This window comes from Chinchilla lanigera, unplaced genomic scaffold (assembly GCF_000276665.1).
Source record: "Chinchilla lanigera isolate Chin_1 unplaced genomic scaffold, ChiLan1.0 scaffold00110, whole genome shotgun sequence".
Lineage (NCBI taxonomy): Eukaryota > Metazoa > Chordata > Mammalia > Rodentia > Chinchillidae > Chinchilla > Chinchilla lanigera.
In genome coordinates, this window is record NW_004955511.1 from 3,753,623 (window position 1) to 3,821,627 (window position 68,005).

The window sequence follows — 68,005 nt, forward strand, 5'->3', positions numbered from 1 at the left end:
CACCTGGGCGGGCCCCGGGCCTGCCACCTGCTGTCCACCCCGCCGCGCCTCTGGAGCCCCGCCGGCCCCGGGGTGCAGCGGGCGAGGAAGGCGGGATCCCCGGGGCCGGCTGCTTCTAGCACGGGAAGGGGGCCTGTCTGGGAGGCGAGACCCGCGGCGCGGCACTCCGGGGGGCACCTCCGGGCTGCCGGGGCGTCCCGGGAGGTCTGGTGTGCGCCCCGGGCGGCGAAGCAACAGCCCGAGCCGATGGAGACAGGAGGAGGCCCGCCCGGGAATGCCCGGCAGGCAGGCCGCTCCCTTTGTCCCTGGAGGCCGCGGCGGATTCCTACGGAGGAACCCTCAAGCGTCTGTCGGAATCCGTAGCCGCTGAGGGATGCTGGCTTCCCAGCGCGCTACTACACTGTCTTCCCGTGAGAATCAAGCTGCCGCTGAGGCCGCCACGAGCCTCCTTCCCGGCGAGCCGGGCTGCCGGGCAGCGGCGGGAGGGAGCCTGGGGGGCGTAGGGGCAGGGGCCACCGGAGGGGGGACCGGGGGAGCGGGAGCGCATGGCTGAGCCCTGTGCTGCAGCTGCCGACCTGGGACGAATCTGCCTCCCCTTTCCCCGCCTTGTGGGCGTGAGGAGGTGTTTTTGGAATTCGGGCTGAGCTGTCCCAGGAGTGTGACGTCCTCCTTCTCCTCCTCCTCGGGGCCTGGAGAGCAGGTGTGACAGGGAGGGAGGATGACGAGGACGAGGAGGAGGAGGAGGGCCCTGTGGCTGGGAGAACAGCTGCCGGCGCAGGCCGGCCAGCTTCCTAGGAAAGCCGCACATCCTGTGTGCTAATGAGCGCTGTCATGGGAAAGGGGTCTCTTTCCTCCCTGGGTCCGCTCTTTCATCCTGACGCCAGCAGCCTCCTTGCCAAGGATTGTGCAGACGCTGGCCGAGTGCGTGCAGCTTTCGGGGGAAAGGATTCCAGAAGTTTTCGCATCTGGCAGGCTTAAGCCTTGGCAGGGAAGGGAGGGAGGAGAGGAGGAGGAGGAGGAGGAATGCGGGGAGATGGGGAAGGATTAAGTGTGGCTGAGAAGGTAATTGTGCAACTTGCTGAGGGGTTGTAGCGGCGCCAGACTGTGGGAGTGGGGGGGGTGGCACTGGTCCCCAGGGGTGGGCCCAGTCTGAGGCCACCTGACGGGGAATCCCTGTCCTGCTCAGAATAAAAATAGCTGGCGTTAGCTTTTCTATTTCAGACGAAATCTCTGCACATATGGAGAACCACCCTGGCAGTGTACAGGCCCCGGCCCCTGTCCTGCTCTGGGAAGGACAGAGGTTTAACCTGTGTTTAGGGGTGACCGGGATGGACATGCTACGTGGGAGGGGACTTTCTCCATCCCAGAGGATGCTTCTGGCTAGCAAAGTTGGAGAGCTGGAGAGGAACCCGGGTGGATGCACGAAGGTGCCCGCCAGGGTCTGGTCACTCTTATCTGAGGACAGACTGGCCACTGCCTGCTGGTTCGCAGTTCAGCCAGAGTTTAGAGTGGAGGCGGAGGCCCAGCCCTGGGTCTTTGCAGGACCCTTCTGGGTGTGTTTAGTATCCTCCCCACCTTCCCCAGCGCCTGTCCTGAGTGCCAAGCCCTGTGCCAGCTCTGAAGGCCCTGGGCTGAGTTCCCAGGAAGGCCGAGTGCAGGAACTTGTCAGAGCAGAATAGAGGCTTTGGGGCTGTGGGCTTGAGCCCCCTCCTCGGTTTTTCCCACTGAGACCCCCGTAGCTCCTCTCAGTGTAGTTCATTGATGAGACCCTGACGGAGGAGGAACTTGAAGCCACCAGCTCCCGGGCAACCTCGGCCAGGCCCTGGCAATGTTTAATTAAGTTACCCAGCATCCCCAAGCCACGGTGTAAAGCTGGGAGCCAGAGCGTCCCCTGAACAAAAGACTTGCAAGTCCTTACCTGGGGCGACTGCTCTCTCTTTCTCTGGATGCCTTTACTGTCTATTTGGGGATGCTTCCTAATGTGGGAGTTTTGTCTTCTTAGGAGCTGCCTTATAATTTCCCAGAGTTCTCCAGCATGTTCCCCACCTCAGCTGTTTACAAGGTCCTTTCAACAAAAATGACCCTCCTCGCCAGCTTTGCCTGTTGAAATTCTCCTTATCAATCAAAGCCTGTGCACTTCGTCACCTGCTTTTTCCAGTATGACCCAGATCGTCACACCCTCATTCCACCCACAATTTGTGAACCCACAGGACGTAGCTCACACGTGGGAAAACACATCTGCGACCACTTTCGTGGGACTGGGACTCCTGGGAAGGAACCAAATAGCCATTAAACTAGATGCAAATAAATGTGTGACTACACATTCACATAAGTGCTGTAAAAACTAGGGACCAGAACTTGAGCATTCGACCTGCTCAAGCCAGCCAGGGGACCCTGGAGAGGCTGGTGGGTGGAGGGGTTGGCAGGGAAGTCAATGGAAGGGATTTAGCGAGGAGGAGATGTGGTCGGACTTCCTGCCAACAGGCTCTGTGGCACATTGTGCATCAAAAATAGCCACACACGCTCTTGTCTTCTAACCCCTTGGAGTCCTGCAGTGCCTGGGGAATGCTTGAGTTTTGCCTTCTCCATAGCAACTAATGGGTGCTCAGCAATATGTGATCAGTGATAAAGTGGCTGGGCAGGCAGCTAGAGCCTCCAGTCCACCCCAGTGTAGGCCGAAGGGACCTCGCAACTGTGAGGGAGTGCACCAGGCCCTGGAGTACAAAGACCTGCCTGGCAGCCTCCCCGCCCCCCACTCACAGCACCATCAAAAGTGTGCACACCCGGCATGCACTGATGGTCAGAGTCCGCACCTCGGACTTCCCTGGCGTGGGGCCTCAGCTAGGAGAAGGTTTCAGGAGATGAGGGGAGATGGCAGTGAGGATGAGGAGAATTTCAGTGGGCAGAGGTGGCAAAAGAGGGCGGGGTATGGTGGCCCCCACCTGTAGTCCCAATGTGCTGGAAGGCTGAGGCAGCAGGGTCATAAGTCGGAACCCCACCCAGACAACCTAGGGACTTAGCAAGACTGTGTCAGAAATACAACACAGGGAGCTGGGAATGTAGTTCAGCCTGAGGGTCCTCAGCTCAATACCACAGAAAAAGGAAAAGATGGAAGGAAGGAAAGAACACGCATACACACGCTGCATCCGCTGAACGGCGTTCCCAGTACCGTCCCCATGCAGTAGAACACAGGTTCCAACAATAGTCACCATTGTGTTGACCCCTTGCCCTGGGACAGGTGCCACTTTGGAGCCTTTATCTTTGCCTGACCCTCAAATCCACCTGTTGAAGTGGCCACCCAGGAGGAGCGCCTGGGGCAACTGAGGCTGGACCACAGAGCTGGAGGGGTGGGATCCCCTCGTCTCCGTTCCCAGCCAGCCGGCCCTGGCCCTTCGGAAGGAAATGGGGCTGAGCGGCTGCTGCCTGCCCCTCCTCCTCCCCTGAGACCCCGGCTCCCACCAGAGGCCTGGGCTTGAATGGTGGATTGTTCTACGCCTCCCTTGTGCCCCTGAATGTTGATGTTTTGGGTCATTAGGGGGCTTGGAGATGGGCTGGGGAGTGGGTTATGACCTTGGCACAAGCCTGAATAGCCATTGTTCCTTTTCTTCCCCCCTTGAATGGGATTCTGTCCCCAGTCTTGGGGTCTCCCCTGGGTTGCAGGAGGGGCTAGGTCAGAGGCCAGCGAGGGGGAGCCTTTTCCCACCGCTCCATGGGTCTGGCTGGGCCGAGACAGCAGGAAACCCAGCACCCGAAGCCCTCCCCGCTCTCAGCCCGCCTTCAGCCAAACCCTTGGCAGCCCAGTGTCCTTGGCTGGAAGGAGCCCTGGCCAGGGGGATGGTCTGGGTCCAGGTGTGGGGCCCACAGCGGAGAAAGGAGCAGTCAGGCCTCCGTGGGCTCTGGGCTTGCTCCCGGCCCTTTCTGCCTGCTGTTAGGCTGACTGACCCAGCGTCCTCTTTACCCCCGGTGAGACTAGCCAGGTACAGCACTCTATCTTCAGGAGGGTCAAAGCTTCTGAAGGAGAGACCTAGAGTAATTATTAGAGTACCCGAGTGTCCATGGGGAGAGAGTGTCACCGTTGTTGTCCTAAAAGTTAATGCTGGGACATACCCGCAAGTTCTTCCCGCTGACCGCCCCCCCAGTAACACACCTTCTGTTCAGTCGCACCCTGAAAAGCCATGGCCAGCTGCAACGCCCCTGAGATGGAAGCAGAGCTGACCCTGTGTCCTCCGTGCTCCCCCAGCTCCCTGTCCATTACCCCTGTAGCCCTCAAGGCAGGACAAGCAGAGGGACAGGGAGCGGGCGTTTCTGAGCACCCCCTCTCTGTCACGGGCTTTGTATGCCCCCGGGTAAGTTGCAGGGTGTGCGTGTGAGATCTAGTCCCTGAGGTGTACAAATATTTGTTGAGTTGAACAAATGAGTCACATCTCAGTTTTACAGAACCCCTGGGAAAGAGTGATCGTCCTGGTTCTCAGGCAGGAGCACTGGCCCAGCCTCCTTTATCAGCTACTAAGTGAATTAATTTGTTTGCAAACCATTCTGTCCCAACTGCAAGCCAAGAGGCATTCTCTCCGCTGTCTGGTACTAGCTTCCCTCCGCTTGCTTCACGCTGCTTCCTCTGCTTCCAGCCTGATTTGGTTGTAGGCTCCTTATAGGTAGGAAGGAAGCTGAGCAGGGTGGCCCACACCTGTAATCCCAGCACTCTGGGAGGCTGAGGCAGGAGGATTCCAAGTTCAAACCTACCCTGGCCAACTTGAGAACTTAGTGATACCCTGTCTCAAAATTTAAAATATTTTGAAGGGCTAGGGATATAGCTCAGTGGAAAGATTCTAGGTTTTCCATCCCCAGTATTGAAATCGTAAAGAAATAAAAGGCAAGAATGATTCTCAAAGACGTCACCTCAACAGGCTGCGTAGTGCCCACCCACAGTAGGACTCCTTTGATGTCTGCGTATTAACGCAGCTCCCTTCGCTGTGCGCTGCCCTGACCTCCCTCTGTCCTACCCTGGCAGGGACCCTCCGCCCAGTTCGCCGCAACTACTACGATCCGTCCTCGGCCCCCGGGAAGGGCGTGGTGTGGGAGTGGGAGAACGACAACGGCTCCTGGACGCCCTACGACATGGAGGTGGGCATCACCATCCAGCACGCCTATGAGAAGCAGCACCCCTGGGTGGATCTCACGCCCATCGGCTTCAGCTACGTCATCGACTTCAGCACCATGGGCCAGATCAACCGGCAGACCCAGAGGCAGCGCCGCGTGCGCCGGCGCCTCGACCTCGTCTACCCCATGGTCACGGGCTCCCTGCCCAAGCCGCAGTCCTGGCCGCTCAGCCCCGCACTGCCCACCTCACCCCCCGGGCCTCCCTGCGCCTGTCCACAGTGTGTGCTGGTCATGAGCGTCAAGGCGGCTGTGGCCCACGGGAGCACCGCACCCCAGCCCTCCACAGCGACGCGCAAGAACAGTGCACCCCACTCCGGGGCCACAAAGGTGCCTCCGGCCCTGGGCCCTGGGCCCAAGCCCCTGGACAGCACAGGCACCATGCGAGGCCTGGGCAAGCCCGCCCCAGCGCAGGCCATCCGGAGACAGGCCACCAGCATGGTGCCGGGGACCGCGGCGGGCTCTCCTGCCAGCCCGCCAGGAGCTGACAGCAAGACCAGGAGGGTGGCCCTGGCCACTCTGAATCGGAACAACCTGCAGCGGCTGGCCATCGCCCAGTCCCGGGTGCTGATTGCCTCCGGGTAGGTGCTGCCTCTAGCGTGGAGCCCACCGTCCACCTCTGGGTCAGAGTGTGCGGGTCGGGGGGTGCTTCTGGTCACGGTGCTGACCGCTGGCTGCAGGTGGACGCAGCACAGTGTGGTCAGGGAGGGCTCACCCTGGGCTCCAGCAGGTACGGATTCTGACCCAGTCGTGGTCTCAGTGTGGCCGTGCGATTTGGGGCAAGGCATCTAGTGTCCTAGAGCCCTTCGGTCCTCAGGCACAGACAGCAGTCACAGTTGGGTCGGCGTCGCTGGGGATTAAAGCTGGTGGTCTGCACTAGGTCCCGTGAGCAACGCTGGCAGAGCCGCACCCCGTTCTGGTGTGAGGGCCTGGCGGTCTGATTTCATGCTTGCAGCGGCTCTGAAGCAACCCCTGGCACCCATTGGGCAGGGTCACTCGCTCAAGAATACAGAGCTGGTGGCTGGCAGAGGCTGGGAGGCAGCTCGGGGGCGTCTGGCTCTGCCACTGGGGACCTCACAGCCAGCCAGACGGCACTGCCACACCGTAGGTGCCTCGTGGAGACCAGTTTCTGCCCATGCCTCATCTCCGCTGTGCCAGTGACAGCCTAGGGATGACACAGCTCCTGTGAGCGTTGCTTTTTGTGTTCTTGATCTTCCTGGTCACAGACTTGGGGTGACCCAAGTCAGTACTGCAACCCCGCTTCCAGTCGTCCCCACCCAGTCTCCCCTTCCCCGGGGGGTCTGGCCCTGCCTGCAGGCCCAGTGCCCCAGAAGGTCAGGATGCCTTTGGCATCGGGATGGGCGCCGGAACCTGGATCTCTGCACCTGGCTAGCTGCTTGGGAAGGAAGGTCTGGCCACTGCAGAGTGGAAGGAGGACCGGGCTGGGAGTCAGGGGCCGGCCCCCACGCCTCCCTCTGTGCCACTCGGGTGAGCCCGGTGCTGTCTGGGTCACGTGGCAGTACTCAGACTCAGTGGTTGTAGCACCGCCGTGGAGGGGAGACACACACCCCTTGATGTGACTCCGTCTCTTCCTCGATGCAGGTGTTAGCCGGGCCTGAGTCGGAGCTGACTCTCCAGGCCACACAGCTGCGGCTTACAGAGGAAGGGTTGGAACCCAGGATTTGGTGCTGGCTGCTTGGGCCGGAGCACAGGTCCCTTGCTGCGCCCGCTGGGGCAGGTGTGCGTTCTGTGGAGAGTGGTCATAGCACCCTCTCTCCAGTAAAGCGATCGTTCGTGAGAATTAAGTGAGACACTCAGCTTCATGCGCACTGAGGCTGCGGTCAGCGCTAGCTGCTATCAGTTGTAGTGTAGTGTAGTAGTGTAGTGTTAGCGGGTATGTATTGAAATGCACCACCTAGTTGCTGGAATGAAGTCAGAGCTGGACAGGTCCCGCCTCCTCATCTCCAGCGCCCTTGACAAACGCCAGGTGACCTCTGCCAGCAGGGAGCAGAGGCGCTGCCCGCATGGCTCCGACTCTCGGTGAGGGAGTCGGCAGCCTTTGTCTCTGCCTTTCCTCTCCTCATGGACGGCACGCAGAATCCCAGGGAGGACGGGGCGGGGTGGACCGCACAGTTTCAAAGGGCTTTGGAAGAGTCGTTCTCTTCTCCGCTCTGTCTGGACTCGGGGCCCGGCCTCCCGTCTGTCCTCCAGCCCCTTCCTTTCCCCTCTTCCCGCCTCCCTGGCCCTCGCCATCCTCTCTTCCAGCCTTTCTCGGCCACTTAATGAGCGTGTTCGGTCCCTTTGTCTGGCGTCTCCACTGGCCTTCTGTCGCTGCACAGCCCTCCCCCCTCCCTGTGTGCTGTGACCTCCGCAGGCAGCGTTCCCACGGAAAAAGGAAGGTGGGAGGACGGGAGAAGCAGGGTGAAGAGGGGGCTTCGGGGGACAAAGGACCCTTGAGTTACTCAGAGACGTGACGGGGGGCTCCTAGAGGAGTGGGGACACCGGAGGGCAGGAGTCGCCTGGCCCCCAGCCCCTCCCCCAGGCCCCTCAGTCTGGTCCATCCTCATCTCCAGCAGGGCTGGTTGCCATAGAGATGGGGCCATTGTCCTGCCCAGGGTCCCAGGTTGGCACGTAACTCCGAAAAGCTGCCTGTCCCTGCGGTGTCTGCAGAGGTCCCCCAGCAACCTCCCTCTCCCTGTCCGGCCATCCTGCCAGCTCTTCTGTGCTTAGTTTTATGTTTTATCAACAGAAAGGAAATGTGGACCCTCCACTGCTGGGGGCAGCCCGAGGGATGGGGGGGCTGTGCCGGAGCCCCGTTGCCTGGAGGAGGAGAGGCGCCTCCCTCTCACTGGGCGGGCACAGTGGGCCCCCAGGGCAGGCAGAGGGTGACTCGGGTTCCCTTTAACCAGGGGCCTTGGGGGAGGGGCTCAGGTGCTGCTGGCTGGAGGACACCCGAGTCCTCTGTGCCTGCTACCTGACACCTGTCCTCAGGAAGGTGGGAGACCTGGGACCCTAACCCGGAGTGGCAGGATTACGCCCAGTGTAGCCTCCGACGGGGTGGAAACACCCAGGCTGTGCTACAGCCAACTTGACCTAGATCGGCCGTCACAGGGACCCCAGACACAGTGGGGAGAGTGCAGAGGTGCTGGCGGCTCTCCTGGGTGAGCGCAGGTCAGGCTGAGCTGCGTGGAGATGGAGACCCCCGGCCCCCGCCCAGGCTCCTTCCTGTGTACCCGCTGTGCCCCACGAGCAAATACCCAGCCTGCTTCCCTCAGAGCCCCGCGATGGTGCCGGTGTCACCTGTTGGCCCGCTGAGGCCCCCTCTTCCCCTCCAACTCCAGCAGTTCTGGGTTGCTCTGGAGCAGCAGCTGATCGGATTGGCCGTGGAAACCTGCTCCTCCAGTTTGTGCGAACAAAGGCGGCTTTCCTCACCCAGCAGCCTTATCAGCTGGAGCTGGGGAGAGGAGCAGGTGCCCCGGCCCGTCCGGGAGCCCATAGGAGGAGTCTGGGGGTAGCGGGTGGAGGAGACAGCCCAGGGCGAGCAGCCACCGCCTTCTCGGAAGCTGGGGTGGGAAGCTGTTGGAAGGCGTCTCCTAGCCCACGACTCCGTTTTCACTGGGGCTCAGAAAGTTAAACTGGCGTCGAGAGGAGCTGCTGGTGGGGCTGGGAGTCGAACCTGCTTTTCCTGCTGCTCCTCTCCCGAACCATTTCTGGCGCTGCGCACAGGCGTTAGAGTCCAGATCCAGGTCATTCTCGGCCCATCTGGGTGCAAACCCAGCTTGCCCTCCCCGTGTGCAGTCTGATTTACCCGTGGAGAGCTCAGGATGGAAGGACACTGGGCGGCCTGGCGCAGACATGAACCTTCTGCCACGCTTCTCCCAGCCCCGGTCTGAGAGCCTTCCCCTGAGGGAGCCCCTGCAGACCCTGAGGGCACGTGGGCCACAGGTCGCCCTGCTGCCCACCCCAGGCCCCACCCAGCTCTCCCCGCTGCTGGAACTCACTCCACTCCCCTTCGCACTCTGCCTGTGCCCGGGCGGAGAGGGTAACCTAGGAGCTCGGCTCGGTGGCAGGCTTCTGGCCAGATTCTGTGGAGTCCGTGTTTTCATCGGTATATGTTTGTGATCCGTACGAATTGCGTTCCTCTTGGAGAGTTGTGGGTGCACAGCACGGCGCATCTCAACTACTTCACTCTCCCTTCCCTTCCGCCCTCCCCACACCCCTCCCTTCTCCACCGTCCACCCCCTGCCCCTTCCTAGCATCTGTCTTTTATTTTGCTCTTTATTTATACTGTGGGTGTCTCGTATGGGAAAGCCTGTGGTATTTAAGCTTTGGTGTCTGATTTATTTCACTTAACATTATGGTCTCAAGGTGCATCCACTTTGGCATGAAAGACTCTACTGTATTCTTTTTTATGGCAGAGTAGTACTCTGCCTTGGTCTTTAACAGTGTGATCTTGGTCTCATCTTCTGTGCCTATGGAATGGGGTGGTCATGATGCCTCTTGCTAGGCTGTAGCAGGGTAGGCGTTGCAAGCAGCTGGAGCACTGCTGGTGGGAGGCGAGCTCTGGCACGTGCGGGATCCTAACCAGGGGTGAAGGGCCGCGGGGTGTCACACTCACGGCTGCATCCTAGCATGGAGCTCTGTGTCCAGCACAGACTAGGGCTCAGTGAGTACTTTCCAAGTCTTCCCTCTCTCCGTCCGATTTCCCAGCACCACCCACCCCACAGCAGATGAGCTGGCCGTTCCTGGAGGCCTCTGTGCAGCTCCAGTGCCTCTCCCGCCAGCTGTGGGAGCCTGGGGCAGCGGGGCACCGCGGGCCCCACCGCATGTCCCCGTGTCCCGCAGATTCCCAGTCGGCTCTGTGGGCGGCCTGGCCTTTTCCAGACAGCTGGGTCTGCTCTCCGCCTGGCCCGTGTTGCCAGGGAGGACAGGGAAAGGAGGAAGCCATGCCTGAGGCCCAGGAGGAGCCCCAGTTTCCACGCTCCGGACTGCAGCTGGCAACATCTGCTGCTCTAGGAGCTGCGGGGAAGATGCAGGCTCGCGTCCACCCTGAGGAGCTGTTTTGTACACTCGGGTCGGAACTCGGTTCTTCATCTTCTCCTTGTTTCCGTGATTCTTGATTGAATCCCACCGAGTGCCACAGATATTTGCCCTGGAGGAGCTGACATCCCAGAAGGGAGATAAGAAGCCAGGACTTATTTTAAAAGATCATAAATTCCACTAAAAAAGAGAGTACAGCCTGTAAGAAGGTGTGGGAATCCCAGGGTGGGACGGAGGGGTAGCAGGCTCAGATAGCGGTTGGAGGGACTTCACAGAGGAGGTCAGATCCGAGCCGGGGGCTGAGCAGTTACTTTCAAGAAAGCACTGTGGCCACGGGGACCAGCCTATGGAAAGGTCCTCAGGCGGGAGGGACAGAGGGCGGGATTAGGAGGCCGCTGAGAGAGGGACTGGGAGCTAAGGGATTGAGGGCCTTGTTGGCGGCCGTTAGGACCTTGACTTTGAGCCCAAGTGAACGGAGCCCGCTTGAGCGCTGCAGCTCTTCCTGCAGGACGATGGGGCCTGACTCCTGTCGTGAACCTGTTGCTTCCACCTGCTGTGTGAAGAACTCCGTGTAAACGCTGACCCGCTCCGTCCCACTAGCAGAACCATAACGCGTCTGCTGTTCCCTCCGCAGGGTCCCCACCGTCCCAGTGAAGAATTTAAACGGGTCGAGTCCTGTGAATCCCGCCTTGGCAGGTAAGGGCTGCACTAGGCTGCACTTGCTGAAAGAGAAAAGCCAGGGTATGGAACAAGTCCTGAGCCTTTGTGAAAGGCAGGGGCCTAGACATCCACCGCAGCAAGGGGAGAGTGAAGGAATGGTATGGGAAGGGCGGGAAGCCTGAGGGAGACTTGGAATGCCACAGAAGAGAGCAAACGGAGTCCCAGAGTATGAGAACTCGTGCTGGGAAGGACGGGCGGTGGCCAGGAGGGAGGAATGTGGGGGTACAGGGGCCCGGTCTTCAGCCCCGCCTCACCCCTGCACTGCCCTGCCAGGAATCACCGGGATCCTGATGAGCGCCGCGGGGCTGCCCGTGTGCCTCACCCGACCGCCCAAGCTCGTCCTGCACCCACCCCCCGTCAGCAAGAGCGAGATAAAGTCCATCCCGGGGGTCTCCAACACGAGCCGCAAGACCACCAAAAAGCAAGCCAAGAAAGGTACCGGCCTCTTTCTCTGACAGGACCCGGAGCCAAAGACGTGGCTCGCAGCCGAGAGTCAGCCCTCATCCTGTGCCTTCTCACGAGGTCTTGAGAGTAGATTCTGATGATTAAACCATGGGGAATTGCATGTGGGTCAGACAGAAGCACCGTCAGAGATGTAAACGCACAATGCAAAAATCCAGAGAATAAAAATACTAAGTATGGCATCAAACACCCATATGAGAAGAGAAAGGTGACTTTGGCATCAGATTGGGTTCATATCCTAACTTGGTCACCTGCTGCTTGGGTGGCCGCGTAGAGCCTCTGTCTTCGGTCAGAGAGGGGTACAATGTCCGCTACCGGTACTTAGCAGGAACAAGGCGTGATCGCAAACTACTGTGGATGTTTAAGTGAATATAAGATGCGTTGCAGTGAGAGATACATTGCCATGCATCCCGCTCAAAATATGCCCCCTTGCTTTGGACATACTTATCCCATCCTTCCTGCTTCTTTCTAAAGCAATGCTAGGGGTCCTTCTCCGTGAGTGTCTTTATCTGCACTGACCTGGCTGCCTCTGTCCCGAATCAATCTAGAATGTTTCCCTTTCGTGGTCGTTTTGACTGTAGAGAAGAGACAGAAGCTGCACGGTGCCAGGCCTCATGAGTAAGTAAACGGGGGCCCACTGTGGCATTTCTCAGCCTCTCCAGTGGATGGCACATGACAGCCACGTTTACCATGCTTTTGATCACATCTCATAAACACACTCAGCAAAGAGGACTCCCGGAACTGTTTCAAAAAGTGGCAAGAACTGTGTGCTCGAAGCAAGGGAGTCTAGCTGACAGGGATTAAGGATGATGTCTTTGACTATAATAGTTTTTTTTAAAAAGCAATTTTAATATTCACAGTGTATTTTGATCACACCACGTAAGCCCCGGAATGTGTCCTCACAGTTGGGAAGTAGCCACTGTCTGTGTCCCTCTGGCCCCTCTGGGTCTCCTGGCCACGTGAACCCTTCTTCAGGAACCCCTTCCTGTTGCTCAGTCCAGCGACCAAAGGGTCAGTACTGGTACTCAGCGTCAGGGGCCAATAGCTCAGCTCCGCAGCAGGTCTTTCCGTTTGGCAAATGACGTTCATCTCCCTCGCAGGCCTTGTGAGGTGTGCATCTGGTCATCTCCACACTGCCTTAGCCCGAGGCAGGGCAAGTCAGAGGTTCAGGTCACGGAAGCTTGATTCTTATAAGATAAGCAGGGGATTGCAGTTCAGCTTCTGCCTATCACATGATCCACTTCCTCAAACCCCTGTCCTACTTTTCTAGTCCATTAAAATTTCCCTGCTTAAGTGAATTGCCCTGCTCCGAGCCCGATGGGAAGGGATGGGGTTTCACGCTTTCCCGCTCTTCCTGTTATTATTAATGGCAGGACGGCACCCTTATCTGGCAAAGTGCTGGGGGCTGTGCTGCCATTAGCCTGTGAGTTGTGGAAGCACCACTTTGAGGCGCGTGCGATCCATCTTCCACGTTTTATAGGTGAGAAAACAAGCTCAGCGCAGTTAAAAGAATGCCCCAGGGTGGCCCTGCCCTTACCAGCTGTGGCTCCACGTAGGCCCGCATCATGCTGCCCTCTGCCTACAGGCTGGTACTTCCTAAGGGTCCAGCTCCCGGGGGAGCCCCCAGATCACTGCCGCTGTCAGGACGCCCCCTCCGCCCTCCCTGCTGCTGGGCTGCCTTGGCTGTGTCGGAGCTGTGGGTCACAGCTTCCTGGTTCCCTGTAGAAATACTGATGTTTGCTGAACGTGTCCTGGCATAGACTGCTTTCATTTCTGCTACTTCAGCTGTTTGATTATAAAGAAAAGAAACTCACTCCCCTTATTTCACTAAAACGTGGATTAGCTGGAAATAAGCAGAAGCGTGTCAGGGAAGTGGCTCCAGGTGGGGAAGGCCGACATGGTGCCCTTCCTTAGTTTACCCCGTTGCCCTTCCGCCACCTGAACTCTCTCTCACACTCCTCAGTCGCCTTGCAGATTGAGCCGGTCCCATCTTCTGCCTAGAACTTGGCTCTCACTCTCCCTCCAGCAGGCCTGAGCTGGGAAGGCTGGCGGACCTCTTGCCGCCTGTTGGTGACCTATGATCCCTCTGTCTCCACAGGCAAAACCCCGGAGGAAGTGCTGAAGAAATACCTGCAGAAGGTCCGGCACCCGCCCGAGGAGGTAAGTGCGGGACTTGCCTCTTGTCACCTGCGGACGTCGCCTCTGCCCCAGGGCTCTGCGGGCTGCTGCAGAGCTGGTCAGGCTGACTCCGGGGCTCCGAGGTTCACGGTCGAGAGCTGCAGCTGTGACGGAACCTGTCCCCGCGAAGCAGAACGCGGGTTGATTCTCAGCTCCGGTCTGTGACGATCTGAGTTTAAGGAAAACAATAAACTGCGCTGTGCCCACTGACTTTAAAATGGATTTGGTGGGAGTCGGAGGGTCTCTGCTGGAGGCATTTCTGCCTGGGGCAGCATCTGGCACAGAGACCCTTGCATTGTGACAATGGGCAAGCAGGATGCTCCCGGAAGAGGCTCCTCGGCATGGGCCACAGCGAGGCAGTGCAGAGCATGAATGATGACAGCTTTCTAAAAAAGCAGTGCTGGCCAGGCGTGGTGGCACACGCCTATAATCCCAGCACTTGGGAGGCTGAGGCAGGAGGATCGCCGTGAGTTCAAGATCAGCCTTGGCTACAAAGTGAGCTCAAGGCCAGCCTGAACTGCATAGTGAGACCCTGTCTCAAAAAGTCAAAATAAAAAATTAAAAAGGCAGTGCTAAAGTTGACAAATCTACTGTTGTAGATTTATTTAAATGACAGCCTCTCTGCTACATTTAAAATCCTTTTTAAAAATATTTTAATTTTTAAAATTTTTATTAGCACATCTGCATTACCTAGTTCATCTTGGGGACTTGGTACAGGCATCTCACACATCTTCATTTCTCCTGCCTAAGTCTCTTCCTCTGCCTGCTTCCTCCATCTCTCGGTTCAAATACAATTCCCTTGCAGTTCGGTTTAAGCAGAGCTTGACGTAGCGCCCCACCAAGGAGGGACCGTGCATCCCCAAGGAGACTGTGACATACTTAGCAAGCCCAAGTTAACATGTCCATCAGCAGGAATTATGTGGGGAATTTCTCTGCTTTGCAAAGCAAGGAAAACAATATTTCAATTCCTAAAACCAACCCCTTGCTGTGGATTCCTAAGTTTTCTAGAAGAGGCCCCAAAGCAGTTCCCCTGACCCCAGGACCGTGCGGGGTGGGTGGCAGCCGACATCTCTCGCTCTGTCCCTATCCTGCAGGATTGTACCATCTGTATGGAGCGCCTCACAGCGCCCTCGGGCTACAAGGGCCCACAGCCGACGGTCAAGCCGGACGTGGTGGGCAAGCTGTCCCGGTGTGGCCACGTCTACCACATCTACTGCCTGGTCGCCATGTACAACAACGGGAACAAGGTTAGTGCCCGGCTTCAGGCCGCAGCCGTTCTGCGTGGGGCTGCAGAGGACCAAGAGCAGGAAGCACCCTTCTCTTCCCCCAGGAGGTTTGTGCAGTTTTAGAGGACCCCATGGTAGCAGAGTGACCATCGTGACTGTTCTCAGCAGGAGGGATTCTCCCCCAAATTGCAGCGTTCTCCAAGCCTGTCCTCACTTTCCTGTGGGCTCCCCGAGTCCCAGCCTTGGCTGGAGTAGTCTGAGGGGTGGGTTTTGCCCGGGGTGTTTGGAGGGAAATGGCCCATTGCCGGGTGAAGTGGACCCCATCGGTGACGGCTAAGGGGATCTTTGCTCAGTGCTTGTTCATTCATGCCTGGGCGAAGGTGTTCCCAGTCACCTTTTCCCTGGTAAGTTTAAATGGTAGCTAAGTTGTCTGGACAACGTCAAAGCTCCCTGACTGTCCCTTCAAGGGAACTGGAGATCACTCTCAAGGCCCCCTGGTGGTCGCTGCCCGAAGACCCCACTGTTGGAGGACGGGGAGGCTGTGAGCGGTGCTGCCCTCTCACTGACAGACAGTAGGGACCCCTGGTTTCCAGGGCCCTGGGCCTCCTGTGGGTGATAGTGGCCCCCATTCTTCATCTGAGCTTTTCTAAGTCACTGGCTCACGTTCTTTTCTTCGCTCCAGTTCTGTTCATGTGTCCTCTTCCTTGCCTCTGAGTCTGACATTTCCCTGATAGCTCCCGGCGTTCTTCTCATCCAAACCCTCTGAGTTTCAGAGGCTGCTCTGTGAACCTCCTGTGGGCAGACGCAGAGGCAAGAGAGAAGCCGATCTGAACTTGGATCCTGGCTTAGAAGCTGAATGACCTTGGGCAAAATTTTCAGCCTCGCTGAGATTTCATTTTCCACCTGGAAAATAAAGACAAAACAATACTTTCTAGGCTGTTATCACTACTGCAAATGGTACTGGCTTGTGCTGCTGCCGAAATTTTCGCTTCATCTTTGCCTACCCTACGGGTTCAGGTCCCAGAGTGCCACCCTCGGGGACTGTCTCCGTGTCCCGAGATCAGGCCCCAGCCATCTGCAGCTGTTGGCGGAGGATGCGCTGGACCCAGAGCTCCCTGTCCTGACGCCCACAAAAGGTTTCTTCACAACCTTGTGCTTTAAGCTTTTGCATGTTTGATTTGAGTTTTCATAGCACTTCATTACCTTTTGGGTGACTGTATTCAAGAATGCTTAGGAAGGCTTTGAACTTGCCTGTGTAATGCTTCAAAAATGTCTCTCAAGGCACTAGCCTTCGTCCTCCTTTGCATGAATACTCTGAAATGTGGCTTTTGGTTTATCAGACGCATTGGAGGAAAGGGCCCGAGGGAAGGGAGTGATTTACCCCAGGTCATGAGCCAGTTAGGGCACTGGCTTCAGGGAGTAGGTACTGCGAATGTGAGCAGTGCCTCTAAATGAGCCGACTTGGCTGGAGATGTCCCCGGATAGCTCAGCAGAGGATCTGTCTTCCCAGAGAGCTGCGGCTCCCTGGGAGCGCAGGTCCCAGCTGTGCACGGGCAGCTCTGCACACATCGCCGCTGCCCCCGTGCCAGGCTCCCGGCCCTGTGCCCCTCTCTATGGTGAGCAGGGAGTTCCATATCCCAGCCTCCCGAAGGCTCTGTCCCACCCCCCCAGCGACACCTCACTAGCCCTTTGTGTCACCCTATCGAGAGCCATCGGTGCCCCTGAAGGTCCAGCCCCAGAGAGCAGCAGCAAACCCTGCAATCTCAGGCGCCTCGATTGCCTCCTTTAAAAAGTGGGCATGGTGACCCACAGCGGTTATCCCAGCACTCAGAACCTGAGGTGGGAGGATTGAAAGTTTAAACCCAGACTAGGCAACCTAGCGACTTAGGGAGAGCCTGTCTGAAAATACAATTAAATTAAAATCAAAAATCAGCTGGGATTGTAACCCCTGTGTGAAGGCTCCGACGCAGTCCTCAGTATCGCAAACCTGCAGGAAATAAATTAGACTCATGACTCCTTCCTAACTACTCTCAAAAAGCAAGGCTGCATGCTGTACAGTTTGCAATCACGTAAGTGGCGACGTTGTCCCCTCCTTTAGTTATTTACGCGGCAGTTATCCTGTGTCCTTCTGACCCAAGTTACGACCATTTTAAAAGTCACCTTCAGGTGCCGCGGCACGATGCCCAGTTTACCTTCTCCTGGGCCGGTTTCTAGACCTGAGTGGGCACTGGGCTGCAGGGAGACCACGCACACTGATCATGTTTAGAGATGCTTCGTGCTAAGCCCTCCCCGAGGATCGCCTCATTTAATTCTCCAGCAAAGGAGCAAGACAGATATTATTAATTTTCTTGTTTTACATTGGAAACTGAGTCTCAGAGAGGTTAATTAATTTGCCCGAGGTCGCAGAGCAGGTAGGTGGGAGAGCTGAGACTTGAACTTGGGCTGTGTGATTTTAGAGTGAAGCCGCGGCACTTCGCAGCCTCCTGCTCTCGTGGTGGGTCTTCCTGTGGGGTCCAGATGTCTTTACTTTAAAGGCCCCCTGGGCGAGTGACGCTCCTCAGCGTGGCAGTTGCTGCTCTTGAACGCTCGCCGTCTGCTCCGCCCACGGGGACTAGTGGTCAAATAGTGGCTCCCCGTGTAGGTCGCTGTGCTGGTTAGCTGGTCCCCCTCACGCAGAGGGATATCTCTTTTACGTCCCTTAGCACGGAGCCCAGGGCTCTTTCTGGACTCTTGCCTGTTCCTTTGAGGGTAGTCAGGCAGGGTTTCAGGCCTGGTATTCGGGGGAGTGCATTTCCCCACCACCGCCACCGCCGCCGCCTCCGCCGCCGCTGCCGCCGCCGGGTCCTCGATCTCTGCTACCACCTGGAGTCGGTGGGGAGATCGTTACCAAAACTGCTTCCCGCTCTGGCTCTCTCAGGACGGGAGTCTGCAGTGTCCAACGTGTAAGACCATCTATGGGGTGAAGACAGGGACCCAGCCGCCGGGGAAGATGGAGTACCACCTCATCCCCCACTCCCTGCCCGGCCACCCCGACTGCAAAACCATCCGGATCATCTACAGCATCCCCCCTGGGATTCAGGTGCGTCCAGACGTCCCAGTGTTTAAAACGCCCTCCGCGGAAGCCTCCTTCCCACGCTGTCCGCCTTCTGTGGGGCTCCCCACACACACCCTCCTTCCACCACCATTGTTCTCACTTTCTTAGGAATCCTTTGGGACCCTTTGTGCCCCCAAGGCAGAGGTCGACTCCACCCCTCCCGTTTATACACAGTGACATTTCGGCACTGTGTTTCACACCCTGCGTTTTCCCGTGAACAATGTAGCCTGTAGAGTTTTCCAGGGCAGTCTAGAGAGAGCTTCCTCGTTCCTTCCTCTGTCTGTGTAATAATCCATTGTATGAATAATTTCATTCAGCAGCTTCCCTGTGATGGGCGTATGGATTGTTTCCAGTCCTTTTCTACAACAAATAATGCTGTAATGAATAACCTTGCACATATGTGAGAATATCTGTCGAATAATCCTCTCGGAGTGGAATTTCATTGTTGGACAGTTATTTGCATTTCTAATTTGATAGCTACACTTGGCTTTGATTTTGGTAGGCATTTCTTTCCTCTTTGGCTCTTTGAAAGACAGCCCTAAAGGACAAGTCTGAACAGCATTCCTGACAGTAAATACAAATGGACCCTTCCTTCCCACAGTGAAGCTTCAGCAGATATTTATTACCTCACCCTTGTTACCCCCGCCTGTTTGTCTTCTTTTTTAAGTACTTCATTTTTTCTCTGCTGTTGTGAAAGGCGTGCTTTCCCTAATTTCTCCCTCAGTGAGTTTGTCTTCATTTTTTACAACAACTCTGAGAGTACATTACGGTTTAGCCATGTTCTAGGTACCAAAGAAGCTCCCTGAAGTTCCCATGGTAGCTGAACTGGGAACGTTAAAGTAGACAGATAAATGAACAAGAAACTCTGGAGTAGTCATAAGTGATGACGAAATAGAACAGAAAGGCATAAAAGCCTGTAAAAGGACGGAATGGAATGTGCTTCCATCTCTGGGATTTACCCGCCGGGCGGGGAAGGGTAAATATACAGGAGCATTTAATCTAGAGAGTAAAAGCAGATGTGTGCCACTGACCGAGTATAAGAGGCACTTAGACACAGGCGAGGCACAAGGCCTCAAAGTCTGCCCAACCCGAGCTCCGGTCCCCAGCTCAGCCGGGAGCTGGTGGTGTTGGAGAGCTGCCTGCTCTTTCCAAGCTTGGTTTCTTCTCTGCAGCTGGGAAGGAGCCTGGTAGGCAGAGGCGCTGTGAGGCAGGAAGTAACGTGTGTGGATCCCGGGCGGGGCACTGGGCACAGGACCAAGGCCCTGAGCTCCTGGTCACCATCACTGTTCAGCACCTCCTTGTCCTGGTAAGAGAAGGGCCTGCCTGTCTGTCTGGAAGGGCAGAGGCTTTCTGGGACAGGCCCTCCCTAGCAGACCGTGAAAGAGGTGAGGAAACGGAGGAGAATATTTTTAGCTGGAGAGGAGACTGAGTGGGGGTGTGGAAGGACATATGGAAGAGTTTAATTTGGAGTCTAAGCCTTCCAAGGTGGCAGAGTTGGGGATGATTAGCAGCGAGGGAAGTGGAGGCCCGGACGTAAAAGGCCTTGGGGACCAAGCTGGGATGTGGACTTGACTCACCAGGCAGCAGGGTGTGAGCCTGAAGGCCCCTGGGTGTGGGATTAGGGTGGTGGAGCTGTCGGGGCTGGGGTTGGGGTTGCGCTTTAGGAAGCCAGGCTGGTGTAAAACACGGGATGACCTGAAGAGAGATTGCTCGGAGACCCCTGCCACAGTCCGCGTTCCAGTAACGGGGCTTGAACAGGGACACGCCGGGGCAGGAGAGAAAGGGAGGTCGGTGCTGGTCAGCAGAGGCCTGTGCAGGGACCTGGAGGCAGCAGTGGGGTGAGAGGAACACAAACACCAGTGTGGGGGTCAGGACGGACCGCGGCAGCCTCAGCGTGCACCGGGATCTAGGCGGGCGTCGGGTGGGCGGGGCTTCTCACTTCCAGAGCTCAGAGCAGAGAGGCCCCCGGGGGCATCGAGGTGGCTGCCTGCTGCCTCAGAGAGCTCTGGCACCTTCAGCAATGGAGTTGAGACTGAGTGCCACCCTCACCGCGGAGAGCCTCTCCCAGAGATGCTCCAGCAGAGTCGTGACTGCTGTACTTGGCGTCGGGCCCAGAAGGCGCAGCCCAGCTGGGTCAGTGCCCGGCCGCCCTGAGTAGACTCACTGCACAGCCTCGGGCAGAAGGAGCACAGCCATCAGACCTGCAGTCAGGCAGCCTGGCAGGCGACGGTGTGGCCCTGTGGACACCGTGTACCTGTGGCGACTGCCTATGAGCTGTACGTATGGCTGCCGGACCCTGTAAACCCACAGCACGGACCCAGCCATGCGCGTGGCCGAATGCTAAGTGACCTGCCGCCGAGCTGCTTCCAACAATAAATATAAAAACCAGATTATTTTTCTTCCTTTTCAAATCATGGTGCATAATAAGTGAAAATGAAAACTCAAAGCTGGGTGTGGTGGCACATGCCCATAAACCCAGCATTCTGGGAGGCGGAAACCTCCTAACTTAGCAACTTAGCAAAACTCTGTCTCAAAATAGACTAAATAAAAAGGGTTGGAGATGTAGCTTAGTATGAGGGCCATTGTTCAAACCCAAGTGCCGTGAAAACAAAGCAAAACAAAAAAACTCCATATTTTCTTATGGTTTTGTTGCTCATTCATTTATGCAGGCTGGATGCATTTATTAGTCATCTGTAGGAGAGTTCATGCCAGCAACGGCATGGAGTTATAAATACTACCTCAGTTGTATCTACAAGTGCCTTTTAAAGCAGGGTTCCATCGTTGAGGGGTCAGAGATTCTAGACAAGTGTGTGTGCAGAGTAAGGGCATTTATTGTTAGTGAGAGTCGGTTGCCTCTCGTGAACTTCTCAGAAGAACCAGTGGACCCGTGGGAAGCCAGGGGTCTTGGTCTGTTCCCTGTTACTGTAAAAGAAAAGCTGAGATGGAGTGATTTATAAAGCATAGAGGTTCATGTGGCGCGTGGTTCCAGGGGCGAGGAAGTCAGAGGTCAGCAGGAACATCCAGTCAGGGTGTGTAGGCAGAGTTCACCCGAGGAACAGATTTAACATAACATACGTGTGAAACCCTTCCCATATGATACATAAGGCATCACAAGGTAGGCTTACGATGGCCACCTGCAGAGTCAGGTGTGGAAGGTGCGAGAGAGCCGTTTGCGTCTGGTCGGCCGGAGAATTCAGTCAGAAGTCACAGGCCTGGAGCTTCCTGCAGGGTCCCATGAGCGTCCGTATTGGGAAGCCAAAGGGCCTGCGTGGAAGCCTGGAGATGGGCATCTGAAGCGATGGCAACAACAGCAGCACCTCTGAAGAAGCGGAAGGGAGGCTTCCTCCTCCTTTCCCTTCTTATTCTGACTGCTGGTTGGTGCCGCCCACACTCAGGGTGGGGCTTCCATCCGCACTGTGTCCATCATCCATGCCCAAAACTGCGCTAAACCCATTGGCGAGGTGTTTCTTATGTAGCTTGGCCCCACAGTTAACCGTCTCACAGGGCCTTGTGCTGCTTCAGCTCATGTGAAAAAAGAAAATGTGTGCAGAAGAGAGAAAGCACAAAGAACAGCCTTCTTTGCAGTGATGTAGCTTTGCCTTAATGTATAGAGTCTCGTAGGAGAGACGTGGTACAGCTATTAAGAGAGCATCAGTCTCCTAATAGTCTGACCGATTCTTAAAGCCCGGGGGCCAACACCGCTGCAATGCAGTCAGACTCTGCCTGAGTTTCGCAGGACACAAATCACTGTATCCGCCACAACAGCACCTGGGTTCTGACTCAATTCTGCTTCAGTTTCTTTCCCACCAGCGGCCTGAGATTGCCTTTTAAGCCACGGGGTGACACAAGCTGGAATATTAGTAGAAGATTTTTAGTCCTGAATATCCTCATCAATGTCACTGAGCAGGAAAACAGCCCCAAACTCCTGAAGACAAAGAGGAAATCCACAAGAATCCTTCAGAAAATCCTGACTGCCCAGGCCCCAGCTCAGAGGCACTTTGTTATCTGTGCAGTTTAAAATGTCCAGAGTACACCTTGGGAAACCCGCCCTGAAGTTCTAGCAAAGCTGCTAAATCACAGAAGCCTTTGAATTTCTCCAGCATGCAGTTTTCCTCATCTGTACAGCAGTAGGGGATGACGATACCAGGGACACGACCCTGTACTGGGCCACACACCAGGCCCCTGTCATGCCTGTCCCCTCCTCATTCCCTCAACACTCAAGAAGGGCTCCAGCCAAACCAGCCAGGAGCTAGCTGTGTGGTCCAACCCAGGCCTAAGAATGCCACACATGTTTGTGAAACAGCTACTCACACTGCTTTAGCCTCTGTGGCTTTATTACTGTCAGCATGCTTGAACTCCCATTCGTCAGAGATTTTGAAAAACACCCTGTGTTTTCTTTCTTTCTGCTTTCAGGGCCCAGAACACCCAAATCCTGGGAAGAGTTTCAGCGCCCGAGGCTTCCCGCGACACTGTTACCTTCCGGACAGCGAGAAGGGGAGAAAAGTAAGAGCAGGTGTTCCAGAGCACGGCGGGGGCACTTGGTTGCAAGGGAGAGCCTGAAGTGCTGCTTCCTGCCGATCCAAGGCACCTGGGTCTTTCTTAGTCTAGATGCCCACAGCAGTGAGGTCACGTCTGAGTCAACCACAGGGGAAGATGGGTGCGATTAGAATGGGGTTTCTTTTGCAGATGGTGCCAGTAGAAATTTTCCTTTCTCCTCACTAGTACATTACTAGCAATGATTGTCTCTCTGTGGACCCTTTGTCTACAGCCTGCTAAAGGCAGGTGCTGGGGACCCTACCCATGGTGACACCTGGGAGCCTGAAGGAAATACAGGATGTGCTTCCTCCTAACGAGATCCCCGCTGATCTGACCACACGTGAAAGTGAGAGAAGGGCTACTCTGGGGCGAGGATCTTAATTGGTGAGGGATTATTCTACTCTGTATTTTATTTATTTTCCTATTGGGGATTGGACCTGGGGCCTTTGTACCGAGCTATAGCCCCAGCCCTTTTTATTTTTTGAGATAAGGTCTCCCCAAGTTTGCTTACTTGCCAAACTTGGGCTTGAACTTTCAGTCCTTCTGCCTCAGCCCATCAGAGTGCTGGGATGAAGGGCAGGTGCTCTCAACACCCAGCTAGGACCCTCTTATCTTGATTACTTTTGTACTCTTGGACATTTCCCAAAAAGAGCAGAAGGACTAAGGGTCTGGTTCCTGGGTCCCTACTAATTCATGACCAGACTTCTATGGTCCTGTGGACTCTGGTTAGAATAAAAACCTTATTTTTTAAATTTTTTTTTCCCTTTCTGGATGAGGCCAAAAAGAATTTTTCTTGCCCTCAGGAATGAAAAAGAACCCTTGGTCTATGGGGAGTGCTGGGGGAAATACTAGACTAGAGGTGTGTGTTCATCGGCTTTCTTTGTAGATTTTAGTTGACATCAGGTGCCTTCACGGTGGCATGGCCATAGACCCTCTGTAGATTTCAGTACCTTACTTCAACAGATGTTCATTTCTCATGCCCACTGCGCATCTGTCACTGGAACTGTGTTATGCCATGGGTGAAGCCCAAGGTCGAGACACCAGGAAGTTTGGTGTGTGGCAAGGGCTGCTTCCGTGTGTAGACAAACCCTTCTTTTGGCGTCCTCCCATGGCGAGAGAGCAAGATGTCCCTCAGCCCTCTTAGGAAGCGCTAATCCCACCCATTGAGATTCATTTCAATAACCACATCACCTCTCAAAGGTGAGGTGGCTCATAAACACCCGCCTTCAGGCTGCTTCGGATGGGTTTCTATTCTGGAACCCAGGTTGGTGGAGCCACGCTTGGTGGTCCGGGCCCTTCCCATTGGAAGGGGGCCAAAGACCTGGAGAGACCTGTGGAGGTGTGTGATCCTGTTTAGCCCCCCGGAAGCTTTCCCCTTCCACGTGCATTTCTGTGGCCCTGTGAGTCATGAACTTGCAGAATGGCATAATGACATGCCTGTAGGGGAGGCACCCAGGCCTGGATATGTCCTCCTCTTCCCAGGAGGAAGCAGACAGTTTGGAACAATGAGAGAATCAACCACATGATGAAGACATGCAATATATTGTTCCTGGATTAGGAGCCAGGGCCAAGCCAGGGCCAAGCCAGATTTCTGTGCCTGAGCCCCAGCTCTGCTTGGCTCGGTGACTTCTGTAAGAGTGTGTTGCCAGGGCTGTCCTTCCTCCAGGCCGCCCTCTTTGTGACCGTGACCCAGCGTCCCGAGGGCCAGACCAGGCATGTGCACTGCCTTGCACTGTTGTTCTTCCCCGCTGTGTCCTCTTGGCTTCTTCCCACGTTGCCTTCCAAAGCACCTCCCCCTTTTGATGATCCTGCTGCCACCAGCCTCGTTAATGCCTCTCCATCTCTTGCCTACCACCGTGTCTAATGCCACGGCCTCTAACACCAAACTCCTTTGTTTAAGAGAAGTAAAATTTAAGATCACCCAAGTTGCTTCAGTGGCTTCCTCTTTTCTTCTCTCTCCCAGTCTGCTCAGCTTACCATAAGATCACCTGTGGTGGTGTGAGGCTAAGCCTTCCTCTCTGCTCACCCCCACCCCATCCTTCCCATCTGTCAGTCTGGGACCCAGACCCGGGGCTTCTCTGCAGAGTGACAGGAAATAAGGGCCTGGGCCTCGGAGCCCGAGAAGCCTGAGTCCGAAGCCTAGTTTTACCACTCGTTAGCTGTGGAAGCTGGAACAAAGCATCACACCCTTAGGACTTGTTTCTGAATCTGCAAAGAGGTGATTGTTTCTGTCTGTGTAGATAGGACTTTGTAGGAATGAAGTAAAAGCAGCATTTGTGAAATGCAGCATGGCTGTAGCCCTTGCTGTCATTATCCTTGCCTTGGGCTCATATTTATTGACTGTATCTACTCGTCCTTCTCCACCGAGATATCTGAGATCCTCCCCTGAGCCTCAGCTCAGGAGTAGCCCATCCTTGAAAGCTATGCTGACTCCAATCTGAGTGGGTTGCAGACCACAGCTGTGGAGTCAGGCAGCCCTGACGTCAGTTGCTTCCCTGCCCCACGCCCACCACTGGACCAATTGTGAGACCAGGGCAAGTCTTTTGTCTTCTGAGCTTCTGTGTCTTCATTTGCAAAAAGAGGATAATGAGAATACCTGGCCCATCCGTGTATTATGACCACTGTAGGACTCAATGCCTGGCACTTAATAAGGAACCACTCAGGAAATAGTTGCTAATATGTTAAAGTTTAGTAGTACTAGGATTCCCCAATCACCAGCCCATACTGTATTTGCCGTAGTTCCATTTGGAGAGGGTGACATTTTTATCAGGTACCTTCTTCATGCTTGACACTGCTCTGACCAAGACTAAACAGAACATCAGCTATTAGTCTTGCTCAACCAAGATTTTGTTCAGCTTTGATGACCTGGCACATTCTGAAGTCCCCCATACATCCCCTGGGCCTATTTCCTCACCTGTGAAATAGGGACAACAGTAGCTCCTACTGTATCCCTAGCTGAAATGTGGGGAGGACTGGAAGAGCAAATAGACCTGAAATAGCCTGGAATAGGTCAGGGTGTTTCAGGATGCCCTGAGAAACCCTGCATAGCTTTGGCCTCCTCCCTTGCCCTCCAGGTCCTGAAGCTGCTGCTTGTGGCCTGGGATCGGCGCCTCATCTTTGCCATCGGCACCTCCAGCACCACGGGCGAGTCTGACACGGTCGTCTGGAACGAGGTGCACCACAAGACAGAGTTCGGCTCTAATCTCACTGGCCACGGCTACCCGGATGCCAATTACCTGGACAACGTGCTGGCAGAACTGGCTGCCCAGGGCATCTCTGAGGATAGCACTGCCCAGGAGAAAGACTGAGGCTGGAGGGGTTCTGAAGTCGGGGTGGGGACGATGGGACTGCAGGGCAGGAGAGGGTAGGGGAGGCAAGGCGGAAGTTGGTGCAGCACCCTCCTCTCGTGTCCTGTCTCCATTCCCTGGCCCTCAGCCACGGAGGTCGGGGGGCGGGGCGGGGCGCAGATAGAATCGACGATGTCATTCGTAAGCCTCATCCAACACAGGGGACGTGGATGAGGGCCACGCTCTGTTCCCATGGCCTTTTCGGTGCTGGTAGACAAGAACTCCCACCCCTCCCGCTCCCGGTAGGGGGCACGGTCAGCACATTTGGGGAATGGACGGTGTGTGCCACCCCATACCCTGGCCTTGTGAAGCCGAGTTCCCTGCCTGAACCGGCTTCTTGCTGCTTCCACTCTGCTTGGAGAGTGGAGTTTCCCCTTTTCTCTCCTCCACTGGAGGAAGAGAGCTCTCACTGTGTAAGGCTGGGCAGGGCAACGGGGTGGACCACTGACCGCTGCGGCACCAGGGATCAGATGCCTTGGTGCGGAGCGAGGAGGCACTGTGGGGCCAAGAGGGACGGAGAAGCAAAGGCCCCCGGAGTGCTGCAGCTATCGTCGCAGTCTCGGCTTCTCCGGCCTCTCCCCTCCTCGTCACTCTTGGACCTGTGCAAAGAGGCGTCCGGCTCTCTCATGTGGATGGGTGGACTCCGGGGCTCCTCTTTGGGGTGACATCCTGCGATGCTGTTCCCAGCCCCTCTGGTCAAACCAGAGCCTGCGTCCCACCGAACATCCGCACTGTCCTCAGGGAGAGGAGCCCGTAGCCTTCTTCCCAACGCCTCCCAGACCAGCTCAGAGCCCGTGGGTTTCATCCAGTCACTGTGAGTGGAGCCCGTGCTGGGCTCTGCACCCCCTGTGTCCGTGCATGTGTGTGTGTGGGTGTGTGCACATTTCCGGGCCGGGTGCGGGGAGAGACCCATGACGTCCCTCACCTGTGTTCCACACGGTGCCGAACCCCAGTTCTGTGGGCCCTGAGCAGTCTGAGTGGTCCCTTGACTCTCCTCCCACTTGCCAGCCCATCCCAGAATAAAATGGGATCCTCAAGGAGACAGAACTGTGCTTTGGGAGACGCGCTGAGGTGAGAGCTGGACTGAGCCTTTTCTAGTTGTTTTTCAAGGTGGGCTGAGCACTTTCTTCTGTCCAGACTTGTTTCTGTGAGGGCTTCAGTCTGTCTGCACGCCCTTGGTGGCGGTGCTGCGCCTCTCGTCCCCTCATCAGTTACAGATTGACCTAGAGCATGGCAGATGCCTCTTGGGCTCATTCCTAACAGGGCTGGGGCCACACTGTGGTCTGTGCTCCCTGGCATCTAGGTTGTGTCCCACGTTCCTGTCTGTCTCCTCCCAATGTCCTCTCACCTTTGGCTCCCGTTAAGGAATGGATTGGGGGTCAGGAGGCGAGGAGGCAGGGGATCAAGAAGGGAAACCCAATTCCCCTGAAAGCTCTGGGTGCTCTGGCAGAACTGGCTGCCCAGGGCATCTCTGAGGATAGCACTGCCCAGGAGAAAGTGGGTTCTTTGAACTATGTGTTTGGGGGAAGTTCCTCTGGGTACTAATTTGAATTTATATACCTCATGTTTTGGGGGTTTGACGTATATATATGCATATATATTTCATAAGATTTGGAAGGTTTTTGACACTAGAAAAAATGGAAACAAAACAACCTTCAACAATGGTACTAAAGTTAGTACTAAGGCCACACTTTGGGAGAGCCGGCTCTGTCACTGCTTGCTGTAGACCCTCAGCCATTTTGATGTTGGTGTGGCCAGTGGATTCGCCTGAGTGTTACCTAATTCAGTTCCTTAGGACGTGGTGGTGCTAAGTTTTTGCTTTCAAAATGGCTCCAGGGACATGAACTGGCTCCACCAGGGGGAACTCTAATAAGAGGAATGCTCCTGCCATCTTGGTCCCAGTCTCCTGTAAGTGGGCGGCCATTTTGTCTCACCAGCAGACCAACACGTGGTCTTTAGTTCACAGTACCTGGAAGTAGGTTTCTGCCCCTTTCTGGAGGGAAGCAGAACTAAATGGAAGGGCTGGGGATTTAGCTCAGCGGCACAGCGCCTGCCTGGCAAGTGCATGGTCGTGAGTTCGATTCCCGGTACCAGAAAAAAAACAAAACAAAAAAAAAGAACTAAATGGAGGAAGCCTCCCTGAGGAGATTAATGTCGGGTTCTGTGCCCACTGCCGGGTCACCCTGTACCAAGACCACTGGAGAGCCTCACCGTAGATGGACAGAGGCCTATGTGTGGGAGACACAGTGACCAGGAGAGTGCAGGGAAGAAATGAAGACATGCTTTGACCACTGGAATCGGGCAGTGGGTAGAGACTTGATCAGGCAGAAGGTGAAAGTGGGGACAAGACTGCCAAGGGCAAAAGCGAGAGGACCCAGGAGGATGCAGGAGGGGTCGGTGCGTGGCTGGCAGCACACCGAGAGCAGTCTCCAGGCCGTCAGGCCTCCCCTGAGGCCTTTGCCGCGTGCCTGTCCTCCTGTCTCGTCCTCTCTGAGGATGCCGTTCTCCTGCCGCTCCCTTCGCTGGGCTTCCTGGGCAGAAGGGATCTTGGATCTCCCTTCCGGCAAGGACCCTTGCCCTTCCCCTTGTGCCAACCCGGAAAGGCGCAGTCTTTCCTCGGGTTCCGCGAGGAGCCGGCCAGCAGAGCGCTGTGCGCCACTGCCTGGATACAGGCTGCCTCCCGCTGGGGACTGCCCTGGGCCGCCCGGCGGACCCCAGGTTCTTCCTTCCCTGGTCTCAACACCAGCGACCTTGTTGCCCCTCCCCCAGTCTCCAGGGATGACGAATGGGAGTGGACGCAAGCCTTGTCAGATGCTCGTCCCCAAAGAGCACGTGGCGTCTGTGTGGTTGTGTGTGCCTTCGAGTTTTCATCCCCTCCCTCCCCTCCGGAAAGTTGGGCTCTGTGGTTTTATATTTGGTCAGAGTGCTTGTCCCGGCATGGCCCTGCTGTGTGCATGAGAGGACTGGGGTGGGGGGCTGTGTGATGCAGGAAGGAGCCCTGTCTGTGGTCACCGACATCGGAGTGGGGCTGCTGGGGCAGGGCAGGTGAATGCCCACACTTGAATTGTTCTGTTTGTAACTGCTGTGATTTGAAATTCTTGGTGTTGCTCTGTGAGAGGACATCGCCACCTGGTGCTCATGGGGTGTATGTGCAGAACAATAAATGGCAAATGAGCAACCACAGGCGGGTCTCGGTGACCTTCTGCTTTTGGTTCATTCGTGTGCCTGAGCGGCAGCTGGATTTCTTCTTCGAGTCCGTAAGCAACCACAAGCCCTTCCACCAGCTCAAGGGAAAATCCCTTTTCTCTAAATTTGTTTTTAAATTTCCACATCTTCTCTACCCACACATTTGAGCCAGTGTGGGTTCCTGGAAGACCACACAGTGGGAGAAATAGGTGAGTGAACTTGTAGGAGAGAGATCGTCTCACGTCACAAATATTGACTCTTAAAGGTCTCTTCACTTGTCTACAATATAGGGATTTTTAAAAAACAGTTACAGGCTGTCATCTTGCAAATAAATGTTCACATGCATGATCCCAGTATTCATGAGAACCCCAAAGTAAAATGCGAATGCTGAGCTGGCTCTGTCACCCTAAGGAGCTCCATCTCTGAGAGTCCGTGTAATGTGGTTTCTTTGGAAGCCAGGACTGGTCTTTCCACAGACCCCAACCCGGGACATCAGTGAGGAAGCAAAGTTCAGTAGGCCCTGTGAGTCCCGCCCCCAAGACCTGACTTCCTGAAGTCCCTCAATGAATGTGAGCTGCGGACGCCCACGTTCTGTCATAGCAGTGAACGGCAGGACAAAACATTCCTCAATGAATATCTTAATGCATATTTGTGTGAAGTTTTATTAGTACAACTAGAAACTTGTGAAAAACTTTTAATTTCCTTGGGCAACTAGTGCAGTAAAAGTCTGGGAACCTTGGGCGTCACTCTGTTTGATTGAGTAATCGTTAAAGAATTCAGTCAGTCTGTGGCAGAAAAGTGATTAGATTGGCTGAAACACACAAAATACCCAGAAGCCACAAAATGCCCAGAAGTTGAGGAGAACAGTTGAACACTTACGGGACAGAGTAAGTACAGAAGTTCTAGAAATGAACATCCTTGGCCGAGCAGTCGAGAGGGGTCTCAAATTCTGTTACTCACGCCGTGTGTCTCAGTTGGAAATGAATACATGCTCTTAGTCCCGCCTCCCCACAAGCTGGGAGACGTCAACCCCTTCAGAAGAAGGGCCTCCAGCAAGCTCATGCCCTTGACTGTGAACCTTAGTGGAGAGGACAAACCACCCTTCCTAGACAGCAACTCACCGGTGACATTTGATCGGGTAAATAAATACATACTTTTTAAAAATGGTGTGGAGGTGATTACAATTAGATACAACTGGTGTTGAAGAGAAGCAGAGCCCAAATGCTGACGGCCGGGCATCCTGCTAGACGCACCCGGGCATCAGCCTGGCACACAGGTGTCGCCAGCGGTTCCAGATGGCTCATTCCATTCAAAGACCTGAATTTCTCTACCAGGGGAAAAAAGACAGCACACATGGTGCTTCCGGTGCTTTTTTTGGTTTTAGGGAGGAAGTAATACCTAGATGTGGGCTCACTTTGACTTCTCGCTTTTCTTGCTCTTGGGAAAATGTGAACGTGTGTGTGTGTGTGTGTGTGTGTGTGTGTGTGTGTGTGTGTTCTTATCATACACCCACACAAGGGACAGAAAACAGAAAGGGTAGGGGCTGCTCATGGACGCGGAAATGATTCTTCGTGGTAACACAGAACACGAAACCAGAATGGTCGGTCTATCCAAATGTACAGCCCCTTCGGTGCCTGACTCCTGATGAGGTCGGGAAAAAGAAACGAGCTGGTTAACAATTCCAGTTTCTCCTAAGCGCCAGAGCCTTTCATTTGTTACTTTTGCTCCACCTCTCCCAACCATTCCTTTGCTCTTGACCTAACAGAAGCTTATAAGTTACTTTCTGAGGACTTGCTGACACTAGTCAGAAGTTCCGGTGGCCTGGTCTCAGGAAGTCCTAATTGTGGGGTAGTTGGAAAGAGTAGAGTTGACTTGGAGAACATCCTTCCCCTAAACTGAGCCAGGGGGTCAGCATGGGGCTGTCAAGGCCAAAAAACAGTGGCCACACAGGACTTCCTGTATCTTTTTGCAAGCCTAGAAGCAGAAAGTACAAACAGTTTTTAAAAGCACAAAATACAAGGCAGATGGTACTTAAAGGCAGAAATTTTTACAACTGACAGATAAAAAGCTACTGCAGACTTCAGACAAGGCGTGATTTCCCATTCAAAGGTGTGCATCCTCCCTCCTTTCCCCACACCCACCAAGTGAAGACAATTAAGGACAGACATTGGGAGAAGACATCCCTTTCGGCTTTAGTCCCCAGGGTGGCCTGTGCATCCCCAGTCACGGTTCCTCCATCTCCCTACTGCCTACCTTGTCCCCGGGGCTCCTGTAGTTTTGTGGCCCTGGGATCTACGCAAGAAGTTGTAAAGTTATACCTGGTTTGTGACACGTGGTACTTCCTTACATGGAAGACAGAAGTGGAGAGGGAAAGAATGGAAGATGTGCTTGAAGCTGTGGTCAGAAGTGACGGAACCTCGTGTCCAGGAGAGCTCTGACCTGGACGTAGAGATTCAAGCTGGATTTTCCCTGGGCTCTTGCTCAGGGATGTTTCTAGTTGCAGTAACCGCTAACAAACTCTCCTGTTCCCCATCAATTGCCTGGTAGCCTTTACTCTTGTACTTCCGGATGCCATAGAAAGCCAAAGCGATGAGAGCTGCCAAGAGGGAGGTGACGGCCACTGAGACCCCGACTGCTGCCCCTCCAGACAGGCCACCGCTTTCCCCAAGGATGATCCTCATGGTCCTGCGCAGCTCCTGCGGCTCGCCCAGCCTCCAGCGGTGAGTCCGGGAGTCTCTAATCCAAGAGCTGGAACTCTCACTGTTGGTCACGATGACAGTGTTGGTGGCAGCCTGGCTCATGAGGGGGGGCCGGGTGAAAGGTGGGAGCCTGGCAGGGGGCAGGGACCAGCCGGTAAACGCCCCAGCCTTGACGCAATAGGACACTTGGCATCCGTCACTGATGAGGGCCAAGTGCTGGCTGAAGCCCCCGGGACACTTCTTCGGAAGGTCTCCAGATAAGGAAGAATTTACCAAGGGGTTCCCAGCCGCACAGCTGAAGAACCCGCCAAAGGGAACAGAAAACTTGTACCCCAGCTCATAGTCCTGAGTAACACATACCTTGAGGGTCTCGAAGAGGTTCAGTGTAGTGTAGGCAGCTGGGCAGGACTGTTGGTTCGTCAGAGGGTTTACACTCCGACTGCTGAAGAGACCTCCAAAGAGAAGCCCCAAGTGTCTGGGTTCTTGGTCACTGGCTGCGCACCAAAATGCCTGAAATTCAGCCCTTGCCACCTGGAATACGTCTTCACACACTGTCTTGCAAAAGACGTAGAGCGTGCACTTCTTCCTACACTCCAGGCGGTTGTAGCCCTGCTCGTGGGTCTGAGAGAGCAGCTGGACTGGGGTGAAGCCGGAGGGGCAGGAGAAGTTCCCCGTGAGCGGGTTCTTCTGCTCCAACTTTGGGCAGAGGGCAAGATCCCTGCCCGAGAGCTGGGTGCATTTCTGATAAACTCCGCCAAAGGAGATGTTGTTCGTCTTCCCACCGCAGGAGCCATCATCTGTATTGGCCAGGAAATTGAAGTTAGAGGAGCTGGCATCTGTGCACCCAGGGTAGGTATTGAAGTCGTAATAGCGACGCACAGCATCTTCCACCGTCTGGGACACCTGCTTCACCAGTGGCCTTGGCAGCTCGGGCAGCATGCCCGGCTTGATTAAGAAGTGAAGGGGCAGGCCAGCCCGGTCCACTCCTACCAGGTGGTTGTTGATGCCTTTCTGCCAGGTTTCAAGGGTGATACCTGGGTGAAAGGGAACTCCGCCCATGCTCAGCACCCTGGAGTTGGTCCGGTTGGAGAGGTAGCCCTTGATCAAGGCTTCCTCAGTGGAGTACCCAGTGTCTACTTTGGCATTCACAATGCGTGAGAAGACAGCTCCGGCAGACATAGTCACACTCTTTTGACTGCTCTGGCTGTCCTGGAGAGCAGAGGACAGGATGTGGTCTTCCTGAATGAGAGCAGCCCCAGCGTCCACGCTGGTGATGATGTGGGTGCCGTAGTTGAGGACCAGGAGTTCTGCCAGGTAGGTGGCCATCCTCGTCTGGTTGTTCTCTAGACGGTCAGAGATGTCCATGAGCTCTTTCTTAAACTCCCAGGTGAGCTCGGAGGCTGGGCTGATTTTGACTGTGTAGATCACGTTTCTGACTTGAACTCGAGTGGTTACAGCTTGGTCCCTCACTTGAAGAGTCTTCAGCCTCTGAAACTCCGTAGAAAATTTGCCATTGATCTTGGAATAAAGGGAGATATCCAAGTTAATAGAGAAGGAGGTGCTGCTCTTGTAATCCATCCAGGACTCCAGGATTTCCGAGTTCATCTCCAGGTTGCTCTCCTTCTGGGGAATGGTGAAGACTTCGTTGGGAATGATATACTGTCCGTCCTCAGTGGTCCTGCAGCGAGTGTAAGTCAACTCCATCACCCGTCCCATGTCCATATTCCGAAGATTATCCCATCCCCCTCCAGGTAAGACTTCCAGGACAGGTAGCTTCAAGGCATCCCGGCATTTCTGAAACCCGGTTTCATCTAGCTCAGGCAGAAGGTCGTCTGTTCCAGCGCATGCCGCCACAGTCCAGAGGAGCAGGGCAGCCCCGAGGGTGTTCATGGCGCGGGAAGCTCCAGCTCTGTACTGACCTCGGCAGCTGCTGGGGAACTTGCTGCAAACTGAAAGATGGGAGAGAAAGCCGTTGTAGAAACAGCAACTTCGACAGCGCTCCTAAAACCACCAGTTCCTCTTTAGGTGGCTCATGCTGCGAATTGGGGAAATGAGACTCGGTTGGAATATTAAAGTCCATTAGAACTTGGAAACGTCATGGTGTGTAGATACACAAAGCCAGCCCCCTATTCTCAGCACGTCCCTACCCTGCGTCCCCCACGCGCAGCTCGTTGCTCTGTAGCAATAGTGGCACCTGGAGAGTGTGACCCTGTACCTGACTATGTCCCCCACCAGATGGCTTTGGGTTTATTCACTTTCTTGGGCTTGATGTTTTAAAATTTCGCCTGACTGATCCCTTCTGGAACTCTGAGGCTAATTTCCTTTTTACCAGAAATGCAGAGGTCAGTGGCAACATCACCCTTACTGAGATACCCTGCCTCCACCATGTCCAGGCTAGCTGGAGGTCAAGGCCAAACCCGAGCTTCCCTTTCTCCTGAGGCAGAGGTTGTTTCCTCAGAAGACGTAGGTAAAAAGCCTGGACACACGTCTCAGGAGGTCTCACTGTTACAGGCTTGACTAGTGCTGACTTGGAGCTGGCATTAGCTGGAGCAGAGATTAAAAGGGCTGAGGGGGATTCTGTGTGCAATATTCTGGGAACCCCCAGGCCATCCTGTCCCAAGCTTTCGAGTGCAGGCCAGGGGCCCCACACTCTGCTGTTTCCTTTCAGACACCGATGTCTGAGCAAAGACAAAAGCCATACTGTCATCTAGATTTTGATTTATCCAAAACGCACAGTGCCCGAGGAGTATATGTGTACATATGCACACGTTTACATAGCTTCTGCATGTGTGCAGTTTACAGGGAGTGGTATCTGTTGTTTTACCTTTAATTTTTCATTGTATTGCTAGGTGCATGTAATCAGCGCACTGGATAAAAAGGAACATGACTCATCATCACCCAACATTTTTTAAAGCAACAATTCATTTGCTGTATCATTAGAAGAACATAATTTCATGAATTTTCTTTTGGGTTTTTAATGCCAAGTCTGGTTGCTGCCATAATGAGCAGCAGTGTTTCCGAACTCATTAATCTAGTGCCAGGATTAATTGAAGTCCAGCTTTGTTAATTTTGGGGGACAATTACGATGTGTCTCAGTATACTGAGTGACAGCCAGGAAATCTAGCAGTTAATGAACTTCCAGTTGGGTCCTCATGGCCCCCAGATCATACAGGAAGCAGATACAGTGCGAGACTGAGAAGAGGCAATTTCCATGCACAGGTTTCACTATACTGTCACCTGTAGACATCACAGAAAGACCGTTCCAAGGAACTGAATTGCCTCAGACGCTCATTTATGCAGGTGAGGAGTGCTTTGAGGAAGAGCAACACCAAATAAGAAGTCCAGTCAGGAAATGGGTAATTGATCCTCTTTCCTGCTAAGAATGATCTATTCCCCTCCTTCCTATTATCTATCTTTTATTTTGCTCTGTATTTATAATTTGTGCTTCTCATGTAAGAGAATCCATGTGGTATTTAAGCTTGTGTGTCTGATTTATTTCACTGAATGTTATGGCCTCAAGGTGCATCCATTTTCCTACAAAGGACTCAAGTCTGCACTTTTTATGGCAGAGCAGTACTCCATTTTGTGTAAATATCACATTTTCTTTATCCACTCATCTGTGGATGAGTATGGATCACTAGCAAGATTTAGCTTTTATGAATTGTGCTGCTATAAATATGAGTAGGCATTGCCACTGTAATATGATGTCTTTAACTCTTTCAAGATACCTAGAAAGGGAATTGCTGGGTCAAATGGAATTTTCAGTTTTAATTGTTTGAGGAATCTCAATGCTGATTTCCATAGTGGTGGTACTAGTGTGAACCAACAGTGTAGAAAGATTCTTTTTTCCTCACAGCCTCTCCAGCATGTGTTGTTATTTGATTCCTATATCAAGAACTGGAGGGAGGGGGAGGGAGGGAAGGGTAAGAGATAAGAGAAAGGAATTGGGATATGTTATGTACATGTGCCAACTCTTCACAAGGAGTGCAAATGTTACATACTACACGCATATACTAGTAAAATATTTTAAGAAGGAGAAATGGGCAACTGAAATGAACAGACCCTTGTCAGAAGTAAAAGCACAGATGGCCAACAGATACATAAAAAAATGTTCAGCGTGATTGCCCACTAGAGAAATGCAAATCAAAAGAACACTGGGATTCTTTTTTAGTCCAGAAAGAATATAATCTATTATCAAAAACTTAAAACAACACATGCTGGCTGCTAGCAAGACTGTGAGTGAAAGGAATCATTTGACATTGCTGGTGGGAATGTAAACTAGTATACCCACTACGGAAACCAGTATGGAGACCCTTCAAAAAACTGCAAAATAGTTAAAGCTGTCATATTTCAGTGACACATGCATTCTCATGTATCACTACGCATAATATTTAAATCTGGAAAGTAGCCTGTAGGCTCATAGACAGATAAATGGGTAAAGAAAATGTGGTAAATATATATATATACTCAGGAGCTCTACTCTGCCATAAAGAAGGACATATTTGAATCACTTGTAGGAACGTGAGTGCACCTTGAAACCATAATGCTAAGTAAAATAAATCAGACATAAAAAGTTAAGTATTTCATGGTTTCTTTTATGTGAGAAACCCAAAATTGAAATAATTTAAAGAGCAGAGCAAAAGATGATAGCAAATGGGGAAGCTGGTTTTGTGGAGATGGGAAAGGGACCTGGGAGTGGGAAGAGATGGGGAGAAAAGTGAAAGTGGTTAAGATACTATGTGTATACTTACACATTCCCAATCTGAATGCAGTTGTTATGTATTGCAAACTTATTAATAAAGACAGAGAAAAAAGCTGGGCATGGTGGCACATGCCTGTAATCCCAGCACTCGGGAGGCTGAGGAAGGAGGATCGTTGCAAGTTTGAGACCAGCCTGGGCTGCAAAGTCAGCTCAAGGCCAACCTGAACTGCATAGCAAGATCCTGTCTCAAAAAAAAGACAAAAAAAAAAAAAACAAGAAAGAAAGAAAGAAAGAGAAAGAGGAAGGAGAGGCCAGTAGTGTAGCTCTAAGGCCATTTCACTAGTCCTTGGCAATGTCCTGTGGACTCTGGTAGCACTCTGTAAGCCCAGCAGTACCATGTTCGGGACCTACTCATGCCACGGCTGTCATGCTTCAGGGCACTGACTTACGCCAGCCTCCCACGAGGGGTTGGTTTGTGAACAAGTTTCCTTTCTATTTTTGTCTAGAGAACCAAACCTCTTCAGAGGATGTTCTGGTTCTTTTGTAACTGTCATAGATATGTATCAGCAGAGGGATCCTAGAATTTGAAAATGAGAGTTGAATGCCCTTGAGCACTTCTAATAACCCATTGTCTACACACTTCTCTCCAAATTAGCTCAGGAGGTTCTTTGCGATGGAATATGTTCTCACTTACACTGTCCTGGAGACACGTTGACAATTTCTTCTTCTTTTCACTTGACTGGCTCCTCTAGAGTCCTTGATCTCCTGAAACAAAAATACAGGCAAGGTGAATGTAGACACTTCTGTATGCAGGAGCTCCTGTAGCTCTGAACACCCACCCATCGCCCCTCCTCTTTTTGGCTACATCCTTCCTTCCATTTTTACCGTGGAAAATATGGCAGATAGCTAAAAGATCCAACAAGAGTGACCAAGGATTTTATAGTCTGAACAATTACTTCAATTTTAACAACATGAGAAATTCCTATGCTATAACGTTGTGAAACAAAGGATGATACATTCAGGACGACCCTAGCTATGTACAAATATGTGTAACCAGAAGGATCTACACCAACCCATTGACAGTAATTATATCTGGTTGGTAGGTTTTACAAATTACTTCTAATTTTTTTTTCCTCTTGCTTTTCTGTATTTTTTGAGTTTCCAAAAATGAGCATGTCTTACCCACTGAACAAATATTTACTGAGAACCTATTAAGTCCTGAATTATAACAGGTATCATGTGTGTAATCAGGAGAATAACCAACATATATGCATTTCTTTTAAAAGGAGCAAATTACTTCTGGCATTTTCATGTCCCCAAAATGGTGCAAACCTTGAGGACTCTGAATTTCCTGTATTCAAGGAAGTTCTCTTTGCAGTTGAGGCAAACAATGAAAGGAGAACTGCAAATGGTGGGAATTTTGGTCTCCACCTACATTTGCACGCTGGGGCAGGGAGAGTGGCTCAGAATGATGAGGAAATGGGCCCAGGAGCTTGATCTGCATGCTCACCCGCACCTTTCCTGTTTTATTCCTTCCCCCGGCTATTTGCTCTGCTCTGTCTTATGCTGAAGTGTGCTTACAATTGCATAAGCTCTCCAGATGCCCCTGAGGAAGGGTAAGATCAGGGTTCAACTCAGAACTTTGGCCTCTAGGGGAAAGAGGCAATTCTTCCACAAGAGGTAAGCACCTGCGGTGCTGAAAAGCAGTTTCACTTCCCTCTGACAAGAAGCAAGAGGGAAGTCCCAGGTCTGCTTTCTATCTCAGTTTGAACGTGTACCACTGTGACGCCTTCTCACGAAGAGCTCAAGCATGACTCATGACTGAGGTTCAGTACTTTGTGGGCTCGGAACGGGTCAGGTGCTTCCTGCTTCCACACTGCATGGTGGGCTAAAACGGTTGCATTCACCAAAACCACCCCCTTTCCATTTTCAGCAGGAGTCTAGCAGGACAGTCTGAAAATTGACAGGAGACCATTGCTAACTGGACCGGAGAACCCTGCCTTTTGAAGACTCTGCAATAAACTTTGTTCTGGGAACTGGAGGAGGTGTCAGTGAACAAAGCGACCATATTTTCTTTTTGGAACCATTGCTTCCTAACCAGATGCTTTGAAAGTTGCTGTACCAGCTTCGCTCGCTCAGTTTTTCCCACCAGGATTGTTGATCCGCTGACCACGAAAATAAGAGTACAATAGTTTCAAGGTTTCTTTTACTGTGGACGGTACAGATGTCCCATGAGAAGAAAGCAAGGCCAGAACTGGGCAGTCCAAGCTATTTTATTCCTGTTCTTTATTAGTCTTTTCCTCCCTCTTGCGCCAGCTTCCCCTGATCTTTTTAATCCTTACCAACTATTGCCTTTCTGTTCTCTTTCCTCTTTGCAGATTTAGGTTTGGAAGGCATAAGACTGTGATTTAGAGTGATCCTTCCGCTGCGCTGGAGAAGCGAACCTCGATGTGGTCCAGACCCAGTCTTGGCTGGGTCCCCATTGCAGATGTCACTGGTGAGTCACACCCTCGATTCCCACTGCGCTCCGGGGCTGCTTCTGGGCTGTTGTTGACACGATATTCTAAGGAACGCCTGCTTCATCAATCCAGGAAATCAGTACTGATTGAACCCTTGCTATAGGTCAGGAATCCTCTGTAGGTATCAGTCTTGGAGTAACCAGTGTCAAATTTAATGTGATAAAAGTCTAGCAGATAGATTGAGCCCTCAGAGCTGTGATTCCCATTCACCTACCTCCCAGGCTGGGGGCACAAGGCTCAAGCGTTTAGGACTATGGAGAGCCCTTCGCGGTCCTCCTCATGGTGCAGGAGGTTTATATTTGTAATCCCATGGAAAAGCTATTAAAATCCTATCCAGCTAATTCCAGCCTACCACTCCCAGTGCAACCCATGGCATAAATAAAGATACAATAATATATACAAAATGATAAAAAATCAAGGGGTTCCTAGTCCAGCTGCAGTGATGGCTAACTGAATCAAAAGCCTTGATCCAGAACCAAACCCCGATTTTATTAATTTGTAAAAAAGGCAGTGGCTTGAGGATGGGTGACGTGAGAGTGGTGGGGAGTAGGTGAGTGCTGTGAGCTGGGCTCGGTAGGAGACCTCAAATCACCTCTGCAGTATGCAGAGAGGGATCTGCAGAAAGGGTGGTGTGCATGACACACTGAGGTAGTGTGTGATGTTTTGGGGTCAGTGCTTAGCTCTGATATGTAATCTTTTATACCCTGGGAAGTCATAGCCTCTTATCTCGAAGCTGGATCCCAGCTGACAGCATGGAGCCCAGCTCTCCGCCCCGCTATCCCTCCTCGTCCCAGCTCGGCTCACACACGTTTTACTTGGGCGCTGCGGGGGTGGGGAAACACTGCCCTGTCATCTTTGCTTCAAGACCGCACATCGGCACCTCAGCTGGACCGATTTGCACTGCTTACAGGCAATCGAAGGAATAGGGAAAGGTCCTAGCCAGCTCTGTACACACCAATACATAAAAATAGGGTCAGGTTTTGCTAAAATGGAGATAATTGTTTTTCGTTTGAAAGGTGTCATCCAGGTGGTCCTCCACATAGTCCCAACCCCTTCCCCCGCCGCCTAATGACACTGGCATAACAGGAAAAATGCCCTTTTCCTTCTTGCTCAGCTGCAAACAGTTTAACCTGGAGATCTCTGTTCATGACGGGACTGACAATCTAGTGGAATTTTTCTTACGTCCTCCATTCTCCGTCCTTGCATCTTTTTGTCAAGTGACTGACTACCTTTCTGAGGAAGATTTGAACAAAGGAAGTGATTGAGCAGTGGTGTGTCTGTGTTGGGCTGTTGGCAGGGTTCATGTTTCTATACTTGTTCCATCATTGGATAGGACAAAGCCAGTCTAACCTTCAGTCTTTCCTTCTCTTAACCCTGGAGCTCCAGGTGTTTTTCCAGCTGAAGCAAAGTAGGAATCACCACCATTTTTCTTTCTACTTGAAATCCAAATGAACAAGTTAGGGTAAAAACAAGAAAGTGTCCTTCTGTCACTGTCCTTCTGACAGAGGAGGTTCTTCTGTCACGTAGGTATGTGGAACTGGGAGTTTCAGGCTTTTACTGAAACAGTTCAATTGCCTAAATGGGAGATTAAGAGCTAGAGCCGGACTGTGGCTCTATGTGGTCATGAGATTTTGTTCTGTTTTCCACAGCTGTTGAAATATCTCAACTGCTGCACTGGCAAATATGGAGTGAGAAGGAGGTTTCAGAATTGAAACAAAAGTGACATCCCGTCTCCATATGTGACACTGAGAAAGTTCTGGAGTCTTCCTAAGCTTTCATTTCCTCAACTGTGCACTAGCAGTAGTGTCCACCTCTGTGCAGCAGATGGCATTGCTAAGAGGACTAGCAGCAGCCATCCAGGGAGAGCTTTTCATGGTGCAGGTGGGAGCCCAGCGTACACCAGCTTTCACTGTGGCTGAGCTTAGTGTGAAGTCCGCATGGGTGTTCAGGTGGGACTGGGGAAAGCGCAGGTCAGAGCATCTCGGGACCTTGGCTTCTCCCCGTAGTCTACATGGGAAGCCGTATTAACTCAGACGGAACACTTGGATGTTGTCTACTAATATCCTAAGCAAGGACGTGCATCTCTTTAAGGAAAACAATCTGATTGAACTGCCACCTGGGTTAAGATGCAAGTAAATTAGGAGTGATTAATTGCCTTATCAAAGAATTCATTCCATGCATCCTTTGGAACAAAATGGACAAGCTTTTTCTATAAATGACCACATAGTAAATATTTTAGGCTTCATAAGCAAATACTTTTAGTGGTAACTATTTAGATCTGCTCCTATGATGCAAAAGCAGGTGATACGCAAATGCACAGATATGATGGTGTTTCAGTAAATCATTTAAAAACAGTTGGGGGCTGGGTTTTTCCCAGGGTATTTCACTTACTGACCCAGAATTAGAATGACAGAATTATAGACTCCCATAATTAGCGAGAACCTGCCCTTTCAGCCACTGCTTGAGCCTCCCCTAAAAGTCTCAAAGATCCATCAAACTCTGCCTGGTTGTTTTCACAGTGTAGCATCACTCTACTTCCTGTCTCTGGACAGCTCTGGTTCTTAAGAAACTTAAGCTCTGGTTCTTAAGAAACTTCAGCTGACACCAGACTGTCTGTTCCCTTGTGGCTACCTGGACAATGATTTGCTCCATGACCCAAGCAAGAGAAGGTGGTTGGCTTAGGTGTTCAGGAACTAGATATTCAGGAGCCAGTGAGCATGTGACTACACCTATCTTGTCTACTGACTAATTGAAGTGGGTGAAGGCCACAGTGCCAGGGCCTTGGGGACCTCCGGCTGGGCCAACTGTTCCTTTATTATTGGGTCATGGAGAATTTGGTGATCAAGGTGGATGGTGCAACTGGGGGGTTGGAGAAGCACCTATCAAGCTACAGGGGAAAATATTTCAATATTTCCACAGCCCTTCCATGCACAGGGGAGGGTTCTGAGGAGTTTCTCTAACACCCAGAAGAATCCCAAATATAGTGTAAGGGCAAGGCAGGAGACTCCAAGGAGAGATGTGGAGCTTCCTTCAATTTTAACCCGAGTGTCGCATATTTACAAGCTTGAGGACGGTACAATATGTGAAGAAAGTTTCTGCACTATGTATTGGGGAGGGTTTTATAGATAGATAGATAGATAGATAGATAGAGACAGAGAGAGAGACAGAGAGAGAGAGACAGAGAGAGAGAATGGAATTCACATTGAAGAATTAATCATCTTTGGAGGCACAGGGAAAGAGAGGGCCGTAGGCAGTTTCGCAGCCCTAAAGTGCTCTGCCTACAGGCTGAGCGGACCTTGCGGCTTGTTCAGACTGCGCTGTTTTCTAACTTCTCTAGGCTGACTCCTGCTTGACCTGCATATTTCAGCTCAAACACGATTTCTTCCTGGAAGCCTCTCGGAATCCACAGGCCCATGTGGTCTCGGATCCATTTCAGTGTCTTCCTAGACTCCCTCAGCAAGGATGTGACTACACCTATGTGACTACACCCCCCAAGTTCTGAGCTACCTCCCCGGAACAGCCCTGGGTGAACCCCACCCCTGCCCTTCCAACCCCTCAGCCCCGCCTTGGAAGAGGCTGCGCTCGCATTCGGAGCAGCCTTCACCCGCCCAGTAGCTCCCACCCACCCCGACATGAGCAGAGTCGCTAGACTGCACAGCACAGGGGGCCAGTTAAATTTGAATTTCCAATAAATAATGTCTAGTTTTTGAAATATGAATACATCCCATGCAATATTTGGACAATCCTTATACTAAGGGCAAGGACTGTGTCTCTATTCATCATTTTAATCCTGGAGTACACCTCAGTTTGGTACCTGATATTCAATCAGTATTTGTTAATATTGAACTGATAAATAGTGAATAAAGCAGACAAATCTGACTAAATGTCTCAAACATTTCCCTGGAAAAACAAATCATGACTGGTTGGCCATGGATACCCCAGCCAAAGGAATATGATTATAGGACTTTTGTTTCAATTTACTTCAAATGCTTTGGGGTGCATATTCTATGTGAATGTATTTGTGCTATTTATACTTCTTATTTTGGAAAAATTTAATTTTCTGATCTGAACTCTGTGACCTTTCAGTAGTATAACCTTGGTGTCTTACACAATAAATAAATCATAAAAGCCCAGGGAATTGCTCCTACTTGCCAAAAGCTTTTACCTTACCTACATTTCATCTGCTCTTTCAAGCTCTGGCCCTGCAAGAACCCAAACTACGCTTGTCCTGGACAGGTATTTACAGCTAACCAGGGTGACCTAAAGTTCCTAGTCCAACCCTTCTCTCTCTCCCTAGCCCTCCTGCGTAGGCTCACAGTCACGTGTCACTTAACAAACAATAGGGATATGTTCTGAGAAATGCACCTTAGGGCAAGTTTTTTGTGTGCACATCGTACAGAGTGTTTAACCCAGATGGTATAACCTACCATATAGCTTCATAGTCCTTCATTTTATTTTCACTTGCAGGTCAATCACTCACTATGGTCTCTTAATGGAAACATTATCAATAAATTATGAATATATATGTTTTGTTTTTGTTTTTTTCTGGTACCGGGAATCGAACTCACGACCTCGCCCTTGCCAGGCAGGTGCTGTGCCGCTGAGCTAAATCCCCAGCCCAATGAATACATATGGACCTTGATGACCAAAAACATTCTAAGGTTAAATCTAGCACAAGAGAAAATGATGGAACTAAGAGATCCAGACAACAGGAGACGTCTGAGGCTGCCGACGGTGTGCTATACAGTGGAAACATAGACCCGCAACCCACTCACTCATTCTTATCACCGTGCGTTATCTACTGTTGTAGCTGTGTGTGGTGTAGCTTTATAAGCCTGGCGCTGCAGTAGTTTCTGTACTCACTTGCGTACGTTATGTGCTGTACTCTGAGGTCATGATGGTGAGGATGTCTGTGGGCTGTAGGAATTTTCATCCCCACTGTCCATGGACAGGACCACTGTCGTCCATGCGGTCCATCATGACCAACTGGTGGTGATACAGTGCTCAATTTCAAGAACCCGGCCTGCTCCAACCATGGCCACACTTCCATCATCCGACAGTCAGAGAAAAACTAAGGAAAGTGGGATCAGACCGGTGCAATGCAAATGAGAGGGGCACGTATTTAAAAGCCCGAGTTATTAAAGAGCCAAATCAGAGCTTTGCTAAGCAGAGCTGGGTTTCCTGATCTGGTTTTTCCTGGACTTGGATTCTATTCCTCATTCTGCCACGAACCTACTGGTAACCTTAGACAAGTCACTTCCCATCTCTGAGTCTCTATTTCACTCTCTGTAGAACAAGTCTGTTGAGTTCCTTTCCAGCCTCTGCTTGACCTTTGGTCCATGATTCTGCAATCCCGTTACAGCAAATAGCTTCAAGTGAAAGCTATGACCTGACATTTTACTAAAGCGATTTCAGAATATTCTCTTACATATAGGTCATGGTGTGCACATTTTCCTCTTGGTTGTTTCTGCTGATACTTCCCCTTGGGGGTGACTCGTTGCCTGGTATGGTTTGTGACTTGTGAGTCTTGAACAAGTTTTCTAGCAGGGTTGTTTGCTGTGGGGGCTGCTTTGCTCTGCCTTGTGCCCCAAGCGGCTCAAAACCGTACTTAGCCTGCCTCGGGGTTGGTGCGGGTCTTGGTGTGGCTCGATGTGACCCAAGACCCACATGTGTGGATGTGGACACCCCTCTTGGTGAGTGTCAGGATGGTCTCAGCACCCCTCAAACAGCAGACACCGGGCCAGAGGCCTGCGCCGCCCCCCTCCGCAGCCCTCAGCACCCCAGGACCCTGCCCTTCAGTGTACGTTTGGCTCAGAAAGCCCCTCAGCCACAGGGCTGCAAACCCCTCCTACTGCCCTGATTTTGAGTTCTCTCTTTCTGCCACTCAAATATTTTCCATTCTCGGTTTTGAGCTTGAATCTTTGTGTTTGGACAAATGCGCCTGAGTGTGGGTGGGGAAGTTTCCACGGGTCACCTCCGCCAGCCCGACTTTCTTCATTCTGACTATTTGGATGTGGTTAGCATTTTCATAAATAAAACGGAGGGGCACACTGTACATGGGTGATCGCGTATACGGTTAATATCTAAATTTTTTTGAATTACAACGTTAAAATCACATCGCCATGAATCCCCCTCAAAGTGTTTGGGCGCTTTTACTTTCTAATTTCCATTCTTACGTTTGCCGTGCATCATGAGTCCACACACAGTGCACCTCTTGATTCCTTCTCACGCTAGTCTCCTCCTGCTGTCCCCCTCTGCCATCTCTTGGCCCCCTTCTCATTTGCCAGAGATCCAGCCCGGCTTCCTATCGTCTATCTTTTATTTTGGGCTTTATTTATACTTTGAGTTTCCCAGGTAAGAGAAAGCATGCAATACTTAAGCTTGTGTGTCTGACTTATTTCACTTAACATGATGACCTTAAGGTATCCTCACAAAAGAGTTAAAGACATCCTAATGCAGGGATCCGTGCACACCCGTGCGTATAGCAGACAACGCACGATAGCTAAATCTTGGAAGCTAAATCTTTGGTACGTTACTTACCAAAATGGAGCACTGCTCCACTATAAAGAAGAATAAAATCGACTCACTGGTAGGAAAGCAGATGCACCTTGACACATAATACACTGTTTTCAAATTTAAACATTCACTGTATATTTGAATCATGTCAAATACTGTAATACCTGGGTTTCGGGAAATAAACTTTCTTATTACACACACACACACACACACACACACACACACTACAATTGCGCCTTCACTCAAGTCTGAAACTCTTTCGCCAGAGATCCCCACTTCCCTTCTGCAAGAAGGTTGCAGTCGGAAATGTGGAAGGCTTTTCCTTTCCCAGCAACCCGGGAAGAACTGCTGTTCTGCCATTGCTGGTGCTGGAACACAGAGCTCCCCAAGGGCAGAGAGATTGCGGGGAGCAGCCAGTGAGGGGGAGAAGGGAGGTGAGAAGGTTGCAGGGGGAGAGCTCCAGCACACAGGAGCCACACCGCCTGGCTGCAGGCGTGCACAGCTGTCAGTCCCCCTGCCCTGTGCCGCATGGTGCGCGTGATCACGGGAGTGTGTGCTGCGTGTGATCGTGAGTGCGTTCTTCACAGAGAGAAAATGGTTCTGCAGAGAACTCACTCAGAATGCAATTTGCATCGAGCTCTCACATTTTCTTACAGATCACCCCCTTGCTCTGACCCTTACTTTCCTCTTTCTCAAACTTAGAGGGTTGGACTACACGGGCGGGTAGGCTAAACACACTGTCCCACAGCGGGCTCTTCACTTTCCAATGCAAATTTACCTAGAACTGCCAGACAAAGTATACAAAAGAGGAGCTGCCTGGGTTGAATAGGGTACAAACCCCAAAGCCCGGGCCCACTGTCCTCTTTACCTTGCAGGGGTCTGTTCAGAGACCTGGGTTCCGTGGAACACGGTTTGAAAACTGCCCATGCCTGTGGCCTCTTACTTCCCAGCTGAAGCGCTGTAATTACAATGAGGAGGAGGAAAGCTGCCCCAGCTATACAATTCACGGGACAGATTGAAGAAGCAAGATTTCCCAGAAAAGGGGAAGTGAGTCGCCATTACAAAGAAAGGGCTTTCAGAACAGAGTGCATTGCTCCTCCTAGCCCCTTTCACCTCCTTTCAGATGAGCTGTTCACAAAGCCAGATGCTGTGTGACCCATAACTGGAAGGAATGCTGGCTGGAAAGGAGTCCTTCACCCTCAGCCGGGAGGCATGAGCTAACTCTTTTACCACTGGGAGCTTTGGTTCTTTATCTGTAGACAGGACAGTGGACTGGATGCACGGTCTCTGAAAGATCAGGTATAGCTCTAGAAATGTTCTGAGGGAGAGTAAAGTCAATAATTTACTCTCCACAATTTACTGAGCAAATACTATGTGTCAGTACCACTTGGTTTCTTCCAGAAATTATACTGGGACAAATTATAGTCTTTTGCCTTCCCCAGTCGGAAGATAGACATTGAACAAAGGCACACAGGGTTAGCCCAGAGTCAGGGTGGCCTTCTAAAGCTGAGAGAGAGACAGACAGACATACAGACATACAGATAGACAGAAGGCCAAGGAGAACTCGATGGAGGTAGATAAAGAGAAAGAAAGGACAGACAGGACACAGAGAGACAGAGATAAACACGGAGACAGACCTAGGAAGACAGAGGGAGAGACAAAAACAGAGGTACAAAGGGACAGAGACAGACAGAGACCGACAGAGATTCAGAAACACAGAGATGGAGAGAGGGAGGCAGAGATAGACAGAGCAAGGAGCAAAGAGACAGAGATAGTGCCCGAGCCACTTTCCTGGTCCCTGGCAGTGTTCCACTCCTGCCACGTGAAAGAGGAGAGGTTTATCTTAACTCACAGTTGCAGTCCATGCTCGGTCGGCTCCAAGGCAAAAACAGCAATGTTGGAAGGGCCCGGTCCGAGCAAAGCTCCTCTGGCTGGGGTGGCCGGGAAGCTCAGAGAGAGCGGAGAAATACACATCTTTCCAGACCCCGCCCCCGCAGCCACCTGCGTGGACCAGACCCCACCTCCTAATATCACCTTCAGCTATAGACTCACTAGTGAATTAACCCGGGGGCGAGTGTAACACAGCCGTGATCCAGGCACTTCCCAAACATGGGAAGCGTGGAGTCCACATCACATCTAACCTGTAACACAGAGAGAGAGACGGGAAACAGAGATAGACGCAGAGAGAGAGGGAGGGGGAGGGAGAGAATGGGAGGACGAGGCGAACACGTTTAGAATAGCTACAGACCGGGCGGGTGGACAAGGTCTGCCCTGAGGTCGCAGGCGGTGGAGTGAATTCCCCACGCTCTGCGTGTCACCCACCACCAGTGCCAGGAACATCCCCTCAGACCAGGCTGTGCCAACAAAAACTTGTGTTCAGGACAGGAAAACCATGCGATGGCTCTTCTTTATTACTGCTTCATTGTTCCTTTGTTTTTTCCAGTACTGTTTATTGGTTTGTGTTTGAGGTTCATGTGTGACGCTATCTGTCTCGGGGAATTGGCCCCTGTGTATGTTGTATCGCATCACTTTTATTCTCCCTTCCTCCTCCCTCTTTCCTGCCGTGCCCAGATCTCCTTCCCGCCCCCACAAAATCTACATCCACATGTCCTGTCATCTTGAGGCCGTAGCGCTGAGGGAAATAAATCCGACACAGAAGATCAAATATCGGATGGTTTCTTTCACATGAGAAACCCAAACTATAAATACTTTGGAAGAGCAAGAGAAAAGAAAGATGAGAGGAAATAATTTCTCTATATAAAGCCTTCCTGAGGGTGCTCCTTGGGGACAATCTGGGGTTATTTTATACAGTATTGCCTCTGTTTCCCATTACTTCAGCAGCAAATTACCACAAATTTCAGGGTTGAAAGCAATGTGGATTATCTCCCTAGCATGCCGGAAGTCAGAAGTCTAAAATCAAGGTGTCTCAGTGCTGTGCTCCTTGTGTCTTTGCCTGTCTCAGCTTCCAGAGATCACTGTGTCCCTGGCCTGCAAATCACACCAGCCTCCTTGGCATGTCGCCACCTCTTGCTGACCCTTCCCACCCTGAAAAGTAACACAGTCCCACGTGCTGGAGGCCGGTGTCTTCACCTACCACCGTCCTGATTCATAAATGGTGGCCAAAGGTTCAAAAGCCCGTGCATCAAAGGACTTCAGGAGGAGCCGCTGCCGGAAGGATTTCCTGTGAGTCTTTGTAGATAGCAGCGCTGATCGTGACAGTGAACACAAGTGAACCGTTCCTCGAGGTATATTTTAAAGCCTGCCAACTCATGGGACCTGGCTTAGGGAGCCCCTACTGCACATTCACCGTCACTCTGCATAAGGCTTCACGGTCACTAGTGATCACCTGGTGGGTTATCTGTTTCCTCAGTAGAGTGTCAGGGAGAACAGTAGTGCGAGGGGATGCTGAAATCTCGGCACAATGAAACATAGAAAAAAGCATTCGTTTGTTACCCCTGTTTCACTGTATTGCTGGTTCTACCCTGCATCTCCCGGGCAGCAGAATGTGTTCTGAGGCCAAAAGAATCTTCAAATTAGTTGTTCAGATTACCAGATATAAGCATGCAAAATTGGTCAAAAAAAATTTAAGCATTAACTGTTCCTTTTGATAATTTGTTTTGTTTTTGCCTATGCTGTTATTTTGTTGCAGGTTTTTTTATTCTCTTTAAAATAAAGAATCTGCCCAAGTTTTCTTTACATTCCCTTGCGCTAACCTTCAGCAAATGATAGTGAAATTCTTCAGCAGGTCCATTACAATTTGATTCCGTGCTGTGGTTTTCAGCTGGCTTTGTGTGCTTAGCATTTCTGAGCAGGAGGTAGAAAACAAGTTCACTGGAGGCCACTTAGAGTTACCCTCCTAAGTTCCCAGAGTTTTAGTGGTTTATCTCTTTTTTCTACAGTTCTAGCAGTTTTATAGCCAAAACCAAACTGCATCCTTGTTAGAACTTTGATAAATAGAATTACCAGTCATAATCCTGACTATAAAGAGGCAAGTACACATTACTGTGGGTGAGTAACCTCGATTAGGTTATGTTGTGGTTCTGTGGTTTCCTTCTAATTAAATCAAAGAAATCACTAAATAGAGGTTCAAAATATGCTTAAGGGTTCACGTTATGTACATTAGAGTTCAATCATTTTAAAATTCACAAACTCATATATATGTATGTATATATATACATATATAGTTTAATCTGAGTATCACTCAAATTTAAAGAGGTAATTTATATGATGAAAGAATAACCATCAATTTTATGTAAATTAAGATACTAGAATGTCTATTTTATCTTTTTTTTTTTTGGTTTTTCTCCGGTACCTGGAACCGAACTCACGACCTTGCGCTTGCCAGGCAGGCGCTTTTGCCGCTGAGCTAAATCCCCAGCCCCAAGAATGTCTATTTTATCTTAAAGACATCCTTTTACTTATCTTTATTTTATTATTGTGTATTTTGCAATACACAATAATTACATTCATCTTGGGGAACCGGTACATATACGTGTGTCCGTGTCATTTTCATTACCCTTTCCCGCCCTCTTCCCATCTTCTCCTTCCCCAGAACTTTCCCATCTCCACAAATCTTATTTCCCTGTTTCCTCTCACCTATCTTTTATTTCATTCTTTAAGTGATTTCTATTTTGGCCTTTTCATGTAAGAGAAACCATGCAATATTCAGTCATTGTGTCTGTTATGTTTCATTCAGCAGTTATAGTCTCAAGATCTGCCAGGTGTGGAGGCCCATGTCTGTGATTCAAACACTTGGGAGGCTGAGGCAGGAGGATTTCTGGGATTTCAAGCCAGCCTGGGCTACATACCAAGACCCTGTCTCATGAAAAAAATCAAGACCCATTCACTTTCCTGGAAATAACTCAAATGTATCCTTCCTTATGGCTGAGAAGTTATCTATTGTGTATATTTAGTACATTTTCTTTATCTATTCACTTCTTGGTGACATAAGGGCTGCTTTTTAATTTAGCTATTATGAACTGTGCTCCTATAAACATGAGCATGCATGTACTCTTGTAATATGGTGACTTTAACTCTTTTGGGAGGATATTCAGGAGAGATCTAGGTGGGTCAAATATTTTTAGTGCTTGAGGCAACCTACAGAATGGAAAAAAATGTCAGCTACTCCTCATACAGAGGACTAATACCTAGAATATATTAAAAGAAACTCACAAAAACTGACCACCCCAAACAAAGACAGGGTCAAAAAGTGGGCAACTGGACTGAACACACACTCCACACCCTCTGCCTGGAGTATAAATGTCCGGTAAGTATATGAAAGAATGTTTCCCATTTTTGGCCATTCCAGCAATGCAAATCAAAGCAGCACTGAGACTCCACCTCACCCCAGGAGGAATGGCTACTGTCAAGAACTCTAAAAACAACCAATGCTGGCTAGATTGCGAGGGAAAAGGACCATTTCCTCACTGTTGCTAAGAGCATAAACTAGTATAACTGTTACCGTTGAATGGGCCAATAATAGTCCAGGTTCTCTTGTATGGTGAAGGAAGAATCGCCAAGCGTACAGTCGGTGGGAAGCAACTGTGTTTATTGAAGGCCACGGGAAGTTGTGCTCAGGGCCAGTCTGTGCCAGAAGTGTGTCAGGGTGATGGAAAAGCAGTGCACATGGGTCAAGGCAGCAACAGCATCAGGAGAAAGAGGCCGATGACTCCGGCTTTCAGAATTTAAAGCCCAGATACCTCTGCTTTAGCGGCTTCCCACTGAGTGTCCTGGGGCACCTGTGCTCTCGCAGGGCACCAGCCAGCTTCCTGGCTTTTTTCTTTTCTGTCTCAGGATAATGGAAGCAGGAATAACCATTGGGCGCTGTTTAAAGTGAACTGGAGAGGAGTGGCTCTCTCTGCTCCTTGCTTCCTGAATTTACCATTCCCCCAGAGAGGCCTGGCCCCTGAAGTCTTTGTGGGGAGATGAAGGAGGAGGTTCCACCTTCTACAGCTACTTCTGGCTGAGTGGGGCGTTGGCCCTACCTACACGGAGACCATGGAACCCTCGCCCTGATGGACCAGTTCAAGGGAGCTGAGCCCTTCCTCTGAAAATTTCCTGATGAGCCGGGATGCAGAAGCAGGGGTGTGCAACTCTGACCTTGACTTGTGATCATCGCCAGAAGTTTGACAGCTGTTAAACAAGAAAACACAAATTTGCCTAAGAGATGAAGTGTGTAAGATCTAAACAGTAAGGTTATGAGAAGCATTAATACAGGCCCATCCACGTCAGAACACCAAGCCCCCAATTCCAGACATTTGCCCAGGGTGTCCATGGTTCAGGCTGTTCTTCAGGATCTTGGAAGCACACTGAGCCAGTTTTTGTGCTGTGTCTCTTACTATTTTAGACCCACTGGCAAGGGAAGTACATTCCTCTTTTAGGGACAAACACAGCCCCTTTTTTCAGCCGTTAGGAGATCTCGTCCACTCCCCTGCTACTCGTGACCTGTCTGGTCTTGAAGGAAGTCATCCTCTGGACGAAGTTCATCCAGGCTGCCCGGCCAGTTCTTAGGAGGCTGTTGAAGATACGAGAAGGGTGTGACTACCTTTAAGGTCCCGGTCCCTGTTTACCATCTCCACTAAGGAAGTCTTTGGATAATCTAGGATGATCCCAAAACAAACAGTAAAAACTCAGAAGACGTCACGTTATAACTGGCTCCAAGAAAGAGTGGCATGGCAGAGGGGCATCGCAGGAGAGAAACAGCCCATGGCAGGGTAGGCAGGAGGAAGCAAAAGCATCCAAGCAGCAAGTAATAAGAGATGACCCTCTTTCTGTCCCTTATATCTTATCCAAGACACTCATCCTTAGGGCAGGTAGCACTCACACCCTTAATCCTAGCATCACACCCTGGGCCTCAGCATCACACACCCTAGATCCAGCTACCTCAGAAAAGCCTGTCCTATAACTGCACGAAGACTTGCGGGGACACCATGGTACAGCCAGAGCACCACCACAGTGAGGGGTGACCTCGGCCCTCTCTGGACCAAGGGCAGTCCCTCTTCCAAAGCCGAGGGTCTTCGTCTGTGTTCTGAGAGGTCTGACCAGTGCTGGGCAGTTTCTGAGGGCATTTCTTTGCCCAGTGCCCCAACTGTCTGAGCTTGCAGCACTCTGGCTTTGGATCACCTTGGATTCCCCTAGTGCTGCAGACCTTGTCATGAGCCGTATCTCTTTCCTCATCCAGCTCTCAGGTGTCCTCGACTTCCTCACAGTTATTGAACACTGAATAAGTTTCATGGAGCAATTGGCTTATTTCTGTTTGTGGGCCCAGTTGGATTTTTGGAGCTTTTTTCCTAATATCTTGAGCTGAATAATGAGGTGCTGTCTTAGGACAATCTGACCTTCCCTTGACTCAGAGTTAGTGTATGAATAGAGTTAGTGTATGAAGTTAGTGTATGAATCTGGGGCCCTGTGCTCGGTGGACTCGAGAGATGGGCTCTGTCTCCTGAAGGCACTGACTGAGCAGGTTGCTGAGGAGGCAGCCTGCGGGGAGGAGGAGCCGGCAGGACAGGGTCCCTGTGGCATCGGCAGAGGACAGCTGCCTTCTCGGGTACAGAGCAGGCCTCAGGGAGAGGGCCATACAGGCCTGGATGCAAGGCACCTCTGAGCACTTTTCCTGTTCCTTATAGTAAACACATCATTGAAATAGGGCATTTTTTTTAGGCAGCTGAGGAGGGGCCACGTCTCATTTTCTCCAAGCGGACACATAGGCCATTTTCTTATTGCCCAAGTATCTAAGATGATCTCTTTGAAGGGTCTTAAAATGAAACTCTTTCCAATGGTCAAGAGGACGTCTCAGGGGGCACTCAGGAGAGATAGATGAGGCTGTTTCCATCTGTAAACAGGAGAAGTAAAAATTAGGTCTAAGATTTTCAATTTTAGCAGGACTGTTCCCGAGTCAGTCCCCATTAGTGGGAGCCTGACAGATCTGGGGTGTGGCCTGGTCTGGCTGAATTCTGTGGGTCATGGAAGCCTTACGGCGCCTTCTCCTGGGTTAGATTCACATGGAGACCTGACAGGCCACCCTCTAGATTTTCTGTCACCTTTTTCAGATTATAGTGAAGGGTCCACTGATAAAGCTGAGCTCCTGGTGCCTAGGCATCTCCAGCCCTGCCTGGGCGTGTGCCACTTTCCCTTTGAGTCTTTTAGAATCTCCCTTTCCCTTTTAGAATCTCCCTGTGTACGCACAGAGGCGCTACCCAGAGTCCAGAATGGGCAGCCTCACTGGCTGTGTGTGTTTTATCCAGTTTTGAAACCATCCAACATCCTGTTTTGGAAGGGGAAGCAATTGCCTTGCTCTACAAAACCCCAAACTCTCTGCAGACAAGGCTCTCAGCTCCTGTGGAGGAGAAATGGGCATTTTCAAAGATGATAGCTCACTAGCTGGCAGTCTAAAAAGGAAATAAGACCTGTCCCTATAAAAATCCTCCTCTCACTGATCAAGACACAAAGCACACATGTCTGGTGACAGGATCTCAAAATAAAAATCAGGCAGTATGTAAACTCAGTCTACAAATACAGGTTATACTCCTTTTAGATAGGGGCATAAGCTTAAGACCATAGTTATCACAATGACAGCAGCTGGAAAGACAGCTAGATCTATATGTGCCAACACACCAAGAACTTCTAGAAATAATGTGGAATGAGAAAAAACAAGGTACAGAATAAGCTTTCTCATGACACTATGTAAATACAAACAGAGACACACAAAGCACTATTACACTTAATTGGCACCTATGGGAATGTAAACATGCAAAATTTGTAGTTTTTATTTGAGAAATATTTCTGGTACATGTGCTATTGACAAAGTCTGTTCATAAATTTTCTTAACAAGTATTATAATACTATGTTGATGAGCTTGTATAAGGAGTTGTGGGGTAATACAGTAGATGCTGTATAATTTGAAAATTATCTAGTAGTTACTAGAGCTGCTACTATAACTAAGCAGTGGCTTATTTTAAATACATGCTCTTTAATTGTTTTTTAAAACTGATACCTAATAATTATACATACTTATGGGGTACATAAGATAATTTGATATCTGTATCTACTGTGTAATGATCAAAAGAGGGTAATTAGCATTTCCATTTCTGTTTGTTGAGAACCTTGGAAATGCTTTCTTCTAGTTCCACATAAAGTGTTCTTGTTGTAAAATGAGTTGTTATAAAATACAGTCACCCTGCAGAAGACGAGACCTTACTGTTCCTGTTTTAGTCTCTATTATCTAACTTTCCTCATCTCTACTTTCTCTAAGCCTTTAAAGATTCCAGTGCCCACTATTCTGGTATTCCCTACCTCTTCTTTAGCCTCTTCTTATGAGTGAGAACATGCCATATTTGTCTTTTCTTATTTGGCTTGCTTCCCTTGACACTGTATTCTCCAATTCCATCTGGATTGCTACAGATGAAGTATTGTGTGCTTTTTCATGGTACGATTATAATCCATTGGGTGGGCATATCAAACTTTGTGTATTCATTCTTCTCTCAGTGGGCACTTTGTTTGATCCCATATCTTGCTTCTGGGAATAGTGCTTCAATAAGCACCAGAGTGCCTGTGTCTCTGTGACATACCGCTCTCATTCCCTTTGTATATATGCTGAATGAGGGCATAGCTGGACCACATGGTGGTTCTTTTTTTGGTTGTTTTTGAGGAATTTCCATGCTTTTTCCTACAATAACTGCAGAACAAATGTAAATGTACACAGCAGTATGTAGCAGTCATTACCTCTTGTGGAATGAGAAATCGATTGAAATTGAGGGTTATAGTTAAAGTAGATATGTCTTTGCCTATGGGTGCCAATATTTTTTAAACAAGGAATCTGTGTATGTCACAGAACCGAAATCCAAACTTCAAAAAACTGTAGGCACAATGTCTGGGGTGTTATAACCATCTAATAGGTGTTAATTGCCTTTCTTTGGCATAAAATCTTGAAATTACCTACCAGGTAAACTTCTGTTTATTTATTCATTTCTAAACAAATGTTTGTTAAACACATAGTTTACCCCAGCACTGTCCTCTGCTGTTAGCACAATGTGTTCCCATAAATTCCTCTATTTCACCTACCAGCACTTATGAGAGTTATTATTTTTCTTGTTTAACCATCCTTTGCTCTAGTTGTTAATCTCTTTATCTAAACTCCTCTTTACTCTTTCCCCAAAGCGGAGGCCAGAGCTGGGGTAAACTGTGTGTTTAATGTGGAAGATTTCCAAATGAATCTACTAGGTCCCAGGCCCTCACCGATATCTTTGTCCATACCCCATGTAGCCATAAAATACAGCAAATGAAATCAGCATGGGCTACAAAAAGAATGAAGGCAGAATAGTTACAGCCAAAGTAGATATGACAAGGCTGTTTATCATAGTTCACCGTGGTTTATACACACAAGCCTTCCAGAAACAGGACTTCAGAGTTGTTTGGCCTTTGTTCCAGAAGTACCTTGGAAAATAGGGTGAAACGCAAAGTATGTTTCCAATCCCACCGCATACTCACTGCCTTGGTTGTTTTATTCCAGACCGTGTCATGAAGAGGGGCCTTTCTGAGAGAATTCACCAAAATGGAAACAAGGGCATCCAAATCACAGCAAAGCTGAGGGTCACATAACAGGGATACAGACCGCAGCACACAGTAAAAGTCTAGTGAGAACCTCGGGAGGACAGACAGAGAGTCAGACACCCACACTGACCAAGAGTGTGAGCAACCACTCTAGGAGCTGGTACAGAATCAAAGCTCTGGGGGAGGTTCCCCTCCCTGACCCTCCCCCCAGAAACCAAGGTGCTCACACCCAGTCATGAGGGGATGTCAGGCCCAAAAGTTATTAGCCTGGGGATCTTCTAGTCTTTAAAACTCCTCTCTTGCCCTTATCTCTGCTCTTTGCTCCCCATAACTTCACCTTGAAGCCTCAGGTGTGGACCGGTAATATCCGGCCCCAGTGGACTTGATAACTCCTCATGTGACCCTTGGCTTTTCTCACACACAGCTCACAGGTAGCTTACTAACTCTGCCTTGGAGGAGCCACTGCTGAGCTTGTCGCCTGCGGGCTTTCTCTTTCCTAAACCAGAGCCAGCTTTTCCTCTCAGTACCATGTATGGACAGGCAAGAATCCAAGGCAGAAGAAGCAGAATCTCTGTCGCAAATGGAAAGAGGACTGGTGGGAGGTGTTTAATGAGCAGGGCGGCCTGGAACCCCGCCCCACCTGGCCCCCAGACCTGGTATCTTGGACCAGCACTTGATGCCCTACAGCGAGGGAAAGTCATGGGAAGGCATATTTATTTTATCTCACAAGTGACCAGAATTTAAACTTTATGAGTCTATGACAAGCAACGTAAAGAAAACAAACCTCTGCTGAGCCTGTCTAGCAGACATGTAGGTCAAGGATCTTGTTTGAAATCGTTCATTTACTACTCAGATTCTCTGAGCCACTGCTTATAATTTACACTTAACAAAATGATGAAGGTTTTGGCTTTTTTTTTTTTTTTTTTAACCTTAGGGGACTACAACACAGAGAGCGCGATGTGCTTCCTCCACCCCTTTAGCTTTTGCAGCGCATCTTTGATGTCCTTGTTCCGCAGACTATAGGTGATGGGGTTCAGCATGGGGCTCACAGCTCCACAGAGCATGGACACCACCTTATCTTTGTCCCGCGAGGAGCCAGAACTAGAATGGAGGTGGGAGAAGAGACCAGAGCCATAGAAGAGAAGCACTGCGGTGAGGTGAGGGGCACGGGTGTTGAAAGCCTTCATCCGCCCTTGTGCGGTGTGGATCTTCATGACAGCAACAATGACGTAGCCATAGGAAACCAAGACCAGGAGAGCCGACGTCCCACCCGCCGCACACCCGACAAGAAGGTTCGCCACCTGGCCGAGGAAGGTACTGGAGCAAGCCAGGGCCAGCAGAGGCGGCAGGTCACAGAACACGTGGTTCATGACTCGGGGCCCACAGAAACGGAGCTGGAATATGGAGCTGGTTTGGGCCAATCCAGTGAGGAGTCCTGCGGCACATGCTGCCATGGCCATCCCCAAACAGGTGTCAGGCGGCATGAGGCTGGGGTACAGCAGGGGGCTGGAGGTGGCAGCGCACCGGTCGTAAGCCATGGCTGCAGGCAGACAGCATGCAGCACCTCCCATCCCAGCGAAGAAGAAAAACTGAGCAGCACAGCCCACGAAGGAGATGGCCTTCGGCTCCCACAAGAAGTCACAGAGCATGTTAGGGGCCAGAGGAGGTATATGAGATCTCAGTAAAGGACAACTTTCCAAGGAAGAAGTACATGGGGGATGGAGGTGTGGCTCTACCCTAATCAGGACAGTGAGACACAGGTTTGCTGCCAGTCAGGAAGTAGACTACCCGAAATACCACAAAGAGGACCCCCTGCAGCACCCGGGGCTCTGAAAACCCCAACAGGATAAAACCAGTCATCGTGCTGATGTTCTTTCCCAAAGTCATGCATCAACTCTCTGCTGCTTTCGGGTGGCCAGAGGGAGGTTCCTGAGGGGAGGAAAGCTGGAGGGAAGAGAACATTTTGCTCTGTCATGGAATCGTGGCCTCCCACGGTCGGAAGACAGACCTTAAGGTCAACATCCTGTCTCTGAGGCACACATTAGCTCTACCACGGAAATCATTCGCACCCTGACCTGATGCCTTTGCTCTTACAAAAGTGACGGTCCCTAGAGTGACTCTGTCATTTTTGTATTGTCTGGATCATCACTTCGTTGCCAACATCTCCATGGTACCAAAGGGAGCTGTTAATGGAACTTGGGCTAAAATACCTACCTTTTCCAATAGCTCCAAACAATGCAGTTACATGATGAAACCACTCTGATTTAGACCATGTATATTGTATTTTTTTAAAAGAAATGTGCGAAAATTCAAAATGCTTGGAGAGGCAATTTGTGTGCTCTATCATAGTTCATTCAGAGCAGGTCTCTTAACACCCAGGTGTTTTTGATCTGCTTGTTATCACTATGTCTTTTAAACAGTAGAATTAAGCATGCAGAACCAGGAAAAATCGGCATCCCTATTAGAGACTAAAGAAGGAGGTGAATAAGAAGACTTCATGCTGTGAAATTCTGATGCTCTTCACAGGCAAATATTATTAACTGACCATTGCTTCTCAGCCTTTTGGCTAAAATTAAGTGTTATTAATTGATCGATCATCACGTGCTATGTGTTTGATAGAGGTAGCTGCTGATGATGTAGAAATTAATAAAACATTGTTAAGTTCAAAATCTTCGATATATAGGACCAGGGTTATATCTCAGTGGCATAAGCACTTGGCAAGTGCAAGGTCCTGAGTTAAAAAAAAAAAAAAGGCTTGTGTTGAACAAGGGGATTCCCGGTACCCCTCCCCCTCCACAAAAAATCCTCAATATAAGTGTATGAGACAGACAAAAAGGGGTACCCTGTTAGCACTGCGGGACAAGCACTATAAGAAAGCATTCACACAATCCACTGGAGACTGGACCCACAAGGTGACATTTTCAGAAAGATCTGTTTAAGGAAGATTCCAAAGATGGGTCAGGAGTTACCAGGAGGAAAGTGTGGTGTGTGAAAGGGTTGGGAGGGGGCTTGTGTTGAACAAGGGGAAGCATTTGCAAAGGCTCAGGGAGCGTAGTGTTCGCAGGGAGTAAGAAATATTCATGACAGACAGGAACACAAGCTGGACAGGTTTAGGGGAAGGTAGAGCAGGAGGAGCTTGAGACAATGGGGAGGGAACAAATTGTGAAAAATCTTTAAAAGCAGAGATGACAAAGACATTTGCTTGTTTCTCATACATACTGATATATATAATTGCATACACTAGGATATTCACTTTTAACTTTGTCCTTCTTTCTCCTCCTGGACTTCTATTTCTTTAAGCTTCCCTGTTTTCTCACTAGTATTCATAACATTGCACATATACGGTGTGATAAAAAATACAGTGAATGTTTAAATTTTAAAGATTTACTACAGTTTAAGACTTGTTGCTGTTAATCCCCCTTGAAATACTCTCCCTTGCTTTCAACGCACTTATCCCATAGTTCTTGCTACTGCCTGAAGCAGTTCTGAAAGTTCTCTTTCATGAGTGTCTTCGGCTGCACTGCAGAATGATTACCTTTCATGGTTATTTTGACTCTGGGGAAAGTCCAGAAGTCACATGTGCCAGATCTGATGAACAAGATGAGTGAGGGCACACCACCATGTCTTTACACGCCTGCCTTTCCATTGGATGGTGCTCGGCAGCATTCACTGTATTTTTTATTACACCTAGTAAGGACACTCACAAAAGCGGACTTCTAGGCCTGCTTCAGAAAAGTGACGAGATCGTGGAACAAGTGTGTTTGAAGTGAGGGGAAGTGTTTTGAAGCGATTCATCGCAATGTGTCTTTTACTGTAATAGATTTTTAAGTATAAACATTTTGAGCACACCTCATAGTCAACTTGCTGATTTTTCTCCCTTCACTGGACATAAGTTTAACAAAGGCTGGTATTTTTAGGGATTTTTTTTGTCTCTTTTGTTCATTGAAGTATTCCAAGCCACCTAAAGGTGCCTAGCACACAGTAGATGTTCAACAAATATTTTTTGCTTAAATGTCATGTTAAGGAGTTTAACCTTTCTCTAATTAGCCAGAGGGAAAATATGAACATCTTATGTTTGTTTGTTTTAAAGTCTGTTCCTTTCTTTCTAACGTGTTCCTTGCACGTTACCTATGTGCAACGTAAAATAACTGAGAGGGAGACAGATGTGTGAAAGTAACATAAAAGGTGACTGAGTGAAAGACAACTGAGAAAAAGACCAGCAATTTCCTCCCGAAGCCACACAGAAATGGCATTTTGACTCAAGACAGGTAGATTTAGAAACTGATGTTGCCTGAGATTAGCGGTATAAGAGAAACTGCATTTGTGGCCAAGCAACCAGGAATGCCCTCCTCCCTTATTTCTGCGCATTAATGGCTGCAGTCAAAGACACATTTTAGCAAGACTCATCATGATTCTTCTCTGTATCAACCACAGATAGGTGATGTTTATCCTATTACCTTTTGAGAGAGTGATTACTGTTAGCTGCCAATGATTTTATCACATTACTCTGTAGATAATCAGATCGATTCAACCTGAATCATCTGGATATAAAGATATAGGACTGATTACGTGACATACACTACCTTTCCTTACAATAGTAATTTGTATTTATTTCCGTGGTTCACGGCCGGATATTTTTATACTCTTTCTGAGTTTGTGCAGCATCTTCACATCCATGATCCTGTTTGTGATCATCCAAAACAGGTTTTGACATAGCGTAGTCCTTGGTTAGGGGGCCTTGGGCACACTGACATAGCTCTCTTAAATTTCTTCCTGTGATTTCCCTTACCCAGAACATGGAGGCAATAGTAGGATTATCCCATGGAGTGTGAGGATTCCATGAAATAATTTATGCCAAGTTTGTTTGGTTGGTTGTTTGTTTTTCTGGTACCGGGAGTCGAACTCACGACCTTGTGCTTGCCAGGCAGGTGCTGTGCCACTAAGCTAAATCCCCAGCCCTATGCCAAGTTTTATAGAGTCGCATTAACTACTGATCCAGTGATTAGCACTGCCGGGATTGAACTAGGTCTTTCCAACACTAACCCAGGATCTGCTGTCCACTGCCCCTGCTGCCTACGCACACCTGGGTTAGGACAATCAAGATGCTAATTGGGTCGTAGGTCTGGATAGCTGACAGGACTGCACTACAAACATAACTGTAATAGATACGACCCTTCTCCCACACCAGCTGCCTGGACTAGACTGGTTATCTGGACTTTGAATGCTGAACGTGATTATAAAAGCTTTTCCTACCCTCGGCCTTGACAAGTCTATTTACATTTTAACAGTTGTACAGTAAGTACAAGATAAAGAGGATGAAGCTCCAATATTGCAAGTCCCAAACAAGTGATGTCTATCAGGTGCAGTCTACTTACAGCTCAGAGGGTTCTGTAGGGCCTGGTGCAGGAAACCAACAAGGACTGACAGGAGAAAAAGCAATCTGTTGTTTATATTGATCATTTCTTCCCCCTCTACCAGAGTGTCCAGAACATTTCAGATGCCCAGTGAATGTTGTATTCACTGTCTTAAACTGGTATGAAGTACTTACTATATAGAACACCATAAGTTTATCCTAATCCTAAAATCACTGGATTGGCCCTATTTTAAGTACTGAATATACATCCAAAGACTTCTGAGAATATATCTAAAATGTTAAAATAATAAAATGTCAGAGCTAAAGTGAACTAGTCTAGACTTTCTCCATATCAGAGAATAGAAATTAAAGCCAAAACAGGTCAATATTTTTAGAGTTGGTTGATATCAGGGGTGAAAGTAGAATCTATATTTTATTCTTCAGGTGTATTTCTACTCTGTCTCATTCTAAAGCCTGGATCCTCAAAGGTAACTAAAGAGACCCCCAAATGATTACAATTTGGAAGTGTTTCTTTTCATTTTTTAATTTTTCTGCAGATTCACAATTGCAATCACCCATGAGTCTACAATAGCACCAAAAGGAGCAACTTCAAATTTAAAAAAATGCTGCTTCCAGCCCTATTTCTACTGTCTTTTTACTGTGTGAACTTAGGAAAAATTTTCTGCCTCTCTGAATCCTAATCTACTACCTTCTCTAAATGCCTTCATGGTGTTAGCTAAGACGGGTGTTTTCTGGTTCACTTTTCTTCCTTCCTATTTCCATTTATAAATCGTAGAAACCTCATTGAGAAAGGAAATTTTCTCAGAATGCAAAGTAGGTAAGTCAGCCTGTTCATTACAGTCGGAGCCACAGGACAGGATGCTGCCGGCCCCGCCTCTGGGCCTCTCTTACGCTTCTGTTCAGTGGTTCCAGGACTCAGGAACTGGTCCATGGAAGGGTAAAGGGCAGACTCGCCTACTACACCTTAAACTCTGCTTTCAGCTGATGGCTAAGCTCAGGTGCTTGGAGCAAGAACAGGGCCCGTCTCTGTTAGCGCCTAGACCACAGGGCTTGACCAAAGACGCAAATAAGGTTTGGGTGTAGCTATGTGAAAGTGGCCACCAAGAGAAGGACTTGTGGGAACTTTAAAGGAAGGCTGGGCAGCTCTCTCCCAGGTACAGTGGGTCCCTCCCATGTACCAGCGGGGAATGAGATGTCCCAGAGGGCACCCCGGGGGTGGCTTGGCTGGCTGCCTGGGCTCACGGGTAACGAGGACGCCAGCCTCATCTGTGTAGAGTCAGTTTCCATTGGCCCTGCTTTCGATCACTGAGCTGGTTTCAGTAAGATCTCCCCAGCATCGATGAAGTCCAAGACTGGTTTTCGGCTCCATAAATAGCTAACAATTCCAGACAACAGCAATTAACTTTGTAAAGCCATAGATATTTTATAGAACCTTTCTGAGTGATTCTCAGGGCTAGAATTAGGAATGAATGAGTGGAAATTTCAGAGAAGTGCGGGGAGAGAAACAATAGTATAGCCCAAAGGTAAAATGGATTTCCAAAGAAGTAAGTTCCCCATCAGTGGAGGTGCATTTGAAATAGTACACTGGAGAAGGAAAGTGTTTAAGATGTAGAAGAATGTGGATTAACTGAACTTAATGGGTTCCTCAACATCCTGAAATTCTAATTTTGTGCAGTAAAGAGGAAGAGGAGGTGCGCCAAGAGGTACTGACATTTGTCCCTGGGTTGGGCTCTGGCACCTTTTATTTTGCAACGTCCTCAAAGCTTCTCCCAAAGAAAAGCATCCTTAACTGCACTTTCAGATGAGAAGATGGTGTTTTGAAGACGTAGTTGGCAGAAGATCACGCAGCGATCTTGGAGTAAAAACCAAGTAAAAACGAAGCTTGAACCAAGTTCCCCTCAGTCCTCTGGGATCCCCATAAAGACTTGAAAAGAGTGGGGCAATGAGGAAAAGCAATACCTGGTAGCACTCATTTTTCAGAAGATTAATGGGCAGGGAGTTTAAAGCAAAAACATTTGGTTGTTTTAACTAGGGCAAGATTCCCCTCCAGTACGTCCCTTGCTTTTGATATATTAAATGTCCAACATGGAAAGGTTTGAATGTACCTGTGTCTCAGGGGGGTGACCAGTGTTTCACCCCACAGGACCAGGTGCCTTCTTTCAGGACCTGTGGGAGACAGCGGCCGCACCCTGCGGATGCTGGCAGCTCCTGAAGTCCATCAGATGAGGAAAATCTGCTCCTGTTCCTTGCTCCACCCACTGCCACACCAGCGTTTCTTCTGCCAGGCCAGAGTCAGGCACTGTAAAGCCGAGCAAATGACCACCCTGCTCCCACTCCCAGCTTGTGGCCTTCCGCCTTCACTGCCGAGCTCTCTAAGGCCCGACACGGGGGCGGGGATCTCCATGGCGGATGCACTAGTTTGTGTATAATTAAATCTTCCCTTGAAAATAGAACAGAAACCCAACCGCAAAAAACCCTTGGTCCCTAATTCCTTACTGCAGGGTGAGAGGCATGAAAGGTGGAACGCTAGAAGACTGGTTCTTCCCTTCCTCCCTCCTTCCAAAAGGATTCTCAGCCAGGAGTGATGGTGCACACCTGTAACCCCAGTGCGGTAATCCCTCTGAGAGACTGAGGCAGGAGGATTGTTAGTTTGAGCCCAGCCTGGGACACTAGGCAGTTTAGTGAGATCCTACCTACAAATTTAAAAAGTCATAGGGGCAACCCATTTTCCAGGTCCCCTTCTGTCCCTCTCAGACAGGAGCTTTGCTTTCTCTCAATAAATTCTTCCTCTCAATAAATTCTTCCTACTCAAAAAAATAAAATGAAATAAAATAATGACAAAAGGGCTGTGAATGTAGTTCAGTGTGAAAGCTTTGGGGTTCTACTCCAGTTCTGTCTCCCTCTCTCCCTCTCTCCCTCTGTCCATCTCCCCCTCTCTCCCTCCATCTCCTTCCCCTCTCTCCCTCTCTCTCTCTCCCTGTCTCTCCCCCCTCTTTTTCTTGGTTATTTCAAACACTGTTAACAGAATCAGTGATGCTTATTCTCGTGCTCACTCCACCACTACGCAATTTTGGGGATGGGAGGTCAGAAACCTTGTGGTGCATGAGCTGCTGTTTTCTACGCACCGTTTTACCTTTAGACTCTCGCCTTGGCCTTCCTCCTGACAGACCTGATCACTGATATAATTGGGCTGACAGAGCCAACCACATGGTTTTCCCACTCAAGAATATTCATTCGTAACTCGCTTGTCAGGGTCCTAAATCCCTTGCCCTGCCCAGCGATGTTTGGGGAAATCAAAGACGAAAAATAGGGGAAAAGAAGACCATTGGCTGTGGCAAGAAGGAAAGGAGGCGTGGTCTCCAACCCCGGCTCCATCAGAATGCTGGAGCGCCCTGCGATCTACAGTTGGGGCCTCCGGAACAGGGCTCGGGAGCATGTGAAAGTACCAGGCCAGCTCAGCTGCAGGAGAGGGGAGAGGGACAAGGCAGGCGCAGCAGCAGTGGTCAGTGTCACGAGAAGTAATTCTGGAGGCCGAGGAGGCTGGAATACGTCAGGAGACGGACGCAAAGACCAGGGAAGGGCCGCACAGTGGTAGAACAAAGGTGGGAGTAACGGGAGGACAGAAGCCGGCATCAGGATGAGATGGGGGCCTCAAGCGGGACGCAGAGACACGGAGGACAAAGGCATAGGCTGCTACCTCTCTGCTTCAAGCTGGCTTTGTCTGTCTTCATAAATAGCTGTTTTTGCTCATTGGAAATAGTGGAAAAGTTTATTTATTTTGCTGGGTCCAGGGTAAGTGGGAGAAAGCATTCTCTGAAATGTTTTTCTCAGCCTCAGAATAGATCCATAAATCAGTGCGGCAAAACCTAGAAAATAGACGCCGGGCCACATCTGTCAGGCATCTGCGGCTGTCCACACACAGTGCCTGCTGGGTGTTCTTCGGGGGAATCCAAGCGTTTGATCCTGCTCCAAGTGCCGGGAAGAGTAGCGGCTCTTGTGGGAAGCCACAGAGCTGCGCTATCCCCTGCTGGGCAAGTCCACCCTAAGGCTTTCTTTAAACGTCTTCCTTTTAAATAAAAACAAAAAACAAAAAACAAAAAACCTTTCTGAGGCAGGAACTCTGGGAGAGTGCGGAGCCCCTGGGAATCACCCATCCAGTTGTCTCTCAGGCATCGGCACACTGCACTCACTGTCCCTTAACACAGAGCTGAAAACGATACAGCTGGGGGAAAGCCCCACCCCCTGGACTTGCCTGATCATACAAGGAGCATCTTGCTGGCAGAGTTCAATTTCAGGGAAAGGCAGCTGTGGTGAGGCAGCGGTCAGGCTGGTGAACATCTCTGCAGAGGGCTGCACAGCTGGAGCCCAGATGGGGAGAAGGGCTCTGTCGGGGAGAGGCCACGAAATTCTAGACCCATCAGAGACGCTTCTGTCGATGTTGGTGCTTTGGGGAAGTGAGAGGGGAAGCGAGGAGAGGACAGACGTAGATCATCAACGATTTCCTTTTTATTGATTAGTACTGAAATATAAAATTCATCGTGAAATTCTCTCTGCCAGGTTGAGACATCCCCAACAGCAGCTTCTTTCCGGACACTATCTCTGTTATATTTTTGACTAAAACCTTAAGACATCAGCCTTCTCAAGTTCATCACCCAGGGGCTGGGAATTTAGCTCAGTGGCAAAAGCGCCTGCCTGGCAAGCGCAAGGTCGTAAGTTCGGTTCCCGGTACCGGAGAAAAACCAAAAAAAAAAGAAAATCAAGTTCATCACCCATGGTTGAGATCAGCTTAGAAGCGACCGCACCTGGCTCGGTCTGGCCAGCGATGACGTCTTGTCACCCGCTGACTGTCTTTCTGCAAGGCCAAACTTTAAGCTCAGTAACGCAGGAAGAAATTCCAGACTGATTTTCCCACACTGTGACTGTTTTGTTTTGCCGTGGGCTTCTCCAGTCGCACTTACTTAGCTTGCCTGTGTTAAGGGCCCTATGTGTGATGCAGCGGCAGCCACACACATAGCTGCTGGCTTCCAGGCTGGAGCTCTTCTGAAGTCACTGACCTCTCTCTCCCCCGAGAACCCCCGCACCGCCCTAAGCCACATGATTTGGCTGCTCCATTCCTCAGATGATGGGAAAATGCTTACTTCCAAAATCTCAAACTCTAAAATTTCTCTGTGCCAAAAACTTCCTGTTCTCCTATTTTGCAACTCTCAGTGAATCTATTTTTGATTTCATGACTTTTACTCATTCAACCCTTCCCAGTTCCTGAACTGCCCTAAGTGATTCCGACTCCCAGGCCTCACACGCCCCTCTGTCTTGTGGTGAAATCTGTAAGCGTTGTCAGGTTGCTGGTGGGCTCAGCTGCTTATGGAGTGTGACCAAAATATACAATGTTTACAGTTTAAAAAACTGTATTCCAGTAAAAGACACATTGCCAGGAATTCCCCTTAAGCTCCGCCCCCTCACTTTGAACACACTCATCCCATCACTCTTGCTGCTTTCTGAAGCAGTTCTGGAGTACTCCTTTTGGAGTGTCCTTACAAGAGGTGATTATATAAAAAAAAAAAAAAAAAAAACCCAGTGAATGCTTCTACAGAGCGTCATCCAATGGGAAGGCAGACTTATAAAAACATTACACCGTGTCCTCACGGACCTTATTCACAAGATCTGGCACCAGGCCACTTCTGGACTTTCGCCCAAATCAAAACGACCATGAGGGTAAACGTTTTGAATGGATCCAGAACAGTGAGGCAGCCTGGTCAGTGGAACCAGACACTCAGGGAAGAGGATGCCAGAGCTGCTTCAGAAGGTGGCGAGAATGAGGGAATCGCTGTGTTCAAAGTGAGGGGAGTGGTTGACTTGGGGGGCAGTAATAGCGATACGTCTTTGAGAGTAGTACGTTTTTAAAAATCAGCCATCCCTTTGCGTTCACTGTTAGCCCACGCCAGTCTGGCTCAGATGCTGACTGTGTGGGCTGCGTGTTCCTCTTGGAGGTCTTCTGAGACTCAACTCTCCAGCATTCAAGCTTCAGTCAGCACCTAGAATGGCGCCTGGCTTCCCATGGCTGTTCAGTGACTGCCTCCTGAATGAAATAGAGACTTTAAGAAAAATAATGACTTCCTCAGCATGACTTCCTCTGCACATTAGCTGCCTGATGTTTGGAGGGTGCGCTGTTACAGAGAAGCAAAATAAAGTGCATGAGGTTTATTACTTTCCTATTGCTGCAGAATAAATTAGCATAAGTTTAGCAGTTTAAAACCATGGACAGCCTAGTGTTTTGAGGAATCTCCACACTGACTTCCAGTGGTTATACGGTCTACAGTCCCACCAACAGCTATTCCTCTTCTGGGTGTTTTCCCAGAAAAATTGAAAACATCATACTACAGGGATATATGTGCACCCAGATTTATAGCAGCACAATTTGTCATAGCTAAATCTTGGAAACAGCACAAATGCCCATCAACCAAGGAATGGATAAAAAAGATGTGGTATTTTTATACAATGGAATATTACTCAGCTATAAAAAAGATAAACTGGAGGATTTTATAGGTAAATGGATGCAACTAGAGGCCATACTTATAAGTGAAATAAATCAGACCCACATGTGTAAACATCTTATTGTCTCCCTAGTGTGAGAAACTGAAAGAGTAAATAAGACCCAAAAGGTACAAGAGATATCATGAAAGGGAAAGAAACTGCCCAAAAGGAAA

The 68,005-nt window shown here is 50.2% G+C and overlaps 2 protein-coding genes, 1 long non-coding RNA gene and 1 pseudogene across 3 annotated transcripts; 2 read left to right on the top strand and 2 right to left on the bottom strand.

The window, feature by feature from the left end:
• Positions 1–5,008: 5,008 nt before the first annotated feature.
• Dtx4 (deltex 4, E3 ubiquitin ligase) lies at positions 5,009–28,938 on the top strand (the record flags this gene model as incomplete). The annotated part of the gene is given in 8 exon segments (XM_005408058.2): positions 5,009–5,735; positions 10,829–10,890; positions 11,188–11,349; positions 13,475–13,536; positions 14,649–14,801; positions 17,698–17,859; positions 22,288–22,377; positions 25,485–28,938. Coding segments are annotated over 8 exon segments (1,652 nt in total), but the record flags the coding sequence as incomplete, so codon positions are not given.
• Positions 28,939–29,577: 639 nt separating this feature from the next.
• Mpeg1 (macrophage expressed 1) lies at positions 29,578–33,678 on the bottom strand. The gene has a single exon (XM_005408059.2). It carries the CDS (start codon positions 33,530–33,532, stop codon positions 31,397–31,399), a length of 2,136 nt encoding a protein of 711 aa, XP_005408116.1. The 5' UTR covers positions 33,533–33,678; the 3' UTR covers positions 29,578–31,396.
• A 4,474-nt stretch (positions 33,679–38,152) lies between these two features.
• LOC106146983 lies at positions 38,153–43,347 on the top strand. The gene is made up of 3 exons (XR_001231672.1): positions 38,153–38,841; positions 40,513–40,744; positions 42,201–43,347. It is a non-coding gene; the product is annotated as an uncharacterized LOC106146983 (long non-coding RNA).
• A 13,477-nt stretch (positions 43,348–56,824) lies between these two features.
• On the bottom strand, positions 56,825–58,430 carry LOC102008246 (annotated as a pseudogene).
• Between the last annotated feature and the right edge of the window lie 9,575 nt (positions 58,431–68,005).

Bases quoted from the DNA above. Each gene is read 5' to 3' on its own strand.
- Mpeg1 (XM_005408059.2), bottom strand. From the start codon at position 33,532: ATGAACACCCTCGGGGCTGCCCTGCTCCTCTGGACTGTGGCGGCATGC.